The sequence below is a fragment of the Momordica charantia genome (assembly GCF_013281855.1).
Source record: "Momordica charantia cultivar OHB3-1 chromosome 11 unlocalized genomic scaffold, Mcharantia_2.0 BLBB01000011.1, whole genome shotgun sequence".
Taxonomy (NCBI): domain Eukaryota; kingdom Viridiplantae; phylum Streptophyta; class Magnoliopsida; order Cucurbitales; family Cucurbitaceae; genus Momordica; species Momordica charantia.
In genome coordinates this window covers 10,663,770-10,735,858 of record NW_028275159.1, presented here as the reverse complement: position 1 = coordinate 10,735,858, position 72,089 = coordinate 10,663,770, and the positions used below count along the sequence as shown (strand labels likewise).

The 72,089-nt window shown below is 33.3% G+C and overlaps 2 protein-coding genes and 2 non-coding genes across 4 annotated transcripts; 2 read left to right on the top strand and 2 right to left on the bottom strand.

Annotated features, from left to right (window-relative positions):
* Window positions 1-3,703: 3,703 nt before the first annotated feature.
* Window positions 3,704-3,777, bottom strand: TRNAD-GUC (transfer RNA aspartic acid (anticodon GUC)). Its single transcript has one exon. It is a non-coding gene; the product is annotated as a tRNA-Asp (tRNA).
* A 21,585-nt stretch (window positions 3,778-25,362) lies between these two features.
* Window positions 25,363-29,835, top strand: LOC111021720 (serine carboxypeptidase-like 42). Its single transcript, XM_022298756.2, has 10 exons — window positions 25,363-26,032; window positions 26,543-26,650; window positions 26,738-26,830; window positions 27,257-27,349; window positions 28,227-28,312; window positions 28,386-28,664; window positions 28,761-28,894; window positions 29,084-29,176; window positions 29,277-29,394; window positions 29,469-29,835. Exons 1-10 carry the CDS (start codon window positions 25,771-25,773, stop codon window positions 29,634-29,636), a joined length of 1,434 nt encoding a protein of 477 aa, XP_022154448.1. The 5' UTR covers window positions 25,363-25,770; the 3' UTR covers window positions 29,637-29,835.
* A 22,204-nt stretch (window positions 29,836-52,039) lies between these two features.
* Window positions 52,040-52,136, bottom strand: LOC148208100 (small nucleolar RNA Z221/R21b). The gene has a single exon (XR_015789104.1). It is a non-coding gene; the product is annotated as a small nucleolar RNA Z221/R21b (small nucleolar RNA).
* Window positions 52,137-53,532: 1,396 nt separating this feature from the next.
* LOC111021698 (uncharacterized) lies at window positions 53,533-55,532 on the top strand. The gene is made up of 3 exons (XM_022298735.2): window positions 53,533-53,709; window positions 53,786-54,119; window positions 55,236-55,532. The coding sequence occupies exons 1-3, from the start codon at window positions 53,567-53,569 to the stop codon at window positions 55,299-55,301; spliced, it is 543 nt and encodes a 180-aa protein (XP_022154427.1). The 5' UTR covers window positions 53,533-53,566; the 3' UTR covers window positions 55,302-55,532.
* Window positions 55,533-72,089: the final 16,557 nt, after the last annotated feature.

Sequence of the window (72,089 nt, the reverse complement as noted above, 5' to 3'; positions counted from 1 at the left end):
GTGAAATTCACCCCCTAAAATATGATGATTATTACAATTACACCTCCAAACATTTAATTGTAAAATTTTTTATCTTTTATTTTTTTATTTATGAAATTTTAAGAATAATTTTTTAAAATAGAAAGTTGAGGGGTGCCAGTTTTTCATTTCATGAAAGTTCTGTTGGGTGTGTTGCCCTAAACTCGTAGTTTCTATTTATGTAAAAACAAATGTATATTCAATAAAGTTTTATTCAATCAATTTGTTGTTGAATTCATAGCATTGCATTGTCCAAAATCCAATAAACTAAACATCCAAGGTTATTATCATGTAACCAGGACAGTTATCTATTGGGTATATATTTGATATACCCATGATATATTAGGTATATATTTGATATACCCCTGATATACAAGTGAACAATGTTCTGTGAATAACCTAAAGGATCTATAGTATATGGATAAGGCTGGGTACCTTATCCTGACAACACTATGGATACAACCCACTTTGTAAATGTTACAGACGATTCAATACAGGTCGTTCGTGTGGAGACATGCGAATGAGGGTATCATATACAATGAGTTTATATAAGATCGGACCGCGAAATAGTCAATCTTTAGATGTAACACCATTAACTAACAGATTGTTATTTCTTAGGATGACTTGGCAACTCATTCTCAATCCTGAGTGAGTCTGGACTCTTGCCTGTGAGGGCTCGTCCTTTGATCTGTATGGGTGAGAGTGGCCCGAAACGCCGACTTAATATTCGTACCATATTGGGGATGAGACTGAGTAGGGAGCTGGGAACATAACTTCACAAGATGGAATTCACTCATCCCCGACTTTAGGGAATAGACGAGTGTTCTCTTAAATACTAACTCCAGGACTTGAACAAGGGGCCCCACCCTCTCACTGGCCCGAGAGGGACTTCCGGTTATTGGTCAGACCATAACTGGGTTGTTCATTAGAGGAGCAGTTATATTTAAGGAGTAAGATGTAATACAGGGGTAAAACGATAATTTGACCCATCTGTGGTAACGAACACTCGTGAAGGATTAACTTGTCATTAATGGTCGTATATCCGTGGACACGAAAACATTCTGCAGTGAGAGCAGCTGCGGGTCTTTAGTGGAGTGACCCATAGTTAACAAATGTTGATTAACTCGGTCAATGAGTTTGACCGTTTAATCTTGTATCGTTGGAGCTTCTGATCTGTAGGTCGATTAGGTCCCCTTGCTAGCTCATAACGGGTAAAACGAGCATCAAGTTTTTGGAAAATTTGAAATGTTCAAATTGCTCCAGGGATTATATGTATAGTGATACATTATGATATATAGTTAATTCTAATTCAAACTATATATTATGAGAGAAATTATTTAAATGAGATTCAAATAAAATTAATATGAATATGATTCATATTAAAACTATAGGTTAAAAATAATGTGCATAAGTTGTACATTACAACTATATATGATTCTTTTTTCGTAATAAATAATTAAGTGTTAATTATTTATTTGATTTATATATATATATATTAATGGTTAATTAGATTAATAATTAATAATTATTTATTAATTAATAGGATTAATTAATTAATTAATTATATATATATATGTTAATTATTATATATATTAATTAATTACTTATTTATTTATTTATTAATAATATTAATTAATATATAACTCCCCTGCAAAAATGGGGAGTGGGGAGTTAAGCGACGTGGGGTAACTCCCCATGTCACAATTTTTGTTTTTGGTTTATTGTAGAAAAGTTCTGCAAAAACAGTACAACGAAGCCCAAAGAACTCCCGTCATCTCTCTCAAGCTCTCTCTTCTCTATTTTCCATAGATCCATATTGAACGCTCCCACAAGCGTGTTCTAGATATCCAGAGGATAGCACGGAAGGTCTATTGATGAATGAAGATCATCGCTTGCGCTGTGGGATTCACATCCCATCAAATTCGAGGGTTTAATTTTTACAATTGAATGTTGGGGAGTGTAATTGTAACCATCATCATATTTTAGGGGTGCAATTTTTTCACTTATAAAAATTTAAGGATTTAATTTTTACAATTGAAAGTTTGTGGGTAATTGTAACAAGGTTAAAATACTAGTTTGGTCCGGTACTTTTAGGTTTGGTCCATTTTGATCCCTGTACTTTAAAAATGTCCATTTTCGTCCATGTACTCTTTCCTTTTAGTCCTTGTCGTTAAACTACCGTTAATGAACTAACGAATTCATGACGTAACATTTTGAATTAGAGAAATACGTGCCTACATGTCCTCCACCTACCAAATAAACCGTGTCAGTTATGTTATATCAAATCCCCTATTTTAGGTTAAAAATTTGAGTCTGGTCGATATCAAAACTTATCCTTTCTTCCCGTGGCTAGCCTCCTTTCATTTTGTATTTCTGTTTACAATCAAGTTTTTGTTCATTTTGTATTCTATTTACAATCGATTTTTTGAGTTTGGTTTCTTCGGCTTTCATTAAGAGCGTCGTTTGCAAACCTCAATCACATTGGGGCTTTTGTTTGAAATCATTGGCTTTCGAGTCTTATGCAACTGTATCTCTAGTAGGTCATATTTGAGTGTACTAAAATTTATCTTTAATTAATAAAATTAAAGGAAAGTATTTCTCATTCCAAAACCTAGTTCTCTATTTTGAGTTTTTTAGTAGCTATTGGCCACTGGATTTTCTTAATTGCTTTACATAAATATTAAGATGAGTTCTTGGATATAAAAATAGTTTGTAAATGATTCCACTTTTTTAACAATTTTGTTTAACCTCTTTTTCCTTAATTTGTTTAACTTTTGATACTATCAATTCCTAAATTAAGAAATTCACAAGTTTTGTGTCTTTATGGAATGGTAGATTAATCTAAAAATATATGGTTATCAATGTTACTACCTGATTAAGAAAGTTCTTAAATATGAGATGCTCAAAATTACGAAATATCTTGACTAAGTACATTGGTTTTTTACCGGTGATATTAAGGATATTTCCTCAAAGTTTAAAGGAGAGTTGCAATTTAAAGAGTCCCTGGTATTTGTTTTGGAGAAGTTTAGGAAAAGATTTGAGAACAAAGCCACCACCTATTTTCTTTATCGATACTTGGCGATGTATTCATTGTTTTGTTTGTGGTTTTCAATTCATTTTGAAGTGCCCAATTCATGCTACTCAGAAATCAAAGTCATTGTAAAATCTTGTGTGTGGTGGAAGAGAAAATCTCTATTTTCTACAATTCCAATACTCGACTACCCCGATTCTGTCTTAAGCATCATAACCTGTGTGGCAAGAGTCACATCGGTCTTTAGTGCTATTCTGTTTTGCAGGTCTTGTCAATCACTTTTATTCTAGAAAATTGGTGCGAATTTGGCGGAATCCCAAGGGGCCAAATTTCTACATCAACAATTGACGCCATATGTGGGAAAGACTAAGATCTAAAAGTCAAGATGATTGACAACAAATTTAATGAGAACTGCTGGATACGAGGAAATCTTGGGAGAAACAAATCGACATGGATTATGGAGGCTCATCACAACTCTTTCTCTCATCAATCAGTACAAATAGAAATTACCACATTTTTTTGATGAAAAATGTGGAAAAAAAAATAAGAGAGATCCCGTTTGTTTGGGATAAAATTAAGTTATATTATTTGTTCTCTCTTTCACAGGAAAGGAAGAGCTGAATTGATGTATTTTTTTATTAGATTTGTATCCATCGGGACTGACGGGGCTCGAACCCGCAGCTTCCGCCTTGACAGGGCGGTGCTCTGACCAATTGAACTACAATCCCAGGGAAATAAAGTGTCCAACATATGTTGTTGACAATGAATGCCATACGACTCGGGGTTGCCCCTACCTGAGGTAGTCGAGGGAAAAGCAAATCGATAAGTTCTAAGTCAAGACCCACAACAAACGAATCAAAAAATTCAATCCTGGGTAAGTTAATCAACAGCTAGTCAAAGAACTTGAATTGGGGCAAACATAGAAGCAGGCCGATAAGCTAAAAGCCAATCAGTGAAACCGCGGAAAAGCATACATACAAGCCCAACAAGGTTAAAACAGAAAGCATGCCTGTCAAACCAATCAACGAAACCTAGAGTAAAAAACCATTTGGCAAAAGCCAAAATAGGTTAGAAACCCCAATGGTGCCAACTAAACTCAGGGTATAACACCATTGACGAAAGCCAAATAGCTAGGTTAGAAATCCAATAGTCAACGTTGAGGTATACAACAATGGGTAAAAGCCAAATAGGTTAGAAATCCAATGGAAGTACCACTGGTCCTGCTGAAAATTAGATCCCAAGGCCAAAATTTAACGGTTAAAAGAGAATGGGGGCTAGGAAAACCAGCCCATAAAAACGACAACCAATAGCGACCAAAAAAGGGCTATTCCACAAAAATAGTCGATCCATGAACGACAAAATACTCTCAAAATAGAAGTTTGACGATCTTCAATTTTGAGAGTGGGGGCTATTGTTATGGATGAAAAAATCCTTATTTTCTACAATTCAAAAAGAAAAGATATCCTCATAGTCTTAGGATTTTTCCTAGATTCAAGAGAATATATCTATATTCGAAAGGAGAAGATATCCTAATGGCCTTAGGATTTTGCCTCTATAAATAGAAGGTAAATATTCATAATGAATGTACGCTACAGGTCCCTACTATTTGCTACGCCAAAATACCCTACTCGATCACTCGATTACTCCGATTCTGACTTAAGCAGCGGAGCCTGTATGGCAAGAGCCACATTGGTCTTTAGTATTATTATGTTTTGCAGGTCTTATCGATCCCTTTTATTCTAGAAGATTGGTGCGAATTTGACAAAATCCTAGGAAGCCAAATTTCTGCATCAACACTGTGCATTATTGGATCTCATAAGAGCCATTTTTCTTCGTGAGAGGTTGTAACAAAAGTTTCACTCAGTCAATATCATGTTTCAATCATATTTTCTAGACAAAAAATTCATTGCATAATCTTTGATTCGAATATGTCGTAAATCCTAGGCATAAAAAACTGAAAAGAAGAAGAGGAAGAAGAGAAACTGCAAAAGAAATGTAGATTTTGTCTATTAATAAAATTACTAAATGTTGTTTAAATTTACTCCCAAAACATGAGAAGTTCTCCACTTCAAAACATATACAAGTTCTAACTTTGACTTAACTTTGACTCTCCTTTTTTTGTGAAAGGTATTACAAACACAAGAAAACATGTAAAAGATTGAGAATTTAATTTTAGAGCTGACGAAAGAACATATCAAAGAAAAACATGAGGCTTTAATAGTAACTAGTAAACACAAAAAAATGAAAATCATACTAAAGTCTAAAGTTGAACCATTAATAGAAATTCAACCATCAAAATTATTTAATTGTTGTCACAAAACATGTTCATGTAGAAAGTGGGACCTTACAAGATTAGCATGCATGCTATTAGCTCCAAGTTCACACGTAACTTTTCCCACTCATTTCTAACTTCAAATTTTCCCTCTCCTGCCTAAGTAGATAACCAATTTCTACTACACACCTTCTCTTGATCAATTTTACTTTTTTTATCTTAGGGCATACAACTCCTTCAAACTTCATTACCCCATCTCTGTTTCTTGGGAACCTCTTCATCAAATAATTTTGAATCCACTCACAAAGAGAAATAATAGGTTGAACTCTAGCCTCTAATATAGTGAAGTTAAACACCTCACAAATGTTATTAACAAGGGTATAACACTTACTATATGAAGTGAAAGCATGCTTGCTCCAAAGACTTGGTTCGATTACAAGTAACCATCTATAAGCTGCTTCATCTACCTTTTTCATTTTTTCCCTCTCTCATTGTCGCTTAGATGTGGCATTTGCTGCTACTTACATTATCTCTTTTATTTGTTTTCCTGGGAACTTATTTGTCATGTTGTTGTACATATGTTTAACACAAAATCGATGATCTACATCTGGAATCATGTCATTCAAGCTAGGCACCAATCCCTACATAAAAATAGTATTATTTGTGAAATTGTGTATAACTATAACGAAAATAGAACAAGTAAATAAAAATAATACCTTTTGTTGGTCAAAGATGACAGTATATTTTCTATTTGGCCCATACTCAATAGTATCTAACAATAGTCGCAAAGACCATGTCGAGGATTCTTTGGTATCAGCTTTAACCATCCAGAAAGCAAGCGGAAAATATTAGTCATTTGCATCTCTACCAACTGTGGCCATAAGTTGTCCTCCATAATGTCCTTTCAAGTGACAGGCATCTAACCCTATAAAAGGTCTACATCCTTTTAAGAATCCTTGCTTGCACCCGTCCATGGTAATATAAAATCGTTGAAATGTTTGGATCATCCTAGTTTGCCCAATTAAATCACTTTCAATTTTTTCATGCTCATGCATTACATTTTGATTCAATTTAGCTAGAGTCCCCGAGTTGGATTTACGCAACTCCTCACAATATTCCCATAATTTACTATATTGTTCTTTACAAGAACCACGCACAGTTGGTTTTGTAAGGTGATTGCACACAAAATCCCACATTGGCTAGGGAAGGGAATGATCATGGGTATATAAGATAGGACAATTATCTCCATTGGTATGAGGTCTTTTGGGTGGAGCCAAAAGCAAAGTCGTGCGGGCTATACCCAAAGCGGACAATATCATACCCAGTGTTCAAAATGTTGATGGATATTTCAGAAAAAATAACGGAAATTGTGGAAATTGATGGAAATTTTTTGAATTAACAAATAAAACTTGAATTGTAGCTTAATTAGCCTGTAATTGATCACCTTTAACAATTAAATGTAAGAATATGACCATTTTACTTATGAAAATGTCGATGTCGATGGAAATATCGAAAAAATATTTTATCCTTTAATATGTAAAGTAAACTTTTGACTACTTCTTTAGTGTTTTTCATAATAGGATTCATTTGGAAATGAGATAATTACCGGTTTCCAAACACATTTCTAAATTCTAGTTAACTCTTACCGGTTTACTTTTTACCTACTTCTCTTTTCAAATTTGAATTTCCAAGTTTTTCAAAGACATTTTCAAATCAATCATCAATCTAACTTTCCAATAAAATTTACACAATTTTCAAACACCTCAACCTCGTGATTGTGTCATTCATCCAAATTATCTACCAATGGGATCTATATGTGCTTTATATTCTACTCATTTGAGCAACTACCTTCAAAACTTTCAGTCTAGAATGACAGGGAGAACAATTGTAATTTATATCAAAGTTATCAAGATAGTGCACTAGATCCCCCGAGATCATCTTTTTGGTATTAATTAAGTTACATATTCTACTTCATGTTTCACCACTATTTGTATATAATAATATTTTATTTTTAAAAAATTCTAAGATTATTTCAATCTTTATATATGTCAATATTTCACATATATTGGTCAATTGTGTAATTAAGGACTAGATTGGATTAGAAATTATCAATAAAGCAAATTCCAAATCTTATTAGTTATACTTTATACAGTATCAAAATTTGAATGTTTCATTGAATAGACTAAGATTACAATCATCGAGGTTGTTGAGAAATTATAGACTATAGTGGCATAGTCGGAAGAGGATGAAAATAAAATAACCTTAAAAGAAGAAGAGGAAAAAAAAAAAGACATGTCAACATTTTGACATGTCGACGACATGGGGGAAAATCGACTTTTCCCCCCTATGTCAATGTCAACATGCTCGACATGTCGACATGTCTCTCGACATTTTGAACCCTGATCATACCATTGTGACGATGCTAGGGGTACTTGAGGTACCGTTGTCCTTAACAAGCACAATATCTTACGCCTTTTGTTTTGCTCTTCTTGCTTTGCATCTTGAAATTTGCACCACGTACTTTATTTTTAATTCATCTTGAATTGAAACTAATTTTGATTTCAGGTTGCTCTCTCACCTTATCAACAATGTGCTTACTCAACCAACCATTTCGTTGAAAGCTGTTGGTTCTTAAATGCTACATGAATGTTCATTTACAAAAGTTTTCAATTGGAAAGTCCTTTCTTTTTTAGCAAAGAAGCAGTAAGCAACCCACTTGCATTGCTCCACACACTTTGCTCTAACTCTTATCCAGTTATTTTTCACAAATCTAATATTTCATCCTCCTTTCACCGCATAATCATTCACAGTGTCTTTAAATTCATCTAATGAGTTAAATAACATACCTAACTCAAATTTCAACGATTCATCATCCCCACCTCTTCTAAACGACGGGTACTTTACTTTACAATTGTCATCTGATTCAGATGAGTTCTCCAGTGACTTAAGTTCATCATAAGGTATTTCAAGATCAGACTCTATTTTATCACCACCCTCATAAATTATTAAATGTTCCTTCATTTTAAGACTACTACATCATTTTACTTCTCCTTCTACATTTTGTGAAAAATGCAACAAACTAATAATTATCTCAATCACAAATGCAGACAATATTTGTTAGCTTATCCCAGATCAGGTTTTGGTTCCAATTAATACGGAATTCAATTTCAAATTAGAACTTACAACTTAAAAGATTAGATAAAATAATCTAAAACTTCTAAGTAACAAGAACGATAAATAAAGATAGGGAGAAGAAAATTAAACGCTAAATTTATACTGGTTCACCCAATGTGGGTTATGTCCAGTTTTCTGCTACCGTTGCAGGTTCTACTAAAATGTCGGGAAGAATCTCCCAAGAGTTTACAAATCCTTTACAATGATTTCTCTCAGTTTTCCGTCACGCAGAAAACACTCACGAATCACTCTACAAGTCTTTCAAACTCTCAAACGGATACACAAGTATTTAGCTTTCAAACTCTCTCTTCTTGGAGAAGTTCCCACTACACTCTATTTCTGCACACTAATCAAATAGCTCATCTATCTCTATTTATAATAGATGGTATGACAAAAACTAAAAGGGACAGGAAAAATAAAAAAACCCAAACTAGGACAAGGAAAAATTTAAAAGGACCTTTTCCTTATAGAAAAAATATTTTCTCCTTGGTTTCACTCCATTATCCCAACAGTACATCTCCCCTCAGGAGACAAATCAAACTAAGTCATTGAATTAATTATCGCTAAAGGAATACTCACTATTTCCATAAAAGTTATCATAATCATCATTAAAAGATTTATGCTCTACATACAACTCAAAATTCATCCCATCACTAATGAGTCTTGCCAACTTCATAACATCTCTATCACTCTCTAATACATGATATCCTCCTACATCATTTGTAGGATCCCTACCCCATAATTTCTTCGAGCTAGTATATCCGAGGCTTTTCCACAATATCCAACGAACTTTCCATCATGATGAACCTATATGCTAAACTCTGACATCTCTACATAACATGCAAAACAAACTTTAAAACAATGAAAAAAATATAATAACGATAATTAAAAATTGCATTACTTGATAGAAAAAGTAAGTCTTCTAATAACCGCGAAAAAAATTTCATTACTTGATAGAACATAATAGGACTCATTTGAAAACAATGCAAAAATATAACAACAATAATTAAAAGTTGTAAGCAACTAAAGAGACAAAAACACATAGTGAAGAGAGTATAACATTTACTTTTCACATGATCTCACTAGAAAGACCACAATCATAATCAATAAAATGAAACAATAGAGACCACAATTGAAAATAAATCATAATCAAGAAGAAAACGTAAAAAATAAAAAATAAAAAAAACTTATAACCAAAAAATACAATGCAATAACATATTGAATATAAAATGCTGCTTGCAAATAAAAACAAAATCTTTTAACCACTCACCTAGAATGGTGAAAGAAATTGTCGTAAAAAAAAAATCTACTCTTCCTTATTTATAAAGCTTGAAAGTGCATGGAACGTTTGGAATCTGTTGGCCTTTTGGCCTTAATCTCAAATTAATTCATTTTAATTAATTAATTAATTAATTAATGTTTTGATGATAACAAATTTAATTTTATTTATTGACATTTTTTGTATTTTAAAGTGTCCACAGAGTAGAGCTCGTTACAACGATTCCAACGATTGTTAGATCATCCAAATCGGAGCTCAAATGGAGAAGTTACGATCGAAACAAATTGGAAGGAAAAATATATACACACACATTATTATATATATAATTCAAAAAACTTGTCACATCTTTTTATATATATATATATTTTTTTTATTTTATTTTATCATTATTATATATATATTATTCTTAATTTATTTTTTTTCAAAATTATCTCAACCCTTCATTTTTAGTGATTAAGATCTAATGGTTCAAAATTAAACTTGATTTTTTTTACCATTTTCTTCCCTTTATTTAAACTAAACTTCTCATTCAAAATTACACAACAATTCTCTTATTCTCAATCCTTCGTAACTTTAAAATTCTCATTTTGCTAATCTCTCCAAGTTCTCAATATTTCTTTCCATCTTATTTGTGAGAGAAATTTTATTGTTGTGAGGATTGAAATTTTTGTGAGCTCAATTTTGTATATTTACTCTATTTGAGAGTTTGTAAGTGTGTGTTTCAAAATCTTCAAATCATTGTAACGGTGTGATCCTCACCGTGGAGAGAATCGTCTTTGCTCTTGTGAAGAGCAGTGTACCGATTTGACTCCTACCGTGGAAAGAGTCAGAATTTCAATTTACAACCCAAGAGGTGCTTGGGAAGTGGAGTAGGACAGTTGTGCCGAACCACTATAAAAATTCTCGGTGTCAAATTTCTCTAACTCTCTCTCTTATTTATTTTTGCAATTAATCTTAGAATTTCATTGTTTGCTTTAAATTTCTCTTGTTTGCCTTAGAATTTATTTTATCTTACTTTGTTAAAATTGCATATCTCAAAAAGTGTATTATTTTTGTTTAAATTTGGCCCATTTATTAAAAAGTTTATATTTTGTTAATTAAACCCTATTCACCCCTCTCTAGGGTTGCCATACTGATCCAACAATTGGTATCAGAGCGAGGTTGCTCTTCTTTGATAAAATTAATTGTTTTTGAGTTATGGCAACTTTAGGTTTCATCCCTTTTACCGATAGTCAATCTATTACTAAGCCTCCTTTCTTTAATGGTAATAATTATAGTTATTGGAAAAATAGAATGAAATTTTTCTTGCTTTCTATTGACTATGATTTGTGGGATGTTGTTGAAGAAGGATTTAAAATTCCAACAAAAGATGTTGATGGTGTTAGAGTTGTAAAGCTTAAAGAAGAATGGTCTATAATTGAAAAGAAAGCATGTTCTTTAAATGCTAAAGCTATTAATTGCTTGTTTTGTGCTTTGAATGAAGTTGAGTATAATAGGGTGTCGATTTGTAAAACCGCTAAGGATATATGGGATAAATTAGAAATTACTCATGAAGGAACTAGTCAAGTAAAAGAAACAAAGATTGACATGTTATTTCATCAATATGAAATGTTTAAAATTGATGAAAATGAAGCTATTTCCAATATGTTTATTAGATTTACTAACACTCCCAATGCTTTAGAAGGACTTGGAAAAGAATATTCAAATCTTGAGAAGGTAAAAAAGCTCTTATGGTCCTTGCCTAAACAATGGGAGCCTAAAGTCACCGTCATTCAAGAGGCAAAGGATCTCAAGACTCTCTCCATGGACAAACTCATTGGTTCGTTGATAACGCATGAGATAAAGATCAAGAAAAACATGGAGGATGATAAGAAAAAGAAAGAGAAGAGCATAGCATTAAAGGCCATCACCTTGGAAGTTGACTCCGAAGGTGAGAATGCCGTTGATGAAGATCATGTGGCATATCTCTCACGTAAGTATAAAAATTTCATCAAGAGAAAGAAACAATTCAAGAAGAATTTCTCCAACCAAAAAGAGTCAAAAAGTGAAAAGAGCAAAAAAGATGAGGTAATTTGTTATGAATGCAAAAAACCGGGTCATATTAGAACCGATTGTCCTCTTCTTAAATCATCCAAGAAATCCAAGAAGATAGCAATGAAGGCTACTTGGGATGATAGTGATGAAAATGGAAGTGAAAGTGAGAATGAAGAAGTGGCCAACTTTTGCTTCATGGCTCATAGTGACAAGGAGGATGAACAAGATGATGAGGTAACTCTTGATCCCCTTCCTTATGATGACTTGTTTGAAGCTTTTAAGAATATGCAAAATGATTTAGAAAAGCTTGGTTCTAAATATGTTATGCTTAAAAAGAAATACAATGTCTTGACTAGTGAAAATAAGTCTTTACTTTATGATATTGCTTGCTTAAAGAAAAATGAGCATGATGTAAATATCTCTTGTGATAAGCATGTTCTTGATTGTGATGAGAAAAATGCATTACTTGATAAAATTAGATTTCTTGAGCATGATGGTTGTGAAAAGATAATTTGATTAAATTGCTTAAAAAAAATGAATCAAATACTTTAGTGAAACTTGATAAGGCTAAAGATTCTATTAAAAAATTAACAATAGGTGCCCAAAGGTTGGACAAGATTATTGAAGTAGGTAAACCTTATGGTGATAAAAGAGGTTCAGGCTATATTGATGAATGTTCTACTCCCTCAAGTTCTAAAACTATCTTTGTTAAAGCATCTCCTAATATGCCTAAGCTTGTTGCTCCTAAAGTTGTATCTAAACATGCTAAAATTAGCTTTGTGTCTATATGTCATTATTGTGGTGTTGAAGGTCATATAAGACCTAAGTGCTTTAAATTAAAATATACTCAAACTACTAGAAGAAATTTTTCTCAAAGAGCAAAGTTTCACAATGCTCCAAGAAAAATTTTCTCCAAGAAAAGTAAGATGCATAAATTTGTTGTAAAAGATAATTCATTGCATAATGTTGTTTGTTTTTTATGTGGCAAGTATGGACATAAATTTTATTCTTGTTACTTGTCTAAATCTTATGCTTTCAATAAAAATTCAAAAATGAAATGGATCCTCGAGTTTGTTAATGCTAATCTTCTAGGACCCAAACAAGTATGGGTATCAAATGATCAAATTTAAATTTTTGTGTTTGTAGGTTTGTTTGAAAGCTTCCAAGAAAAGTAAGTGGTACTTTGATAGTGGTTGCTCAAGGCACATGACGGGAGACCAATCCAAGTTTGTCACTTTCTCCAAAAAGGATGGAGGTTTTGTAACTTTTGGTGATAACAAGAAAGGTAAAGTAATATGTAAGGGTAGTATAGGTAATGAATCTTCTATTTTGATTGAAGATGTACTTTTGGTTGATCGTTTAAAGAATGACTTACTTAGTATTAGTCAATTGTGTGATAAAGGATTTAGAGTTGTGTTTGATAAAAAGAATTGCATCATTGAAAATACTAGTGATAGAGAAGTTTTATTTGTTGGAAATAGAGATGAAAATGTGTATACTATTGATTTGAATGATTGTCTTATTAGTGATAAATGTTTATCGGTCTTGCATGATGATTCTTGGTTATGACATAGAAGACTAGGACATGCTAACATGCACTTAATTTCAAATATTTCCAAGAATTCTTTGGTTAAGAGGTCTTCCCAAGTTTAAATTTGAAAAAGATAAAGTTTGTGATGCTTGTCAAATGGGTAAGCAGATCAAGTCTTCTTTCAAATCTAAAAATATGATCTCTACTACAAGACCCCTACAACTATTACACATGGACTTATTTGGCCCTTCTAGAATTGCTAGTTTTTGAGGGAACTATTATGCCTTTGTGATAGTTGATGATTTTTCAAGATTTACTTGGGTTTTGATGCTAAAACATAAGGATGATGCTCTGAAAGTTTTTCTAGTTTTGCCAAAAGAGTTCAAAATGAAAAAGAGTTTTTGATTTCTAAAATTAGGAGTGATCATGAAGGAGAATTTGATAGTAATGTTTTTGAAAATTTTTGTGAAGAAAATGGATTTTCTCATAATTTCTCCACTCCAAGAACTCCTCAACAAAATGGTGTGGTTGAAAGGAAAAATCGTACTTTGCAAGAATTTGCTAGGTCAATGTTATATGAGTATGGTTTACCTTCTTATTTTTGGGCGGAGGCCGTTAATACCACTTGTTATGTTTTAAATAGAGTTTTAATTAGACCTTCTTTAGATAAAACTCCTTATGAACTTTGGCATAACAACATTCCAAATATTGGGTACTTCAAAGTTTTTTGTTGCAAATGCTTTATTTTGAATAACAAAGAAAAGCTTGGAAAATTTGATTCTAAGACGGATGTTGGTATTTTCCTTGGTTATTCCTCTACTAGTAAAGCTTATAGAGTTTTCAATAAAAGAACTTTGATAGTTGAGGAATCTATGCATGTGGTATTCGATGAATCTTGCAATGTTGTTTCTAATGATTCTTTTTGTAGTGATTCTTTAGAAAGAAATTTTGGAGATTTACTTGTTAGTGACAAAAGCAAAGAGATTGCTTCAAGTAAGCAAGAAGTGAGCATCAATGAAAATAAGGTGGACGGTTTTTCATCCATGCCTAAGGAGTGAAAGTATGCTCCATCCCATCCTAAGGATTTAATTTTTGGTGATCCCGAACAAGGTGTGAAAACTCATTCTTCCATTAATATGTTTCATAACATTGCTTTTGTTTCTCAAATTGAACCAAAAAGTTTTAAAGATGCCGAAAGTGATGAATTTGGATTTTAGCTATGTAAGAAGAATTAAATCAATTTGAAAGAAACAAAGTTTGGGAATTAGTCCCTAGGCCTTCTAATGCTTCTATTATTGGGACTAAATTGGTCTTTAGAAATAAAATGGATGAAAATGGAAATATCATTAGAAATAAAGCTAGACTTGTAGCTCAAGGTTATTGTCAAGAAGAATTAATAGATTATGAAGAAACTTTTGCACCCGTTGCTAGATTAGAAGCCATTAGAATGTTATTTGCTTTTGCTTCTTATAAGAATTTTATTTTGTACCAAATGGATGTGAAAAGTGCTTTTTTAGTGGTTATATTATGGAAGAAGTTTATGTGGAACAACTTCCAGGATTTGAAAGTTTTGATTTTCCAAATCATGTTTTTAAGTTGAAAAAGGCTCTTTATGGTTTAAAACAACCTCCAAAAGCTTGGTATGATAGACTTAGTAATTTTCTTATTGAGAATGGTTTTAAAATGGGTAAAATTGACACTACTCTCTTTATTAAGTCTAAAGAAAATGATATGCTTCTAGTGCAAATATATGTGGATGATATTATTTTTGTTCTACTAATCCTTCTATGTGTGAAGAATTTTCTAAATGCATGCATTATGAGTTTGAAATGAGTATGATGGGAGAACTTAGTTTCTTGCTTGGACTCCAAATCAAACAACTTAAGGATGGTATCTTCATAAGTCAAGAGAAATACACAAGGGATTTGCTCAAAATGTTCAAATTCAATGAAGGTAAAATTGCCAAAACTCCTATGAGCATATCCACTAAGCTTGACAAGGATGAGAAAGGTAAATGTGTGGATGTAAAGACTTATCGAGGTATGATTGGCTCTTTACTTTATTTAACCGCTAGTAGACCCAATATTATGTTTAGTGTATGTGTTTGTGCTAGATTTCAATCTTGTCCTAAAGAATCTCATGTGCATGCCGTTAAAAGAATTTTTAAATATTTGCTTGGAACTATTGATTTAGGCTTGTGGTATCCTAGAAATGTTGAATTTAATTTGGTAGGATATTCCAATGCGGATTTTGCGGGTAGTTTACTTGACCGAAAGAGTACTAGTGGGACTTGCCAATTTCTTGGTAGTTCCTTAGTTTCTTGGTTTAGTAAAAAGCAAAATTCAGTTGCTTTATCAACTACCGAAGCGGAATATATTGCAGTTGCTAGTTGTTGTGCTCAAATTCTTTGGATGAAACAAACTCTTTGTGATTTTAGATTAAAGTTTGAAAATGTGCCTATATTTTGTGATAATACAAGTGCCATAAATTTGACTAAAAATCCTATACATCATTCTAGGACTACGCATATTGATATTAGCCATCACTTTATAAGAGAGCATGTGCAAAACGGTCATATTACTCTTCAATTTGTAAGCTCAAATAATCAATTAGCGGATATTTTTACCAAGCCTTTAAATGAAGAATGCTTTTGCAAAATTAGGCTTGAGCTTGGTATTATTCGTTGTGATGCATCTTGATTTTGTATTTGTTATTTTTTTTAAATGAATATTGATAAGGAGAGCATTTATGCAAAATTGTGTACATATTTTTAGGGGGAGCTTTTATTTTATTAATTATTTTTTTTTTTTTTGTTCTTTTTGATGATTCCAAAGGGGGAGAAGTTTAAGAAAAATTTGTTCTAAAAATGTTTCATGATTTATTGGTTTATTAATCCATGGATGTATCAATTGAGGGGGAGAAATTAATCTTTGAATGGTTTTTAAGTATGATATTTTGGATTTACTATGATGTCTATGTATTTTTCTTTGGAAGTTTGTCATCATCAAAAAGGGGGAGATTGATGGCTTTTTGGCCTTAATCTCAAATTAATTAATTTTAATTAATTAATTAATTAATGTTTTGATGATAACAAACTTAATTTTATTTATTGGCATTTTTTGTATTTTAAAGTGTACATAGTGTAGAGCTCGCTACAACGATTCCAACGACTGTTACATCATCCAAATCGGAGCTCAAACGGAGAAATTACGATCGAAACAAATTGGAAAGAAAAATACCTGAAAAGATGACGTGGATAGTTCGTAAGCTGACAAGTGACAAGCTTCTTTTTAATATATATATATATATATATTGAAAAAGAAAAGAAAAAGATTAAAAAAAAAAAAAAAAAAATTACCAACGGTAACTTTGTTAAAAATTAAAAAAAAATTATGTCACTGTCGCATTAAATGCTGTGTCAGTGTTAAAAAAATTGAAAACTTTACCGTTTTCTCACATATATATATATTATTTTATATATATATATATAATTCAAAAAACTTGTCACATCTTTATATATATATATATTTTTTTTATCATTATTATATATTTATTTTTTTTAATTTATTTTTTTTTTCAAAATTATCTCAACCCATCATTTTTAATGATTAAGATCTAATGGTTCAAATTTAAACTTGATTTTTTTAACTATTTTCTTCCCTCTATTTAAACTAAACTTCTCATTCAAAATTACACGACAATTCTCTTATTCTCAATCCTTTATAACTTCAAAATTCTCATTTTGCAAATCTCTCCAAGTTCTCAATTTTTCTTTCCATCTTATTTGTGAGAGAAATTTTATTGTTGTGAGGATTGAAATTTTTGTGAGCTCAATTTTGTATATTTACTTTATTTGAGAGTTTGTAAGTGTGTGTTTCAAAATCTTCAACTCATTGTAACAGTGTGATCCTCACCGTGGAGAGGATCGTCTTTGCTCGAGCAATGTACCGGTTTGACTCCTACCGTGGAAAGAGTCAGAATTTCAATTTACAACCCAAGAGGTGCTTGGGAAGTGAAGTAGGACAGTTGTGCCGAACCACTATAAAAATTTCCGGTGTCAAATTTCTCTAACCCTCTCTCTTATTTATTTTTGCAATTAATCTTAGAATTTTATTGTTTGCTTTAAATTTCTCTTGTTTGCCTTAGAATATATTTTATCTTACTTTGTTAAAATTGCATATCTCAAAAAGTGTTTTATTTTTGTTTAAATTGGGCCCATTTATTAAAAAGTTTATATTTTGTTAATTAAACACTATTCACCCCCTCCCCCCCTCTAGAGTTGCCATACCGATCCAACAGAATCACCCCTAAATGGCATCATGTCTCAAACGTCGAAGTTCGACCGTGAACCATATTTGAACAAGCCTAGATATGCGATACCCACTTCCTACCAACATCATATTTGCGAACTCGAACCATGCCAACTTTAGATCTGCAATGTCGAGCCATTTTCGACACTAATCCAGGAAATCCCCAACTTTCTTGGTACGTGACAAATATGAGTGGGGCCTTATTCAATGCCGAAAGTCTAGAAAATTTAAGTATTTTTCGACATCATCATGGGTTATAATTGTCACTAGACACTTGTCAGTGTGGTTTCTCTTCAAAATTTCAACGATATGATACTTTTCAAGCAGAGTCATAGTCATAAATTTGGATATTTTGGTTTCTTTGTGAAATTTACATCTGGATTTTCTTAGGGGAGCCACTCAGCCAGGCTTGTTGTTTGCTTAACTATTCTAGTGTTCATTAACTTTTCTTGTTAACTTCTTATTAGGCTAATATGCATAAGCGATCTCAATGTCGAGAAAGTAGCACAGACTTTAAAGATTCTATATCATCACAATCATCACAAGTGAGATCATGTCATCAACATACAAGGACAGCAGAATACGACCTGCACTTGTACATTTGACAAACAATGCGGAATCGTGATGACTAGAGATAAAACCAAGAGAAGTAACAACTGTTGAGAATTTCTCAAACTAAGCACGAGGTACTTTTTGAAGCCTACAAACTTCACTAGGTTGGTGAGCCACACATGGGATGAGTAATCATATAAACTTCTTCATGAAGGTCACCATTCAATAAGACATTCTTTACAACTACTTGATATATTTTCCATTAGTGAACAGAGGCCATTGCAATCATTGTGCAGATCATCATCATTTTTGCAATAGGAGCAAATGTTTCTTCATAATTCATGTCATACCCTTAGGAGTAGCCTTTAGCAACAAGTCGAGCCTTGTATCATTCAATAGATCCATCAGATTTAGTTTAATCTTATAAATCCAATGAGAGTCGATAGTACGTTTTTCGGATGGTAACGGTATACAAAATCTCATGTGTGAGTCTGATGTAAAGCAGTAAGTTCTTCAATCATGGCATCCTGCCAAAAAGGATTACCAACTGCCTCTCTAAAAGACAAGGTTCAGAGAGACGATGAATAAAAGTAACAAATGAAGCAAAAGAACTAGGATATGACAAGTATGCAAAATCTTGTAGTTTAATAGACTTACGAACACAAGTGGACCAACAAAGTGGAGGAACATCCATAACCTCAGAAAATAATGGAGCGACCACAGGAAGTGGAGAATGAGATGTGGATATCTCGGTAACTGAAGTATCAGATCCTATTGAGCTATCAATTGGTAGTAGGTGCAGTGAGTGAAGCTTCTGATGGGATGTGAATCCCAAGTGGAAGCGGCTTCTTCAATGTCAATATTAAAAGTATCAATGTGAATAAGATCTGAATGTGTCAAATGATGGGACTAATAAGAATGGAGAAAAGGGAATATTCTCTAAAAACACAACATGACGAGAGGCGTACAATTATTTACTAATTTGATCAAAACAACGATATCCCTTTTGACCAAAACTGTAACCTATCAAAGACACATAAGATTGATCGAGAAGACAATTTATTGTGTTTAACGTGCAGTCGAAAAACAAAACAAGTATTATATATCAAAGAAACGCAATAAGGAATAATCAGGCACATGCCCATACAACTTTTCAAAATGAAAAAAACTCAAATTATGCGAGGTCGGAATTCTATTCACCACATGCGCAACGGTAAGAATTGCTTCTCCATAAAACACACTAGGAACATCGGCTGGCAACAAGAATGACCGGACCGTTTCAACCAGATAACGATGTTTTCTCTTAGAAATGTCATTTTGCTAAGGAGTGTCAGTATAAGAGGTTTGATGTAAAGTTCAATCAAAGCAAGTATATAAGAAAAGTCTTTGAGAAGTGTATTCACTCCCTAAATTACAACAAAAACACTTTATGACAGTATAATGTTGAGTTTTCAGAGGAGCTCGAAAGTTGTTGAAAACATTGAGATAATAAAATATATGTTTCATAAGATAAACCTAAGTATAACGAGTGTAATCATCAATAAATAAAACATAATAACAAGAACCCCTTTAGTGGGTACAGGGGAAGGTCCTCAACATCATAACGCACAAGATCAAAAGGAACAATAGAAAATGAAGTACTTTTAGGAATAAGTGCGGCGGAGAACTTTGTTAGTTTGCAATCACTACAATAAGAAATATCATGGTTGTCTAAATATCCTAAAACTCCTATAGATGTTGAAAAAACATAAATGTAAAAAAAAATGTAAACTAGAGACATAAACATGAGCCAAACGAGAATGCCATAAATAAAATGATGAAGATGAATGATTTAAGTGAAATGAGGATAAGTCTATGCTAGAAGCTACAACATTTGATACTTCGAGTTCATCCAAAACGTAAAATCCCACCTGCGGCCTGTCCCAATCTCCTTTTGAGATTGCGGGGACATAGTGTGAGACTATAAATCTAGGAATGTTTGAAACTACTCAACTATTTAAGAACTTTTATTTCTTAATCAACAATCCAATGCAATTCGCCCCAAACATACCAAATCCAACACTATTCAGTCATGCAAATTTTCTGAAAATACCAATTGTCAACCTCAAAATTAGAATTTCAATTTCAAATTTCAATAGCAATTCAATTTGGGGGATTCAAACATCAAATGGCAAACAAATTGCAAAACCCAATACCCCAAATCTCCAATTCTCCGCAATACCCAATACTCCAATTGATATTGTAGCGCACGAATAGGTGAAGTACCTAGCGGATTCAGTTCCTCTTGGGGAACAAATTTCTTAAAATTTCTACACGAATTACAAACTTTGGGGGAATTCAAATATCAAAATTTCCAATCTAATTCATCTAAGTGCACTTTCAATGGAGGCTCTATACCATAAAAACATAGAGAAAAATGGAGAATATTTCATTAACTTGATAATTATGAAATACCCAATAGGTTTAATGCATAGTGAAAACAGTGTCACACGAATATTAGTCCAAGATGTACTTGATCGTCAATCGAGTAGGTGATGTCGAGCTTAGTGAAAGTTACTATCATACCTGACCAACAATCTACCTATATTATTGCTATATGTATTAGAAATGAGAACATTTGAACGAGAAGATATCTATGATATATATAAATAAGAATAAAATCTTTTAAAGAAATGAAAATTTTTAGGGGGAATAAAAGCAAAATATGAAAACTTAATACAATTGTCATTGTGAAATTATGGAAAGATTGGATTGGTTTTTCTAACAATAGGATGGTTGCTTCATTAGAGTTAAATTGTAAAATTCTACCTCTTTTAAGCCTTTTTCCCTTTTTTTTGGCACCCTTATGCTTCATAAAAATGAAAGATGTTCATTAATACAATCAATAAATAACCACAATCCACAATAGATCGTGTCACGGACATGAGAAGCCCATACCAAAGGACATTCTAGCTTTTTTTTTTCTTCTCGGGGGTGGAAGTCGATCTTAAGAATGGTAATCTGTGTCTTATCCACTTAAGTCATGTTCGGATTGACCACATAAACTATGTTATTATGGTACCTTCAATAGATTATGTTGATATGTTACATATACTTTTGTACTACCACTCGAACACTATACACCTAGGCAAATAATCTTCATCCCTCTTTTTGATCATATCATCTTTTTTTTTTAGTTCAACAATTGTATTGTGGAGATTGAACCAAACTTTTGAAATGGTAACAGGCATCTTATCTACGATGCTTTATTTGACTACTGTGTCATGTATTGAAATTTACAAAGAAAAGATGGATCAAATAATGCCTCAATAGCATCGTATAGAGTGCACGTTAGGTAACCACCACTATGTGACCTGTGGTATTGCTTTCTCCAACCATTTTATAATTGCTTTGACTTGGTTAGCTTTGTAGGCGTGTTATGTCACACTTCAATCATTTTTCAACGTTTTCGTCTTAATAATTATTGTTGTAAATAATGTATTATAGTTTTTAACCTGATTCTATCTATTGCTAACAGTTCGTGAGTTTGAATTCTCACTTCATGTACTAAAAAAATAATAATAAATAGACTAATAAAGATTCTACTATATATTTATATACATTATTACATGCTAGTAGAGATTTTTTTTACCTCTATATTTTGTTTCAATCTAAAATCTCAAAATTACAAGTTGCTCACAACTATCCCGAAGTCTGCCGTGGCACCACAAATGTGTCACTTTCTTGAGCTCTTCTTAGATATTTTTTTCAAGACTTTCACATTCACTTGGACCAAACATATTTGCTTAATTTTCTATTTTTAAAAAGTTAAGCAGGTATTTACTTTTTTGAAATGTTTTCAATAAATTTAAAGCTAAATTCTAAAAACTAAATAAAAGCAATTTTCAAAATTAGGGGTGTTCACTTATCGGATCAACTCGGATTAAGAGCTGAATCGAAACCAAAATAACTGCATCAAACTGGGAGATGCACGAAGGAGAGGGATATGTGTTGCATACTGCCGGTGGGTTTGGTAGCTGGAGAAGAAGCAGCAGCAGCAACAATACATGGCTCGATCCAGTTTGATCATAAAATTTTTGTTTTTATTTTTAAAATTTGAGATAGGATTAAAGTATGTTCTTAAGAATGTTGAAAAATATATAAAATAAATTGCAAACGAAACAAATATTTTTTTAAAACGAGAAAACTTAAGTCCTGTTTACTGGAATCAGAATGATAATGAATCAAAATATCATTCTTCTAATGTTGTTTACTAAAAATTTTCTGAAATCATTGCCGGAAACAGAATCGAAATCAGATATAAAATAATTATTAGTATACCTTTTTCTTCTTTCTAATTAACTATAAATACATGAATTGTGCTAATATTTTTTAATTATAATAATAATAAATGTTAATTTATTTTATTACTATATTATTGATAGTAAAAGAATTTTATTATAATTATTTATTTAATATTAAGAAATAATGAATTACTAAAATATTTTTTATATGAACAAACATCATTTAATATAAAACATTATTAAATTTTATTATTTTAATATTTATTAATAATGAATTTTATTTTAAAAAATCTATTGATGTTAATTAATAATAACAGAGTAAAATTTAAAACATTGAAAATTAAATATAAATTTATAATATAATTAAATCATGCCAAATAATAAAAATATTATATAATTACAAGAAAAATTATTAGTAGTATGAATAAAAAATAAATAAAAAATATAAAATAATATTAATTGAAGAAGTTTATAGGTTACGTTAATAGATGAGAGAGAAATGATAAAATTAATTTTAATAAATATGTGGGGCTACAGAATAAGGAATGAGTGAGTGATGAGATTGTAGTAGAGAAATGAAAAATTTTAGTCCTCCGGTTAAGGGTATTCACGAGTTAGGTTGGGTCGGGTTAGGAGAGGTTTTGGGACCAACCCGAATTTTTGGGTTGACCATGAATCGTCGGGTTTGAATTAGGTGGTCAACCCAATGGTTGGGTTGGGTTGTCAGGTTGTGTGTGTGTGTTTTTTTTTTTTTAATTATCGCGACGACGAAAAGTTAGGATTAAAATTAAATGGACGGATGAGATTAAGATACAAAATGGAAGAAGATAATATAAAAACATTAAATGAAGGGTTAGGATTAAAATTAAATAGACGATTGACATTGAATATATATATATATAATTAAAAAAAATACACGTATATGCATAAATTCGAGCTGGGTTGGGTTGACTCGATTTTTTAAAGATTGAACCTGATACCCAACCCAACCCGATCGGTTTGGGTTGGGTTCATCGGGTTGTCGGGTTTTTTGAACACCCCTACCTCTCGTTAGTATGAAAAGCTTTTATACTACCTCTATTTCAAATGTGTCACGTGTAAGGTATCTTTATTATTATTAAAATAAAAGAAATATATGTTTCTTTTACGTGTGATCCACGTATTTAGAAGCAAAATTATTCTACTGTATCTAAGTTACTACATTTTCTCTTTTATTTATTTTTATTTTTTTTAATTTATTTTCCTCTTTATTGTTATTTACATCTTTACTTGCTCGTCGCATTCTCCATTTTTTTGTTTCTTGAATTTTTCTCTCATCAAACTGAATTTTTTCATACCTTCTTGGGTAGAATGTTTGAACTTTAACAATTTGTACTTATTATTTATTATTTAAATTATGTATGACTTCTATCTATTTTTCATGTTATTTATTACTTTTTTTATTCCATTCTAATCATTTTATATCTTTTTTCATTTTCTTTTCAATGCATCAAATAGTTAGATGTATTCATCCTACATAAAAAAAAAAAGTAAATCTCTAAGTATATTATGTTGAATTTTTTACATTTTTTAAATTCATCATTTTTATGAATTTTGATGATTTGATTATAAATAGACTTTTTTTTTGTCATTGAGTAAAAATATTGTTGAGGTTTAACTTTAAAATTTTGTTTCAAATCAATCACTATGAGCATATAATTCAATAAAATGGAATTTTCAAATAAGTTCGTGACATATTTTTTAATATATGTAAATTAATTTTTAATGTTTTATTATTCGAAATTTGTACTTGTATATTAAAAAAAATTGGATATCAAAATGGGTAACAAATAAAATATGTTGTATCTATTTTTTAAGTTTTTGTTTTGATTTGAAAATAAAGTTACAAATATAAAAGATAACAAATAAAATCTAATAATAATGTTGATAAAATGATAGAAAATAATTATTTAACTATTTGAAAATAAAATTACAAACAAAATTAAAATATCAAAATAAAATAAACCAACTTTCTTTCTTAGTATTTATTTTTTAAGTTTTTGTTTTGATTTGAAAATAAAGTTACAAATATAAAAGATAACAAATAAAATCTAATAATAATATTGATAAAATGATAGAAAATAATTATTTGACTATATGAAAATAAAATTACAAACAAAATGAAAATATCAAAATAAAATAAATCAACTTTCTTTCTTATTTTAGAAATATATAAATGAAAATAGAGAAAGAAGATATAAAATTGTTTAAATATAAATTTTATTGGTTTGAAGGGTGAGAAAAAAGTGAAATAATAATGATATTAAGAAAAGAAAATAAATATGTCAAAGGTTAAATTAGTATAGTTCAAATATGGTAGAGTAGCATTGCTTAATATACGTGGGCTTCATATAGAAAAACTTATACTTTTATAATAATAAAATACTTTATACGTGTCACATTTTAAGTCGAGGTAGTATGAAGTTTCTATACTACATGAATACTAGAAATTTTTATCTTAAAACAAAGAAAATTTTCTAATAATCAAGTAACAGGATTATAAAGTTTGAGATAAATCCACGACCTTAATATCATTAAAGAAAATGAAAAAAATTTGTTTCCAATGATTCAACATGACCTAAAGGGAGAGAGAGAGAGAGAGCATGAACTCCCTCATGCTACCCTGAACCGGTAGCTAGGTAAAGATGATAATTAATAGCAAATTTGGATTAATTAGAGCAGTCCCATCCATTAATTATTCATTTAATTAGCGGCCACATCCGCAAAAAGCTCTTGCTTTCACTTTCTTGACTGATTCCTTCTTACAAAAAACACACTGTAGAATTGGATAATTTCTGCCCATTATTCGTTTTCACCACTCCCAATGCTCCTCACTCTCCACCATTCAAATTCGTCACTCATTTCTCCATCTTAAAAAGCCGCGTGCATACACTGCAGTATGCCACCAAATCCCCACTTCTTCCTCAGCTTGTTCCAGTCTTTGAAGTCTCCCACACGAAAACCCATTTCCCCCCAAAAAGAAAGAAGAAAAAGAAAATGAAAATATGGAGAAATGAGGATCTTGTGTGAACCTGAAAATCTCCCTTTTCCATTAAAGCGAGCAGGGGATTCACGTGCCCATTGAAACAGAATTTGTTTTTCCAAAAAGCTAAAGAAGTGCATTGTTGTTAGCATCTTTGTTTGTGGGTCGTCATTATTATCGTAAATTCCGTAGTGGGTTCGTCCATTTCTTTTGAAATCTCTTGAATGAGTAGAAGGGTTTGCTAAATTTAGGGGGAATTTCGAGATGGGTCGATGGGGTTCTGGTGGGGTTTTTATTTTCTTCAGTTATTTGTGGTTACTGTGCGGCGGCGGCGGCGGCAGCGGAGTTGAGGGCTATCCGATTGAGGATCTGGTGCTGCGGCTGCCGGGTCAGCCGCGAGTTGGGTTTAAGCAATATTCTGGGTATGTTGATGTGGATGTGAAGAATGGGAGGAGCTTGTTCTACTACTTTGTTGAAGCAGAGGAGCAGCCAGAGAAGAAACCTCTCACTCTTTGGCTCAATGGAGGTTCGTTAAATTCATTCTGTGGTCTCAAGATTTTGAATCTGAACTCTGTTTCATTAGTTTCCAAATGGTTTATGTTGCTAAATTGCTCCAATAACTTCACTTGTTCTGTACATTTGCTCTTGCTTGGACTATTGGTTTCGGTTTTGCTTTTAGATTTCTCATTTCTAACTATCCCAACATTTGAACTGTCTTTATTTCATGCTTTAAAAACGCTTTTAATCCCTGAAGAAACAATTCCGTTTCTGAACTTGCATGTAACAATTTAGTCTCTCTAATTTAAAAATTGTAATAATTGAGTTCCTACCATGTAAATTTTTGTTAAGGTTTAATGAGGTTTCTTATACATGTTGATCGATAGACTACTTAGAGACTAAATGTGTTTATGAACTACATTAGTCTATTACTTTACGAACGTATCTTCCTTCGCGAGTACTTATTGATTGTTGATGGATTGTTGAGATTGAAGAAGAAACTTTTTGATTAAAAAGATATGAACTATTCTGTGCTTAGGTCCTGGATGTTCTTCTGTTGGAGGAGGAGCTTTTACAGAGTTGGGTCCTTTTTATCCGAGAGGGGACGGTCGAGGCCTCCGAAAAAATCCCATGTCTTGGAATAAAGGTAAGGGAGGTTGCATTTTTATGTTCATTATGTCTGAATGATAGAGTTCGATCTGAACCAACTGATTTTTCTTTTACACTTTTGAAGCTTCGAATCTCCTATTTGTTGAATCTCCTGCTGGAGTGGGATGGTCATACTCAAACACTAGTTCAGATTATGACTGTGGAGATGCCTCAGCTGGTAAGGGAGATCGCCTGAAACAATATTTTCTCGATTTCGAGTGCATTTAGCCATGAATTAGAAGGTGTTTTAGCGCACAGACTAAGCTTGTATAACTTGGATTAAGAAGTTGAGTCATGAGACTTCAAACTAACTGTTACAAATTATAAGTACAATCCAAATATAGGTTACATAAATCTAGATTTTCGAAGACTTATTAAAAATCTCGAGCCAATGTCTCCTTAGGGAGCAGAAGATAAAAGGCCGAGCATCAGTAGTTAAGGCATCTCTTTCTCCCATAAAACGGCCGTAGCCACACCCTGTATCAGTGCGTAGTATTTTAAGAAGGGGAGCAAGAGAGGAATTATATTTAGTGAACCAAACTGGAAAAACTTGCTAGGACCTTCTACGATTGCAATTTAATCTAATTTGAACTGTTTTTGGCAGCCAGGGATATGCATATTTTTATGATGAACTGGTATGAGAAGTTTCCATCATTCAAAGCTAGAGCGTTGTATCTCACAGGCGAAAGTTATGCAGGTTTGATAAACATGAACTGGATCAAGTTATCTTTTTTGATGATTTATGTTGTAACGTGGAGTTGGTCTGATAACCACTTTGTTTTTTATTTTTTGGGTTTGAAAATCAAGATTATAAACACTATTTGCCGCACCTATGTGTTTATGTGTTTCTTTGTTTTTTGTTTTGTTATCTACTTTTTAAAATTATTTCAAAATCTAAGCTAAGTTTTGAAAACTGATGCCTCGTTTAATAACTATTTCGCTTTCTGTTATTTTTTAAAAAAAATTAAACTTAGAAAGTTCTTTGTTTTGTTGTATTTTAAAAATCTAGGCTAAATTTTGAAAAAATAAATAAATAAATAATTTTTGTTTTTGAAATTTAGGTAAGAATGTAAATATGTTTTCAAGTGACCAAAAAAATTACTCATGAAACTGTAAAAAAAAACAAGCATAATTTTTAAAATTAGAAAATTAGAAATGAAATAGTTATCAAATGGCCCCTAAAAAATAGTTTAAAATTTTTTTTTTTAAATTTAGCTAAGATTTTTAAAAATAAAAAATTAGAAATGAAATAGTTATCAAATGGCCCCTAAAAAAATAGTTTTTAAAATTTTTTTTTTCAAATTTAGCTAAGAATTCATGTGTTCTTATGAAATCATACCAAAGAAACTGAGAAGAAACAAGCATATAATTTATAAAACTAAAAATGACATTGTTATCAAATGCGATTTTTTCTTGACTAGAAAACGAGTAATGGAGACTCTCGTGGTCCTTTCACAGTATTACAAGAGATCATAATAGTTCATAGATGAAATCAAATTCAGATTAGGAATTTCTCTTTCCTAGCCTAGCATGAAAAAAAAATGTTGTTGATAGATTGGTTTTTAATTGCACAGGGCATTACATACCACAGTTGGCTATTTCTCTTTTGGATCACAATGCAAGATCCAGTGGTTTCAAGTTCAACATCAAAGGAGTTGCTGTAAGAAATAGTTAATTTGATGACTCAATGTCCTTTCCAAGATTTTTTTATTAATTTGGGCTCCTATTTTTAGATCGGGAACCCTCTATTGAGACTTGACAGAGATGTTCCAGCAACGTACGAGTACTTTTGGTCGCACGGAATGATATCAGACGAGATCGGTATCACCATCATGAGCGAATGCGATTTTGATGATTATACTTTTTCAAGTCCTCACAATGTGACAGATTCATGCAATGAAGCAATATCGAAAGCAAACCACATTGTTGGTAATTACATAAACAATTACGATGTCATCCTCGACGTGTGCTATCCATCTATAGTGGAGCAAGAGCTACGATTGAGAAAAATGGTATTGACTTCTTCATCTTCGTAAACTTCATTTGCTATTTGATTCAAGTTTAGTACTTCTGGTGCCGTAATTTAAGTCTTCATTCATCTTTTGCAGGCTTCTAAGATAAGCTTGGGGGTTGATGTGTGCATGACCATGGAAAGAAAATTCTATTTCAACCTTCCAGAGGTTCAGAAAGTGCTTCATGCTAACCGAACTAAATTACCGTACAGTTGGTCAATGTGCAGTCCGTAAGTTATATCGATCTAACATGTTGAAGAACTTCAAATATACTCCAAAACAGTTTAGCTTTTACTGAAGTAAAACCCATCATTTTGATGCAAGAAATGAGATCATTCTGATAAATGGCATGAGTTCTGCTTATGTTCATTGCAAAACCCATTTCAGGAACTTGACATTTTGTTAACTTTGATTGACAGAGTAATAAATTACAGCGATACCGATGGTAACATCAACATTCTTCCGTTGCTGAAAAGGATAATCGAAAATCGTATTCCGGTTTTGGTTTTCAGGTAATTTCTTTTCGTGTTTGAAAAAAAGAAACAAGAGTTGTTTAAGTAGATTTGTTTGTCATAGTTGTTCCAAACATGACATGTCTCATAAACTTTATAGCGGAGATCAAGATTCTGTCGTCCCCTTGTTGGGATCTCGAACGCTCATCCGTGAACTTGCTCATGATCTGAATTTCAAGATTACAGTCCCATATGGAACTTGGTTTCACAAAGGCCAGGTACTCCCTGCATTCTAATTGTTCCATCAATCTGAAGTTTGGTTTCATCTAAAACTATGGTTGCACATCGGCAGGTCGGAGGTTGGGCGATCGAGTACGGAAATCTTTTGACATTTGCAACAGTAAGAGGTGCCGCTCATATGGTACCTTATGCGCAGCCAGCAAGAGCGTTGCATCTGTTTAGTTCCTTTGTCCATGGTCGGAGACTGCCTAATTCGACTCGGCCTTCGATTGATGATTAGATAAGTTTTCCTACATATAATACTCTTACTTTAGATCTATGCATTCTGGAATATGGAAAAGAAGAAAATAATTTAGCATTCAGGCCCCAAGTCTGGGCAGTTTACAATATTGAGCTATCTGGTTTATACCAGTTTCTTCTGATTGAATTCTTTGAAAGTTTGGGTTTGAATTAAAGTGAAAAAGAATTGCTTCTTTTGATTTATTGAGTTCAATGCAGTGTTTATTATGTGTGCAACTGTCTAATCTAAATGCAAAGTTATACAAATTAGCTAATTCGATAATCTGAGCATACTTTAACAGTTAAAGCTTCAAGTTATACAAATTTGTTAATCTGAACATATTTTAACAGTTAAAGTTTCGGTAGCATTCCTTTTATATTAAAGGTAGTTCTCCAAATTAGAAGTGCATTTGAGATTATTTTTTTAAGTGTAACATGTGCAGACATAGATACATATATATATCTTTTAAGGGAAAAAGAAACATCTTTCAAAAAAAAAAAAAGGAAAAAGAAATAATTGTTTGTAAGATACTTTAAAGGTGCTTTAGAACTTTTATAATAACTTTGAATAAACAAATGGAACCTAGTTCAAATGTTTGAAAAATTGATAACCAAGTAGAACTAGAAATTAAGGGGATCTTAAGCAAAGTATTTTGGACCCTAAGTTTTAAGATACAGATTCGTTTGGTCTTTACGTTTCAAACATCTTCTTAATCCGAAATGGCAAATGATTAGTACAACATGTGGGGATGGGGATCGAACTCACAACCTCATAGTTGGAACCATATGTTAATTACTGTTGAGCTATGTTCGTTAATTGTAACTTTTTTTTAGTACAATATATTGGGAAGAAGATTTGAACTCAAAACCTATTGGTTGGAGATATATGCCAATTACGGTCGTTGAGTTATGCTCGCTTTAGTTTATTAATTGCAACTTATATTTTCTTAATTTGTGGAGATAGATTATTTAAAGCTATTAAATAAATTATTTTAATTTTTAAGGACAGAATTGCAACCTTATTTAAAGCTATTATACTTTCTTAAATAAAAAATTTTCTATTTTTCAAATTAAAAATATTTTAAAACTTTACTATTTATTTAAACTAATAATTTATACTTTTATATAAAGAAATCTATTATGATAAATTATATTTTCTTTAATAAATTATAAATTTGATTATTTTAATATTTTATGTTTTTCTAATTTAAAATATTTTTCTAATTTATTCTTTATTTAAAATACTATATTTTCTATAAAAAAAATTTATATTTTTCATATCACGTTGTAGTTGTATTCAAAATCAAGATTCAAGATTGTAGTGTTGATAATATGATAAAACTTTTTTCTCCAAAAGCATTTTCGTATAAAATTATTTAAATTAATAAAAAATAATTGCAATCCAAATACATGTAGATTATTGTAATTTTTAATTACGGAATTACAACCTTATTTAAAGTTATTATATTTTTTAAACAAAAAATTTTATATTTTTCAAATTAAAAATATTTTAAAACTTTAGTGTTTATTTAAATTAATAATTTATACTTTTTATATAGAGAAATTTATATGGTAAATTATATTTTCTTTAATAAATTATAAATTTGGTTATTTTAATATTTTATATTTTTTTAATTCAAAATATTTTGAAATTTTATTCTTTATTTAACGGTTATAATTGATACTTTGTTGAAAAATATATTTGGTTATTGTATTTTCATTAAAGTAATGATTTAGTCCATAAACTTTAATTTGTAATGATTTAGTCTCCGTATTTTATTAAAGTAAGAATTTAGTCCTCGAACTTTATTCTATAACGATTTAGTTCTTGTAGTCTAAAAATTTGTAACAATTTAGTTTCTATCGTGAAAAATCTTAGTCCATGAGTTTGAAGATAGGTTTTTATTTGGTCTTTTAAAAATTGACACTTTAATCCCTAATTTTAGAAAATGGTTTTAAAAACTGACACTTTAATCCCTAACTTTAGAAAATGGTTCTAAATGGTCCACGAACTCATTTGACGCGGCGGTTAAAGTGGGTGATTCCATTGTGCTTGCTTTGCAAAAAATATTAATTTAATATATATATGTGGTGGCTGAGGTAGTATATCCCTATTTTTCCTTCTTTCTCGGTCTTCCCTCCATCTTCGTCGGCAAATTTTGTCGGCGAGATGAGGTGGCATACACTACCGCTCATCTGCCATTTAATCCACCTGAACCCCCCGGAGCCATGAATTTCAAGATCCATCCCACCGCCGCCAAACCTGCAACCACAATCTTAAAATGGGTTTCAGAAATCGTTGAAACATTCGCCATGCATGGCGTCGAAAACGAACTCCTAATTCTGCTGAAAATGCTGGGGAAAACACACTGCGACAACGGCAACGATGACGGTGACGGCGAGCTTCAAGGCCATCGAAATCGTTGGAGTCAGAGGGATGGGGAAATCAACGATTTCCAAAGCCTTTCTCCAAATCCCAGAAGTGAAATCAAAATTTCTCCCCAAAAATTGGGTTTCCACCAAAATCGCTCTGATGAATAGAATCCTAATTTCTCTCGAGAAGATACAAATTTTATTGCCGCCCAAATACTCGCAGGCCTCCTCCACGCTCTCCGCCTGCAACTGAGGGGAAAACAAAATCTGATTGTACTGGACGAAGCAAAAGAAAACTGAAGAATGACAAAAATGGTATTCATATTTGAATTGTTCTTCCAAGAAAATTTGGGAGAAATTGGGACATGGGTTTCCTGTGACCATTGTTAAGGATACTAATGAAACACCCTGTTTCAATGATAAACATTCTAGAAGAAGTGACACCTCACGACCATTCTAGAGTCTTCTCCAACAAAATCTCAAAGGAAATATTTTGCAAAATCTCCTTGACAAGTGTACAGTTTGTTACCGTTTTTTATATTCTTTATTTCCAGTTAAAATACAAAGCGTTGTTTGCTCATTTGAAATAACAAGAAACAAATCTGCAATCCCTATTTTTCTTGAATCGTATTTTGGTATTAGAGCCACAAATGCCAACGCCTCATTCTCGAGCAATGTTATGGTGACATCTGCGAACCCAACCTTCAGTAGCCCACCGCTTAATCAGCTCTTGAATCAAATGACTTCAATCAAGCTCGATCGAGGGAACTATCTATTATGGAGAAATTTAACATTTCATATCCTTAGAAGCTACAAATTGGAAGGGCATCTTTCTGGAAAAACACCATGCCCACCAAAATTTGTGCAATTTGTGGTTAACACTGCTGCAACAGCAACAGGAGAAGCATCTAACTCTACAACAGTCCCAGCTGATACGACAGTAGCCTCAAGCTCAGAAACTACAGTAGCAGCGATGGTAAATCCTTCGTATAAGTCATGGGTAGTTGTTGATCAACTTCTTCTCGAATGGTTATGTATAATTCAATGACTACTGAAGTGGCAACACAAGTAAATGGGATGTAAAAATGCTAGAGACTTATGGACAGTTATCCAAGAATTATTCAAAATACAATCACGAGCAGGAGAAGACTACCTACGCTAAAACTCTTAACGATTCATGAAAAATGATAGATTATTTGCATATTATGAAGTCTCATGCAGATAATTTGGGACAAGCGGGCAGTCTAGTACTACCCGATCGCTAATTTCCCAAGTGTTACTTGGATTAGATGAGGAATATAATCTGGTAGTTGCTACGATTCCAGGGCGATTTAGGATATCTTGGGCTGGAATGCAAGCTGAAATTCTCGTATTTGAAAAAAGATTAGAATTCCAGAACTCTCAAAAGAACACAGTGGCATTCCACCATACTGCTGCAATAAACATGACTAATAGCAAAATTTCAAATAGAAGTCAGAGGCAACAATTTAACAACAATCAGAAGGATGGAGGAGGCTGAAATCAAGGCAGGGGAAAATGGAACAATAATGGTAACAACCGCCAAATTTGTCAGATGGAAAATCTGGTCATTCTGCCTTTGTGTGTTGGCATAGATTTGATAAACAATTCTCAGGAGGACCCAATCATAATCAGAACAAAGGCAATAGCTCCAACCTTCAAAAGGTCTTTACACAGAATGGTGGTAACCTTCAAGGTAAGACCATTCATGCCCTGGTTGCAACACAAAATACTAATCCATTTGTTTCAACTCCTAAGACAGTGATCGATCCAAATTGGTACATAGATAGTGGAGTCTCAAATCATGTTACATCTGATTGCAGTAACATTGTCAATCCAGCTGAATGTGGAGGTGAGGAAAAGGTAAGAGTTGGTAATCCGAAAGGCGCTTATGAGGAACTTCTCGCAGTTTCCCGAGGAGAAGTCTGTCGAAGAAGAAGATGTTGGCGCATCTCAGCCCGCAGGCGGCGCCATTGATGAAGAAGAAGGATAACAAGGGGAGTTGACTTTCCCCTACTCAGAATCTGTTTAATTTTCTGCAATTTACGTTCCAATTTTTTATCTGAGTAGCTTACAGTTTACATGTTTTAGGTAGTTAGGAAGTTAATAGTTTGTTTAGTTTAATTTTGTGCGTAGCTGTGTAGTTTCTTTTGTGCAACTCCATACAAGCAGAGTGTGAAGAATGTTAATGTAGGTCGAGTGAGCTTTGCGTGCCAATTTGTTTTCACTTTTGCCTAAGATGACTGGTCTGTGGAAATCAATAGGAAGCCTGCTCTTGCTGTAGTTAGGAAGGAATTGGCAGGTCTTACCCTTTTTCTAATGCATTCTAAAATAGCACATGATAGTTTCACTCTGCTAGTATCCCCTAGTTGGGCCTAGAAATCTTTCTCAGAAGAATTTCAAGGGCTGTGTTTTCCCTTCCTAACTTGCCAGCAAGCTATTGACCTTAGCAACAACCTACAAGAATTTCGCCCCTTTAGAACAAAACAGATAGGCAGTAATCAATGCATCAACTTATTCTATCATATCTTCAATTTAAGTTTGGGGGAGCCTTGTCCTTAGTTATTCGACGTCATTTACCAAGCATTGAGGACAATGCTTCACTTTAAGTTAAGGGGTGAGGGACTTTCATTTGATGGCATCATTCATTCTTGTAATCTCCATTGAAATGCATTTACCTGTAAAGCTATGATAAATTTTGGGCCCTGTAATTTAGTTCTATAAGTTAAAAAAAAATCATCATTGCAAAGAGCTGCAGGGTCCGAAATGGCTAGTAGTCCATAGCTATCTTAGGAGGCCAGTATCAAGGCAGTAGTCTAGAGTAGGGGGGCCAGTTTTAGATAGGAGGCTAAGGAGATTTTAGAGGACACTAAGGGTGAGGGTGGACTGAAGGGGTCTTCTGCAAAATAAGGTGCATTAGCCTTAGTGCAAGAGTTAGTTGTGTCCTTTCTGACAGTAAAGTTTGAGCAGGTTGAAAAATACTTACCACAGTGATGAATCTTAGGTAGTAGTTAGAAGCAGTTGGCATGTCTAGTGAGCAAGATATGGCTTGAAAAATGCAAAAACCACTAGTATTGCTTGGGGACAAGTAGTTTAAGTCTCGGGGTTTGATAACTCTCCAAAAGAGAGTTATTTGGACTTGAAATTCAATATATCTTAGCTAAGGATAGCCACAAGATCACCCATTATGAACTTAGTGATGGCAGAAATGAATTAATATTTGTCATTCTTCTTAGCTTTGCAAATTTTGTGATAAATTCTAATTTTGGGTTCTTTGTTGCAGCACCAACTATGTTACAGAATCACAATCAGAAAAAGTACAGAAAAGCAGACTGGCAGTGACAGTGATAGAGCTATAAAAAGACCACAGAATCACATGGAAGAGAGAGTTGGGGGCACACGAATGCTATTTGTTGCCCTAAAAACAAAAGGGGTATAAAAGTATCATTAAAGGAAGCCTCCAAGCATACTTTTACATCAATCATCCCTCACTTCAAAAACATTCTCCCAAGAAACCAGTTCGAGAAAGACAAACAGAAGGTGGAGTTTCGAAGCTGAGCTAGAGCAGAGGAAGAGAGAGAAGACCACAAGGAGCTGAACCTTACAGCTTCTTTGTTTCACTATTGCACCCACTTTCTCTTTGTATCACTTCATTTATTTTTGTTTCTTTTGTATTTTCCCCATGACTGTGCGTAGCTAAGCCTATTTGTAAGGGGAAGGGTTGTGAATTTTTTCTGGAGCTAAATACTGTGTTGTTGATATTAATGATGAATGGGTTTTAAGTTGTTGTTGTGCTTAATCTTATTTTCAACATGTTTGATCACCATGGTTGGAATATCTCTTTGTTAACTCTTGGAAAAGAGTGATAAACTTCAGCTTGTGCTAGATTCTACTTGTGTTAGAGAGTGAGCCCTTATGAATAGGGCTCACCTAGCATGGCTATAAACTGTTTTTTATTTGCTGTGTAAGTTTGTCGATAAACCCTAGCAGCAGAAATTTGGGATGCCTGGAAATGATCCACGTCTGTTTGGCCAGTACTCACATTGTTAATGCTACAGTATTGTTTAGGCAACCAAGGAAAAGACACACCTAAACCTTCCCCCTTACCTTGTTAAAATGAAGTAATCAATCTTACTCATTAATTACCAATTTATTAGAAGTTAATCGAACCTGACTGTGGTGTAGATCGTAGTAGTCAGTATGCAGAGTAATTCGTTAGTTTTTGTGACATTCTGTTCATTTTGAGTTGCCTAAGAATTGTTTGCTTTTATATTTTAGCTTTCTTGAAACATTGTTAGGGTGTGTAGGCAACATTTCTATGTGGATTCGAACTTTTTATTACTTGCTATAACGATAGTGTACACTTGCACATAATAAACAATACTCTACTCTCTATACGTTTCGTCCTCCTATGTGTTTGTTGTCCTCCCTTAAATACGCACTCAACGTAACAGTAAGAACGAGGAGGAAGAAGAGGGTTTTTACTAGGATGGCGATATAGTTAAAAAAAAAACCCTTTATTTAAAAAAAATACAAAATCTTTATTTAAAACAAAATCCAAATGAAACCTCTTTTTATTTTCTTATAAATCCTTTAAATAAAATCTAACTTTTTAATTTATAAATAAAATTTTATCCTAACAGAGATAATTAAAAACTAACTAAAATAATAATAATAGTGAAAATAATAATAATAATAGTAAATCAAATCGAGTCGGACCAAATAAGTTGTCTACAGTTATCTATGGAGTCAAAGAAGAATCTTCCACTACTTAGTAAATCCAATTCAAAATTTGTACATCAAAATTAAATGGGTTTAGGAATAATCAAAATTCGATTTTGTAATTTTTATTTCAAAATTTGATTTTAATCGTCAATTTAAAATTGGATTCTAAAATCTTATTTTAAATTTTTGTTCACATGAGGAGAAATTTGATCCATGAACTTAATTTGTATTGATATTTTAATCTTGATCGGCGGACCTGTGACGTGTTCTTTATTTATAGGATATTTCATGGGCTTTATTTAGATTTGGGATCATAAGATGGACATTTGCTAACTTAAATCTTTTGCTAATCTGAGATTTATTGAATTTTTAATATCTTTTAATTTAATTTAAAGACATTTGTCAAATTATAATTAGTCTCAATTTAATGACATGTCAATTATTATGTGGCAATTTGTGATCTGCTGAGATTTATTAGTCAAGCATTTGTCCTTGACACTCTTTTAAAATCAAATTTCTGATAAACCATAAATATTTCTTATTATTTTTCTCTTTTTTCTTTATTATATTTAATAAAAATTAAGTTGAATCAACTACGGTGTCTACAATATCTTTACAATGTGGCATGCAGAGCACTCAACCTAAATTAATTGCAGTTAAAGCTTCATCTAAAAAAACCAATGCATTTTCATTTCAAATTATCGGTTTTCTCTCCTTGCCGTTAAGAATGAGTATTTTCGAAAGAGTTAGAGCAAAAAGTGGAGAGGAGGAAGGGTGGCTAGCGGCCTGCTCCCCTCCCCTTCTTCTACTCTATGTTAAGGGTGTATGTTTTCTTTCAATCCTGATTTTTTTAGAGGTGGTCCTTTCTGATTTGTTCCATTTCTTTCGTGTTTTTTTCTCAATAAGTAACATTGATTAAAATATAACAGGGACCTCTCTTGCTGTTGTGAAGGGTTTTTCTAGGGAGGATTCTTCTTCCCCACTGGTTTCTGTGATGGTAGACGATGGTTAGGTGTCGAGGATCTCCTCGTTGGATGTTGATAGTGTTGGTTAATAACTCATCATCTAAGTGTTTTGAAGAGTTATCATGCATAGAATTAGATAGGACACTTGCCCGCGTTCTCTTGGGATGACTTTTCATCTTCATTGCATCAAGGTCCAGAGAACTTCCATGGTATAACGGCAAGGAATACGAAGCAAAAGGTGGGCGACGGTGGAGGTGCGGCAGCTATCGGCTCGAACACCATTTTGGAATCTGGGGAAGATATTAGTCTTAATTGTATTGAAATCTGTGACCAATGTGATTTGAGGAATTTTCCTAATGCTTCCTTACCGTCATGGTGGAGAATAAGACAACTTTGAAGGCAATTATTTCCCCCCTAATTGTGAATAGAATGTCATATAATTGACAAGATTAATGAGGAGTCTCTCTCAACCTCATTGAATGAGGTTGACGATGTTGTGACTTTGGAGAATGTGTGTTTAGTAGACTAAAATTTATTCATATTCCTAATTTATAGGCAATTTCAGACAATTGTTTTAGTTATGTATTGTGATGGTGATGTATGGTCACCATTCTTCTGATGTAACCCTTAGTGGACTTGTTTCTTTTTAATACAACGTTTCTTTGTATAAAAAAATAGATACGCACAGTATTCTACATTTCACTTTGTTTAATAGATATGGCTGGAAGGGTTAAAAAAAACGAGCATGTATAGATCTTGTTGAGGAGGAAGAAAGGTTGGAAAATTGACATAGATAACCTAAAAAAGTTTGTTGTTTGCTCAACTGACCTCAATTAAAAAATTTGACTCAACTGACCCAATTTAATATTTTGAATAGAATATTGAAGGATTAAATTACTATTTTAGCCTCAATCTGGAATGCAAGTGAAGTCGCAAACGAATTAACACGAAAAGAAATTAATGGGCAAGTTCAACCGTGGTTATTGTTAGTTTGACCTTGGTTAGTAGAAGAGTAACACGAATTTTTTGCTTCACCACGGCCGTGAACTATAGGATCTCGGCCGTGGTGTTCATGAAAGACAACTAATGGGCTAGGTTGGACCGTGGTTAAAATGAATGCTTGACCACGGCCGTGAAAAATAGTACCACGGTCGTGGTGTTCATGAAAGACAACTAATAGGCTAGGTTGAACCGTGTTTAAATTGTTTGCTTGACCACGGCCATAAAAAAGAGTACCACGGTCGTTAATTTAATGACCATTATACCCCTCAATTCAAATTCAAACTGTTCGCATCTCTCATTCCATCTTCTTTTCTGTTCTTCCGTTTTCGTTTTCATTTTCGCCCATTCGATTTACGCTCCCTCAATTTCCTCTGTTTCACTCTTTACTAGTCAATATCGTGCTCTGAATCGCTTCCCATATCCGAAACTTCGAGGTTAGAACATTTTATTTCGTATTTGCGTCCCTTTTATGGCAAGAAAATAAGTTTTTGTTTACTTATATTTGCGATTTTTTTCGTTATTCGTCAATTCATTCCTTCCATGGCAGCCTATTTAGTATTTTCGGTACTTGTAGGGCTCGAAATCGGCGTTTTTGTTTATGATTTGCATTTGTGGTTGAAATTTTGATTTAGGGCTTCAGGGTTTCTGTTTTCGGTTGTGTTTGTGTGGGTTTGTGTGGGTTGATGTTTTCTGCTGTGTTTGTTATCGTTGTGTGGGTTTTCTACAAGGAAGGTTTAAGGGTTTAGAAATTTGTGTTGAACCACGGCCGTTAACGCAACAGTGGTTTTTGAACGATGCATTGGTTTTGGGCAAATTAATGGGCGCGTTAACGGCCGTGGTTCAACGCAAATTTCATGGTCGTGGTTTTTGGTCGTGGTTAAAATGATTGCTTGACCACGGCCATGAAAAAGAGTACCACGACATTGGTTCTGTCCAAATTCACGGTCGTACCACGGCCATGGTCGTGACCTTGAAATTTGACAGAATCAACATCTAGCCCACCCATGACACCACCTTCCTACATCGTACCAGCCTCGTTCCACTTGCCACCATAGATCACAAATAGTCGACGCATCCTGCATGGAGAATAATAATAGCACACAAGTAATAAGTAATCAAAGTCACCACGACCATGTTAGTTTCAAGACACGACCATAATATAAAGCACAAACACGAGTGGAGGCACATAATCGAACATTAGAGGACCACGGCCGAGGGAACATACAACCATGGCCCTTAATCGAACATTAGAGGACCACGACCACGGGAACATGTGGCCATGAAACAGATGATAAGCACCACAGTCGAGGGAATTTGCAACCACGGCCATGAATCAAACAATAAAGGACCACGGCGAAGGAACATGCTACCACGACCATTAATCAGACGATAAACACCACGGCCGAGGGAATTTGCAACCACGGCTATGAATCAAACAATAAAGGACCACGGCGAAGGAACATGCTAACACGATAAACACCACGACCGAGGGAATTTGCAACCACGGCCATGAATCAAACAATTAGGAACCACGGCCGATGTAACATGTTACCACGGCCATTAATCACACAACCACGACCGTGGTCCTACCTAAACACCCCGGTCACGAATCGACAAAATGGACCATGGTCGTGAGCCGATCAAGGTTATCTGTATGCAATCGACCTAAAACCACGGCCATTAATCATAAAACCATTGACCACGGCCATTAAACGAATAAACACGGCCATGAATCATTGACTTACGTAACTTCTTTTACCCACAAAAATACTGATAAGAATTTAGAAATTCCATCTACTCCAACTAAATACATCATATTTTAGACGAATCGAAAACAATATTATGAACCAATAAAAAACTAACCTCGTTCAAGGTGTCAGAGATGAAAAATTGACTTCCTTTAATGGATTCAAGATGTGAAAAATGTTGGAAAATGTATAGAAGTTCTTCAAAACCACGTGAAAGATGTGCTTCTGGACAATACAGACTGAAACATACTTTTATTCTCTGCAATCGGTGAGAATTTGTGGGTATATAATAAATGATAGTACAAAAATTTGGTGGTGAATTATTAAGTTGGTGGTACTTTAATAAATGTGGCCATGAATCAAGTGGAACTCATCCATGGTTTTAATTACACCAGCCTACGTGATTCCGTGTCAGATTTGTTGTAGTTCAATTCATTTCAGTGTATATTCGTAATTACAGACTCTCTGAAATGTCAGAAAAGTTAAAATTGGGTCAATTGAGTCAATTTTTATAATTTAAGTCATTTAAGCAAAATAGAAATTTTTTCAGGTCAAAGTTGACTCAAAATGTCTTAGGGTTTACAAAAGTGACCTAATATTTGAAAACATGTTCTTCTCCTCCAAAAGAAAATTTTCATAAAAATGAAAGAATGCACCATTACAGTTATGCCCCTAATTTTACATATAATCGTTGAATTCATCACTTCTTTTTCTACCATCCCTTTCCAATTACTCTCGTTTTCATTGTTTGGTCGTTTGCTTTTGATTTCTTGAGTTTTTGTTTTTTATTTCGTTCGTTTGCTAGCGATTTTGGTCGTTTCACTCACCTTTTTGTTTTTGTGTCATTGGAAAAAACATGGAAGACTGGTGAAGATTCATCATTAAGAAAAAAAAATGCAAGAGAGATTCACAAGGTTGATTGTTTTTATTTGGACTCATTTTTGAATCTAGTTCGAGACTGCATAATCTCAGTAAGGATTCATGAAGTTTGAGTCAAGTTTATTTATTTATTTATTTTGGATTCGTTGAAATTAAATGAGCATAAATATTTGAGGAGACCTGAGAATATTTGTTATTAATAAAAAGCTTATAGCCGCTTTTTTTCATAATAGATGCCTCTCTCGTCAAAATGTCAAATCCAAGTGCTTTAGTATTTGAGTTACTAATAAGAGTCCTCCGAATAGCTTCAATGTCCTCTGATAAAAGTCAGATTAAGCTTTTTCTCATCACAGCCACCTCTTGGATTGATAAGCTCCTTCACCATAAGACCTTTAAAAGGGGGAAGGGGTAATAGGTTTGAACGTAGATTCTCGAGGTATCTAGCCATCAATGAAAGCTCTCATAGTACTACCATCGGGTGAGGTTTAAGTTTATAGTGTATATATATAGTTGTTATATATTTAAATAAAAAGAGGTGATTACGATTTGTGAAGGAGATGTGGGTTTTCAGTTCCTTATGAAAATTCAAGCAAGTTTTGCCCGAAAAATAAAGCAAACTCGTGAACATTTCTCGAGTTTTGGCCTCTGCCTTATTTCTTGGGCATGATTTCACCTAAGATATAATCCAAAGGCCAAAAAATGAGAGCCCAAAACTCGGGCAAGGCCTTTGCCTTATTTCCCAAGCACGATGTCGTTCGGGAATTATTGGAAATGTTAAAAAAAATGTTTTACAAAGTGGTTGTCCCACGTGGATGGATTTAGAAGTTGGAAAGGTGCTTATATTGTACTAGTAAAAAGTTTTTGGGATAGGTCTAAAACCTTTCCACACACGCGCACCACAGCCATCTATCCAATCGAACATAAGTTCAGTTAAACTTGTGCTTATGCAAAAAAAATAAGAAACACCTTTTATTTTTTTTGGTAAAAATTATTTAATTGCATTTATTAAATTAAATTGCCGTTTTTATTTAATTTAAACGTTTCCAAATATTTTGTTATTTAAACGAAAACATTTTTGAATTCTTGCCTATACAAAGAAAGAGTTTTTTCAAACGGAAGACACACAATTTCTCCCATTTTCGTTCTTCCCTCTCCTCACTTTCTCTAATCAATCTCATTTGAGAATTTTCCAAAAGTTTGTAATATATATATTATTGGTTAATCTAACCTAAATATTTCCTGGGCATGGTGGTTTCAGCGTTATTTGTCTCCCTTTACACTTGATTATGAGTCTTAATGAATAATTTATCTTTTTAAAAATAGTTAGCATAATGGTTTAATATGATTAAATCTCGATGAACTACTACTCAAACTATTGGATAGTTAACTATTTGGTTTAGTTGCGGGGTGGAGATTCGAACTCACAATGTTTTAATTGAAAATATGAGTTTTGCTTAGGATGACCGAGAGTCTATATATAAAATTTATATTAGAGATAAACTTGAAATATGATATTTATGTGGTTTTTACAGTGTTGAAACCGTGTGTAAGTTTGGTAAACTTTACCTAAAGGGTATTTCATTGTAACAATGTATAAATAACCCAAAAGAAAAAGCTATGTACTCTGAACTTGAAAACACTTACCTGATTAGTGAAAGATTTGCTGTCCTTTACAGTGGATGTAGGTCCTTATGTGACTGAACCACTTAAATCTCTGTGCATATCTCTTTTTTCCCTTCTTCTTCATTGTTTTTCTGCTTGTTTTTGGGTCAGAGTTGTCTTGCCCTAGAAAGGAATTTTGTTCAGCCTTTTCTCTTCTCCTCGTTCGGTACTAACAAAAGTGGTATTAGAGCCAGCAGTGAGAAGAAAGACGCCTGCAAGATTCAAGAAACAGAGCATGGCGGTTGCACGATTCGAAATTGAAAAATTCGATGGAAAGGCTGACTTTGAGTTGTGGAAGGCCAAAATCAAAGCTGTTCTTGGACAGCAAAAAGCTTCAAAAGCAATTCTAGATCCTAAAGAGTTACCCCAGTCGATCACAGCAGAAGAAAAAGAGACGATGGAAGAAATCGCCTATGAAACTATCATTTTGAATCTAGCTGACAATGTCCTAAGGCAAGTAGTTGATCTAAAGACTGCATATGAGATTTGGACAAAATTAGATACAATTTTCTTAACAAAGGATTTGCCAAACAAAGCATATCTGAGAGAAAGGTTCTTTTCATATAAAATGGACAGCTCGAAATCTCTAAGTGAAAATCTTGATGAATTAAAAAAATGACTTCTGAATTCAAGAACTTAGGAGACAAAATTGGTGATGAAAACGGGGCCTTTTTCCTTCTAAACTCTTTACCATAAGCCTATAAAGATGTAAAAACAACTCTTAAATATGGAAGAGCATCTCTTACAACAGATGCTATTATTTCAACCATCAAAACTAAAGAACTAGAGTTGTTGGCAACAAAAAGGGAGAGTACTAATGTTGAAGGTCACTTTGTAAAAGGGAAGTTTAAGAATAGTTAAAAAGATGAGAGACTTCAACCAGATGATAATGAAAAGCCCAAGATAAGGTGTAGTTACTGTCACAAGATAGGACACCTCAAGAAAGATTGCTTCCTTCTAAAAAAGAAGCAAAATTGGAAGAATAAAAAGTCAAAACAAGCAGAAGCATCAGTGGGAGAAACGGCTTGTACTTACTCTGATGTCTTAACAGCCACAGAACACAGTGCCTGTACCGAAAGCTCTCGGGACAATCAAGAATGGGTGCTAGACTCTGGCTGCTCATATCACATGACTCCATCGAAAGAATGGTTCCAGACCTACAAAAGATGGGATGTTGGATCAGTGTATATGGGAAACAATAACATTTGTGAGGTTGTAGACATTGGATCGGTTGTCTTAAAAATGAAGGATGGAACATCAAAATTATTACAAAATGTTAGACATGTTCCTAATCTCAAGAGAAACCTAATCTCTCTTGGAATGCTAGATGCAATAGGCTGCACCTATAATGGCCAAGAAGGAACTCTAGAAGTTAAAAAGGACTCTAAGATTGTTCTTGTGGGAGAGAAAAACAATGGCATTTATGTGGTGAAAGACATTGCTTTATCAGGTTCAGCACTTGTGACAACTACAAAGAAACTATCTCAAGGAGACTTGTGGCACAAGCGGTTGTCTCACATTAGCACAAAAGGACTACAAGAACTTGAAAAACAAGGAGTTCTACCTCAAGGTCTACACAAAGATGTCAGTTTCTGTGAACAATGCATTTTTGGTAAATCCAAGAGACAGAGCTTCCAAAAATCAGAACATACAACTAAAGGCATCTTAGACTACATACATTCTGACCTATGGGGACCGGCACAAACACACTCTCTGTGTCATTCGAGGTACTTTTTAACCTTCATAGATGATTTTTCAAGGAAATCTTGGATTTATTTTCTAAAAACTAAGAATCAAGCACTTGAAAAATTTAAAGAACGGAGGAAGATGGTAGAGAATCAAACCAATAGATCAGTAAAATACTTAAGAACTGATAATGGGTTAGAATTTTGTGGAGAAGAATTTAACTCCTACTGCAAGGAGGCTAGAATAATCCGACATAAGATTGTGAGGCACACTCCCCAACAGAATGGAGTGGCAGAGAGACTAAACCGTACAATTATAGAGCGAGTGAGGTGCCTCTTAACTGTGCAAACCTCCCTGAAAATTTATGGGCAGAAGTTGCCTCTTATGCAGTGTATACAGTGAATAGATGTCCTCATACAGCAATAATTTCCTCACACCCGAAGAAAAATGGACCAAACATCCTCCTAAACTAATAAACCTAAAGGTGTTTGGTTGTGTTAGGTATGCTCACGTAAACCAGGAAAATTGAAACCACGAGCTATTAAGTGCATGTTTGTAGGCTTTATAGAAGGTGTTAAAGGTTTCAGATTTTGGCAACCTACAGAAAACAAATGTATAAATAGCAGGGATGTGGTGTTTCGTGAAGAGGAAATGTTCATGTTGCAGCAGCCCACAAATGAAAATAGTGATAATGAGAGTACGAGTACTACAGTTGAGGTGGAGCTACCTATTTTGGTACCAAACCAAAACACTATAGAAGAAATGCCTCAAGAGGTTGAGGTAGAAGGAGCTGAAAACCTAGAAGACCTACCTCAGCAATCAGAAGACCTTTCTGGTTACTCTCTAGCTCGGGATAGGCAGAGGAGACAAATTGTACCTCCAAAAAGATATGATGACACTAATTTGGTTGCTGCTGCTTTGAGTGTGGCTCACTCACTCAATGATAATGAACCAACAAGCTTTAAAGAAGCTATCTCTGGACTTAATGCCCAAGAATGGATAAGTGCAATGAATGAAGAAATGTCATCTCTAGAGGTGAACAAGACATGGACAGTAGTACCTTTACCAAAAGGAGAAAAAGCTATATCCTCAAAATGGATATACAAATTTAAGGAAGGAATACCAGGAGTCCAAAAATCGAGGTTTAAAGCTAGATTTGTTGCTAAAGGATTCTCACAAAGAGAAGGAATTGACTATTCGGAAGTCTTTTCACCTGTTGTGAAGCACACTTTAATTAGAATGCTTCTTACAATAGTAACTCAAGAAGACTTAGAATTAAACCAACTTGATGTAAAGACAGCATTCCTCCATGGTTATCTAAAAGAAACAATTTTCTTAAAGTAGCCTGAAGGCTATATCGAGAAAGGCAAGGAAGATCAGGTATGTTTACTAAATAAGTCTCTATATGGTCTTAAACAGTCCCCTAGATGTTGGAACCAACGATTTGATGAATTTGTGGTCAACAGTGGCTTTAAAAGAAGCTCTTATGACAGTTGCTTCTACATCAAACTCACTACTAAGCTAGACAAAATTTATCTACTATTATATGTAGATGATATGCTTCTAGCTGGAAAGAGAAAGGAAGACCTTGATGAAGTGAAGGAGTTATTAAAAACCGAGTTTGAGATGAAGGATCTTGGATAAGCTAGAAGGATACTAGGGATGGATATCTCTAGAAACTTACAAAAAGGAGAATTACATCTTAATCAAGCTCCCTACTGTAATAGAATTATCTCAAAGTTTAAAATAACAGAAGCCAAATCGGTTAAAATCCCTCTTGCTCAACACTTTAAACTCTCGAATGCAGACTCTGCCACAGTAGAAGATAATGATCATATCAGTTATATGGAGGTCATTCCATATTCTAGTGCAGTAGGTAGCATCATGTATCTAATGATCTGCACCAGACTTGACATAGCTTATGCTACAAGCATGATAAGTCGTTTTATGTCAAACCCCGGCAAAAGACATTGGGAGGCTGTAAAATGGGTCCTCCGATATCTAAAAGGCTCTAACTCTACCGGCCTAACATTCAAAGGGAGTAAAAGAAACTAGGACAAACTCCAAGGCTATGTAGATGTCGATTACGCTGGGGACATAGATCAAAGAAAATCTATGACTGGATATTTATTCCTTATCGGGGAAAATGTTGTGAGCTGGAAGTCTACACTTCAACCTGTGGTGGCCCTATCAACTACAGAATCAGAATTTATTGCCCTAGCAGAGGCAGTAAAAAAAGCCCTATGGCTAAAGGGGTTGCTAAAAGACTTTGGGTATGAACAACAAGAAGTCACAATATATTGTGACAATCAGAGCACAATCTATCTCTCCAAAAACCAGCAATTTCACAACAGAACCAAGCATATCGATGTAAAATTTCACTTTATAAGAGAACAAATTGAGAAAGGACAAATCAAGGTGGAGAAAATTCATACCTCTGACAATACAGCAGGCATGCTAACAAAACCAGTAGCTCAAGCCAAATTTGTTCACTGCTTGTAGCTGAGCCAAATTTGTTCACTGCTTGTAGCTGGCGGGAGTTTTCGCACCAGAAAAATGAAAATCAAAATCAAGGGCATATCAGTCACTTACAGAACGTTTCAAAGGTGGAGATTTGTGGTTTTTACAGTGTTGAAACCGTGTGTAAGTTGGGTAAACTTTACCTAAAGGGTATTTCATTGTAACAGTATATAAATAACCCAAAAGAAAAAGCTATGTACTCTGAACTTGAACACTTACCTGATTAGTGAAAAATTTGCTGCCCTTTACAGTGGATGTAGGTCCTTATGTGACTGAACCACTTAAATCTCTGTGCATATCTCTTCTTTCCCTTCTTCTTCATTGTTTTTCTGCTTGCTTTTGGGTCAGAGTTGTCTTGGCCTAGAAAGGAATTTCGTTCAGCCTTTTCTCTTCTCCTTGTTTGGTCCTAACAATTTAGGTAGATGATTTATGATGAATGTTGACAGAAAGAAAGTATTCAAGAACATAAGTAAAGTTACATTGAAGATGAGTCAAGAGATGAAGAAGACAATGAGAAGATTTGAAAATTGTTATTTTGTGTTATCAAATATAGAGTTTAGCTGGGAGGCTATCTAAAATCTTATCTAAAATCTTGTCATTACTTTGTTTTTACCAATTGGATTGATTCATAATAGAATTTTAGTTTCGTGCTTTCTTTCATGTTTTGTTAGTAGCTTTCTCAAACTTTTGCAATTTCATGTTTCTTTAAATTGCATGTCAAGAACATTCAAATGAGATCGACCATCCTATCTTGTGAAGTATTCCGACTTTTAAACCAAAATACTTGTTCCTCGACAATCCATGTCGAATCCCCCATTCATAAAAACCCTAGAGTACTGTCTATTTTATATATAATATGTAGTAAAAAAGTAAATTTGTTCAGGAGTGTTTTGTTTGTCACAGAAAAACAATGACAAATAAAACACTGATTCAAACACTTAGCAAATATATGTGATCATTACCTATTTTTAATGATCACAAATCTCTGAGTTCAACTTGGAGATGGAGGATTCTTCTTTCTTTCCTCTTCGGTGAAAGAGGGCAAAAAAAATGTGCGTGGGAGAAAGAATTTAGAAAGGAGAGAAGATTTCGTCCACCAAGCGGGACAGAGTGCGACCCCTAAGCAATTGGAGGTTCTCGCTAATCTCTTGGGGGTCCATATCATCTTCAAACTTTTCCTCTTTCATTAGCATAGCTAAATTGGAATAGGATGACTCAGCGTCAGGAAAAGTAAGCCCCCCCTAGCCTTGATTGAATTAGGCTTCGCAGGATTCTTTATAGATGAGTTGTAGTCGATTCGCCCCTTATGTTATGGCTCGTCTCGCGCTTAGTCACTCGCGGGATTCGGATAGGGGGGCAGCAAGTCTTTTCTGAAAAAACTCGCAGTTCTACCCCTATATATATATATATTATTTTTTAGATACTAACTCTTTGGTTGGATCGGACAGGGACTTCTATAAAGATCTTTCCACTCATTCATCATACTCAAAGTCGAAGTCACGGCCGGCATGGGGGGCTCGGAAAAATAACGAGAATCACAAATATTTTACCTCTGAACAAATTCTTTTTTTCTTACTACATATTATATATAAAACGGACAGTACTCAAGGGAGCATAAGGATGTTGTATACTCCTTTAATACAACCTTAGGGTCGTAGGACTTCATATATCCAAAAGGTTCATAATTTCAATTCACTAGTATTTTCATACCAAGTTAGTATCATATAGTATTAATTTCTCCAAAATGAAAATAAATTTAAAAAAAAAATCTTAATTGAACAAGAAAGCCAATGTAATTCAATTTTAAATTATCGAGATAGATTACAAAATTTCAAAATTTAAAATACATGATCAAATGAAATTCTGGATAAAATACGTGGGATAAATGTAAAGAATAAAGATTAAAAATCTATTAGTTTTATTAATACAAGTTTGGCAATATTTTTTCCACCGCATTAGGGCAGCTAAGAGGAGAAAAAGCTCCATAACAAAAATTCTTTCCCTCCTCTCCTGGATTGGCACCCGATTTCACGACAACAAAGCATTGATATTGAAAAGCCCTTCGCTGAGGAGGAGATTTGGAGAGCCGTCAAAATATGGGGTCTAACAAGTCTTCAGGACCGGATGGTTGAGAGTGTTCCAAGATTTTTTTAGGACCGGAGTCATGAATGCAAGCCTAAATGAGACGTATGCTTACCTCATTATCCCCCTTCCTTTTCATTATGGTGGTGGATGTGTTTAGTAGATTAACGTCCAAGGCAGCCAGCTCCAATCTCATTAAAGGGTTTGACCTCGGCAACAATTCTTTGGAGATTGCAATTTGTCAATATCCCCATCCCTACCAAGTGGTGTTTTCACAACCAACTCCCTCACCAAGTACCTATCTTCCCACTTATCGAGTTCTCCTCCCATTTGGAAGGATCCCTATCCAAAAAAGGTAAAATTTTTCCTGTGGAAATGCAGCCACCAAGCTATAAGCTCCAAAGAAGACAGTCTTACAAATCTATTTCTCCACATTGCTGGATTCATTGTAAACAAGCTTCAGAAGCACAACACCACCTATTTATCACTTGTTCATTCCCATTGAGATTCTGGAATTTTCTGTTAAAAACATTTGGATGGTATCCCTTCCCTTTTGGAAGCCATTACATGCTACAAAACACCAAAATCAGGTCGGAATGCTTCCTCAACACAGCATAAATCATGCTTCAATCTCATTTTTTCTATCACCATTTCACCAAGATACTGTATATTATATGTAACAATATCTTTATAATAAAGAAATTCTATAATATGAAGAATTTGTATTAAAAATTTTCAAATATGGACCAAAATTATCCATTTTTAAAAGTATAAACAAACATTTGAAAATATACTAACTAAAATAAATCAAAATTGAAAAACATGCAACAATGGAAGCTAAAAATATAAATTAAAATATTATTTTAACAATTTTTTCAAGAAAAGATGGTTGGATTTAATAATTATATTTAGTTAAGAGTCAGTAATTTTATATATATTGAATGATATTCCCTAATGAATTGTGCATATATATTTACTTCACTCTCACCAATTGAAATGTGATCTACTGCATTAATTAAGAAACGTGAAAAACTGTGAGAGAGAAAAGTAAAAAAGAAGAAATACATAAAAACTCTCAGAGAGATGTTGTAAGACTTTTGAAATTCTCCAGACTTAAATAGATGACAAAATTTTTCGATATTCTAACATTTTAAATGCAAAAATTGAGTTAATTTGAGTTTTGGATTTAATAACTGAAGTAATTTTTTTTTTAGACAATATTAATCTTGGCGTTTTTGATAATGTAAATAGAGGCAAAAGAAAAACATGCTAGAATAAAAATTGCGAGATTAAATAGTTAATCTTTTATTAAAAATATATTTATTTTGATTGATTGGGTAATAATAATTTTGAACTTCATAAGATTAGAATAAAAAAAACCTGACTATGAAAAGTTTTGTTTGTTTCTAAAAATTAATAAAAAGACTTAAAATTGGAATTTAATTATAATTAGAACTTTAATAGTTATAACTTTTTTTAACTTCTACAACTAGATAAAAATCCTCTTTTTGCATTTCTCAAAAAAAAAAATCCCCTTTTTGCCTTTTTTTTCCTACAAAAATTTGGTCTCTCTTCCTTACTCAATTTTCTTTTTCCTTAAATTAAAAACACTTACCAATTTCTCATGCAAATATTTTGGAGTTACCTTAGGATTGAAAATATATATTTAATTAGTTTAACTTTTTACTATTTTTTATTTAAAAGTATGTATGATTACAATTTTTTTCAGAAAATTGATTATACTTCTTTTATGAAATACCTACAATATTTCTAGCATATATATTTTTTAAAGTTCAGATAATTTTAAGCTTAGTTTTGAAAATAAAAATATATTTTTATCGTTTTTTTTTAATTCCACAATTTCTTATCTCACTTACCATGAATTTTCTATCGTTATTTTATTTATAATTCTAGTAGATTCCATCATTCTCTCTCATTCTTCTTTTTATTATTTTAAATTTTTATCAAATTAATTACTTCAACTTTATATATGTTCCTATTTTGGCACATTTCGATCATCATCAAAGATTAATTTTATAAAAATGCAGGCAGAAGGAAACGTAGACCAATAAAACTCCATTTTGAGATGTTTGCATCTCTTTCAAGAACTCCCAGCATCTTAGTCAGAGCAACACCCCAAACCTCTAATTTTTTGTATCCCCTATTTTCTCCCAAGATCTGCGATGTGTTTAATTCACAATATCCAAGAAAAAATCCTTGATTTTGCTACATTTCTGAACTAAATCTGGTTTTCAATTAATTCTATGTTAACAGTGCATCAAAAGCTTTCAACAGAACAATCGCACGGAAAAGAAAAGGCACCCAGAAAATCTTTTGAGATGAGATGATGTTCACAACAAGACATGCACAGATCGAAGAAAATTTGGAGAGGGATGATGAACAAGGAACCATCAGAAACACCAATTTCAGCTTTCAGCTAAGTTAATTCGGCAAAATCTGAATCTTAAAGGTCGTGAGTTCAAATCCCACGGTTTAAAAATAAATAAATAAATAAATAAGAGAAGGAACCATCAGAGACCAAAATTGATCCCCAGAAGCTTAGAGCTGTACGGTCCGCATCATGGTTGCGACTTCCTAAGAAGACGCCCATCATTTGGTTCCTTAATTTCATCTCAAAACCATTCAAATTCAAGATCAAACGCTGTTCGATTCAAGAACAAGAAAACTTTGGAAATAAAATCGAGAGAAAAATAAAGTATAGAGGATTAATCGTAGAAAAGAAGAAGCTCAGATTAATGGGTTGAGAGAAACTTATCAGCACAGATTGATTTGAAAATCATCAGAGTGGTGCATGACAATCTCAGATCCTCATCCCCGCCGCAACTTTTCTTGTGATTCTAGTTGAAAAATGAAATAAATGAACAAAAAAATACAAATACAAAACAGAAGAAATTTCGAAGAAACAAGAAGGGAAGGTGATGCCGAGCGATACGATTGATGAAGGTTACGGCTCCGATGGTTGTTGTTATATAGGCGTCAGAAGGAGAAACCCTAATTTTGTTAGCCTATTTTACTATTTTACGCCGATAGTTATTTGTAAATTACGTTACTGCCATGGGATAGGGGCTCGTGAGTAAGCAAGTATATTTAAAAAGAATAGATTAAAATCCTACTTCATTAGTCTTTGTATCCTCGAAATGTTCTTTTTTTCCATATATTTTTAACTTTATTCTGGTATTTTTAAAAGATTTATTTTAATCTATGTGATTTTAAAAAGATCCTTTTAGTCCGTTGGTTTTATTTTTAATCTCATTTTCTTTCACAATTTTTATACAATATTACTATCATATATTTCTTAAAAGGTAAACATCATTTTATACTAAATAGTTTTTGTTGAATTTAAAATTTGTGTTTGTTGAGGGTAAAGTTGAGTAGGACACGCATCAGCAACTACGAGGCATAAGACCACATACAGTTTACCCGTCGTACATTGTGGTGGTAGGAGAGCACGCCTCCACTCCTACTATATGGGAAACACGTAAAGCATTGCGATCAGACAGCTACACGCGACAAGTTTCAGGCTTGCAGGCTAATCTTGCTAACTGCCGGCCCGGGGGGGCATACACTCCACGTCGCTGTACAGCTCGACGCACCTCTGCCATCCCAATTGTTGTTCTTCTATCCAAGCCTATAAGAAGGAAGGACTCTCACATTTGTGAAGTAAGTGAAAAACCTATCACTAAAATCGAATTTCTAACTTGAGCGTCGAAGTGTATTAGACGGGACACCATACCAACGTCGAGTTTTCTAGTTGCAGGTTCATTTGATCCTTGACGAAGCTACTTGTTCGAGGGACACATGTACATCTCCAAAATTTGCAAAAAATGAAAATCTAAAATGATCCATTTTAAAAAATACATGGACAACAACAAACATCTCGAGGACTAAAATGAACCAAAACTATTATAAGTATACAATGAAAATAGTGTTGAAAATTTACTAAAGAGCTTCAGTTACATGTAAAATTTTGCAAAAAAACAAACTAAAATTATCACTTTTTGTCGATTTAAGTTTAATTCGGTGGGTTAAGGTATATGTATCCAACTATTAGGGGGAGTACTCACGTATTAAAAAAATTAATATTATCACTGTTTAAAACGAAAATGAACATTTTTTTAGAGTATAAAAATTAAAATCAACTGAATAAAACTAAAAATAATATTTTAACAAAATAAAATAATAATAAAAGTAGATGGATATATAGTATTTATGGTATCCAATCGAACAGAGTAAGAAAAACGAAACCGAGGATGAAGATGAAGCTGAAGCTGAAGGCCATAGAAGCAACTCGAGAGAGCTTCGCAGAATACGGCCAAGTCGTGGAGGCCATGGACGATGGCGTCAATTTCGGACCCCTAGACGCGCAGTTGGACCTCAGCAATGGAACCCCTAGGTAAACAAATCTCCAAATCCTTCTTCATCGCTTCTCAATTCGCTTCTAGGGTTTTGAATCGGAACCTCACGAACAGGTTCTACATTCTCCACATCGAGAATCGCCCTTTCAATTTCTCTAAGATTACGCATCACGCAAAAGTGACGCAGTGCCTTGGATCGGTGGATAGGCAATCTTGGTATCTTGGAGTTGCCAAGCCATCGATTGTTGCTGATGGTGATGATGCTAACGAGAGATCTGTAAGATCGGGTTGTGGCCATTTGTTTGTGCCTCCCTCTGTTGATGAGATCCGAGTGTTTAGAATTTCAGGGGCTAAGTTTGTTAAGCTCCACAAAGGGACATGGCATGCTGGTCCTCTGTTTCGGGAAACCGCCAGAGATTTCTACAACTTGGAGTTGAGTAACACAAATGTGAGTTCTTCCCCCTCTCTCTTTATTTTCTGCTTGATGATCAATTGGAAGAAATTGGTTGGATTGGATTCTGATTATTGAAACTTCATCAGTTGGATTGGTTAAGAGCTAATTCTATTAGGTCCGGTATTTTTTGTTTCTGTTTCCTCTTTTTTAACCAAGAAAAATAATAGGATTGTATGGCTCCAAAGTTAAAAGAAAAATAGGATTGTATGGCTCCAACACCCGTAAATTCAACTATTTATGTTTTTGGAACAAATAGGAAATAGGAACAGAAATTTGTGTTCGTTGTTTCCAAAATTTTTATAAGAATATTTCTAGAAAAAAATAGAAAGAAAGAAAATAAATAGTTGTGAAATACTTAGTTTCTTAGTAAAATTGATGAAAACAAAAAAAGGGGCCCTTAATTACTTTCCTAGAGAACTTTTGGTCGACCCACAAATATTAGACTTTTCTTAGAAGTTAAATGAGAGATTTAGTAAGGCTTTTTAAAGGATTAAGTGGAAACACTAGAGTCATGTATAAAGTTTCTGTTTTTAGTTTTCTCACAAAGTATTTTTGATATGTTTTTAACTTTTTAAGATATTATGTTTGAATTCTTAGCTAAATTACAAAGCCTCCTAAAAGTTAGGGATAGAATAAGTGTTTTGAAGTCTTAAAAACTTTGAAATCTTAGCAATTCAACCATTTTAGTTTGATTACTGTTGTTCTGTTTGATTCAAGATCATTTTATTTTAAGCGACTGAAAGCATCTCTGTTTTGATACAATTTCACAGCAAATTGCAGGCGGTGGTGGCAAAGAAATTGTACTTTTAGATATCATTTGTAGTTTCACTTAATAGAAATAATGTATCTCAACCAAATGTAGTAGGGTCAGGCGGTTGATCCGTGTATAATTGATGTGCGCGTAAGTTGGCCCGGACACACAGATATAGAAAAAAAAAAGATTAAAGAAAGAAATGAAGTATCTCAATCTTTTATATGAATTCTACAATATTTGGAATATAAGATTTTACATTTTTGTTCTTTTTCCTATTTTAAATGAAATCTATTCTGATTTAATTCCTCCAGAGACATTCATGACTGAAATGTAATAACTTCTGTTTCTCCTTGTAGGAGGTTGATCAAACCACTTACAACTTTGAGAAGGAAAATGAGGCATTCTTCGAGGTTGAGGATTAGATCCATTGTTCTCACCGAGATTGTTTCCTCAATGGAGACTGAAGATTGTAAGTGGAGTTGTGAAAATGTTGAAATTATGTTGTATAATTAGACTCAAAGAGACGAAAGATGGTAATGACGTTTTTGGGAGTTTTTTTTTTTTGTAAGTTGAGTGATTATTCAACCTTACTTTGATGTCAAATACTTTAGTGAAAAGTGGTTAGTGACAAATTATCTTAATGTTTTATTTTATATTCTTAAAGTTCATTTAGGTCAAAATACACGACATGTGCTTCCTTACAAAGTAGTATTCCAACCTACAGTGACAGCACCAACAAATTCAAAAATATATATATAATATCAACTAAGTTCCAACAATAATTTTAACAAAATAAATGAGGTGATGATGATTCGTACACGAATTTATAATAGTTCGATCAACATGATTTATTTACATATGTTGTGATGATCCATCTAGGAGAACAAAAATCCTTTCACCTTCACTAAACACAAGATTAGTGACAATAAAATGGAGTAGTGACAATAAAATGGAATAGAAGTTGTAGCTCACTCTCTCAAGTTTTTTGGCTCTCACACACAAAGGAAGAAGAAAGAAAAAAAGAACTTCCTCTCTCACTTAAGTACAAGATCGTGGCCTGCTCCTGCAGTAATAGGAGCAAGTAAAATGTTAGGTAACCTTTTGCTTACTAAAAAAATTACTACCAGCCCTCATCCAATTTTTCAGCTCATGACTTTGGGCAGAGCTGAACTAGCTTCCAATTTCTTCTTTCATAGTTTGCTCCCATTTATTGTTGTTCTTCCATCTTACAGCTTCAGTGTAGGCGGATGACCCAAGTTCTGCAAGCTCATTAGTAATTGCTAGTGTATAGGCAACAAGGTTTGTTTAACCATATTTTTGTTGGCAGTCTGATGGTCCTTCTCACCCTATCTTTAATGAAGTTATAATCACTCCGACCAATTTGCACAGTCCATGTGCTTTTGATTCCTAATCACTACCATAATCCCCATCAATCTATTCAGTACTAACTTCTGGTAAGTACTTGTTGATGTGCTTGGTATGTTGTTAAGAATGACTTGCCTTTGGATTGGAGTGGGCCCTACCTCAATCTCAAATGTATCTAAGCCTTGAGATGATTCCTCTATTGATGTCTTCGATTGTGAGTATGGCATATTCCATTCATCAAATTTAACGTCTCTACTTATTATACATTTTCCTCTATTCAGTTCCAAGCACTAGAGTTTCTAGCCATTTACTCCTTCTGGATAGTCTATAAAGATACACTTTAAGGCTCTTGGATCAAGTTTTACCTTGATTTATGTGAGCATATGCAATATATCAGAAAGCTCTCAAGTGAGAAATGTCTGGTTTTACTCCACTCCACACTTTCTCAAGCATTTTAAATTCAATAGTTGGTGAAGGTGTTCTATTTATCAAATAACACGCTATGGTTGTTGCTTCCCCCCAAAATGACTTGGGCAAGTTTGATTCAGATAACAAATACCTTACCTTTTCTAAAATGGTCCAATTCATGCGTTCAGCAAGACCATTTATTGTGAAGCGTAATCAACCATTAGGTGTCTAGCAATACCATGTTTTGAACAAAAGTTCATTAAACTCTTGATTCATAAACTCAAGCCCTCTATCAGTCCTAATTTTCTTCACTTTCTTCCCAGTCTGATTTTGAAGTAAAGTAAGCCAATCTCTAAACTTTGACACAGTCTCACCTTTATGCTTCAAGAAATAAAATCATACTTTTTTGCTATAATCATCCATCCACAATGGATAGAAAGTACTTGGCTCCTCGAGTACTCACATTTGCTGGCTCCCACAAGTCTGCATGAATATAATCAAGCTTTTCTTTTGTGAAATGTATTCCTTTTGTGAATTTTATCCTATTAAACTTGCCAAAAAATGCAACGTTCACAAATAGGAAGATCACCCGCTTGCTTCAAGTTTAGAATCCCTTAATTATTCAATTCTTTCGTGTCTTTCTCACTAACATGCCCCAAACAAGTGAGAGATTTCCAGACACCACCTGACTACTCAAACATAATGCCCAGTTTTTAGCTTTCCCTTTATCTTCAACACTGAGCCTTAATATATTTTCATCTCATCATTTACTATTTTGATGGTATAGCCAAGCTTATCTAAAGTTCCAAGAGAGATAAGAGGTTTCCTTTTAAGTCAAAGACATATCTCACTGTTTGATGAGAAATTCAAATAGAAAACTTGTATTAATGAACTTGTGTTGTAATTATGCATGTAGTTTACAATCTCTAATGTATAATCCTCTGATTAATTCTCTCGGATGTAAACTTTAATTCAAGGGCTTGCGAGCTTGTTCTCGAATCAATGAGATCGATGCCTTCGACTTTTTTGCATGTTGAAGGAACTTCGAGGTCTTCGGCTGTTGAGAAAAATGATATCACTGTTGAGAAAATGAAAGTGATAAAAATAATGCGGAAGCAATAGTAAGATTATCAATATTTGATGAACAATGAGGAAATATGAAATAAAATGTGAGAGAGTAGAAACCAGTAGATGAGACATCAAATTCAAATTGAAGTGATTCAAAAATGTGAATAAACAAATGAAATAGTACAAATGTTGGTGATACAAACTTCTCATAGAATTCACCCTTAAATAGGTGTACAAAACACATAACTTACCAACATTAAAATGGAGAAACTTACCATTCATAAAAATGAAACTTAAAGATAAAAAACTAAAAATTAAATCTAATAATTAAAAGAAAGAAACTTAAAGAAATAAAAATATGAAATTAAATTTGAGTTACAAGAAAAAAACTCATAACTCAACACTCCTCCTTGAGATTTTTCTTTGTCACACCCAACTTTTGGCGTAGAAACATAAATTGTCTGTGTGGTAAAGCTTTTGTGAGAATGTTGGCAAGTCGTTCTTCAGAACTACAAAAAATGAGCTTGACTTCGCCTTATTTCTCTACTTCCCTCAATAAATGAAATTTGAATTTAATGTGCTTAGTTCTATCATGCTGTACAAGATTTGAGGCAATAGCAATAGCAGACTTATTATCACAAAATAACGTGGTAGGTTCCTCTGGTTTAAATCCCAAATCATCAAGCAATTTGTGAAGCCATATTGCTTGATTTGCAGCTGATGCAGCTGAAATATATTCAGCTTCAGCAGTAGATTGAGCCACCACTTCTTGTTTTCTTGAGTTCCAAGAGACTCCGGTGCCAAGAGAAGAAACATAGCCAGAAGTACTTTTAGAGTCATCAACACAACTAGCCCAATCACCATCAGCATATTCAATCAATTTCAAATCACCTGTACACTCAAACTAGATTCCAAAATCAAGAGTACCTTTTAAGTATCTAAGGACCCTTTTAGCAAGACCAAAATGAACTTCACTAGGTGAATTCATATATCTTGAGGGCAAACTTATAACAAACATTAAGTGGGGCTTGGATGTCATCAAATACAAGAGACTTCCTACTAACCTTCTGTAGTTTGTAGGATTAGAAAGCTTCTCACCATCATTTTTCGAGACTTTCAAATTTATTGCTAAAGGAGTAGAAACAACTTTACATGTTTCCATCTTAAATTTCTTCAAAATTCCTTGAGCATACTTTCTCTAGGCAATAAAAATACCCTTGTTTTCTTGATGGATTTCCATACCAAGAAAATATATTAATGTATGTAACCGAGATCTGACATCTCAAACATCTTTTCCATCTCAACTTTAAAATCTTGAAGCATTTGATAATCATTTCCAGTTACTAGCATATCATCAACATAAAGAGAAATAATTAGTTGATTCGAATTTTCACCAACCTTAACATAGAAAGTGGTTTCACTCAAACTCCTCCTGAAACCTTGAAAGATCAAATATGAATCAATTTTACTGTACCATGCTCGAGGTGCTTGCTTTAGGCCGTAGAGAGCTTTTCTCAGACGATATACTTTCTCCTCCTCAAGGTCACCATTCAAGAAAGCTGATTTTACATTGAGATGGAATATTTTCCACCCCAATTGTGCAGCTAAAGCAATAATCAGCCGTATAGTGTCATGTCGTGCAATTGGAGCAAATGTATCTTCGTAGTCAACTCCAGGTTGTTGTGTATACCCTTTTACCACTAACCTTGCTTTGTATTTGTTGATTGAACCATCAGAATTATACTTCACCCTGAACACCCACTTCACACCTAAAGTGTTCTTACCTCGTGGTTGGTCTACAAGCTCTCATGTATTATTTTTATTGATCATCTCCAATTGAGCTTTCATAGCAGAAATCCATTCGGTAGATTGTGAAGCTTCATGATAGCTATTTGGTTTAACAATAACAAAATTACAACTTTCATATACATCAGCTAGTGATCTTACCTTGTAATTTGAACCATCACCAGTTGCATTAACAAGATCATCATCATTCGAAGGAAGATCTTGGTGATGGGATGTGAATCCCGGAGTGGAAGTGGATCTTTGTTCATCAATTTTTGAGAAACAAAATCAAAGATTGAAAGATGAAAATACATGGGAAATATTTTTTTTTTTTTTTTACTTTTGAAGAACACTTCTTGAATGGATTAAACCAACAAACACAACCAATAGACCTTCTGTGCTATCCTCTGGGTACCGAGAACTCGCTTGTGGGAGCGTTTCTTTGGAACGAGAGAGAGAATTGAGAGAGATTGAGATGAAGAGAAAATGCTTGATGGATTTGAGTTCTGTTCTTGACTTAGCAGTTTTTTGCAAAAAACAGTCTTCCCACGTCATTTAACTCCTCACTCCCCAGCATTTTTGCAGGGGAGTTATATATATTAATTATAATATTATTTATTAATATTATTAACAAATAATAATAATTAATATATATATATAATTAATCATATTAATTAATAAATAACAAATGATTATTAATCTAATTAACAATTAATATATACATATATAAATCAAATAAATAATTAACACTTAATTATTTATTACAAAAATAGAATAATATTTTATAGCATTTCTCTCATATAACCTAAAGTTGTAATATACATCTTATGCACATTATTTTTAACCTGTAGTTTTAATATGGATCATATTCATATTAATTTTATTTGAATTTGAATCTCATTCAAATAATTTCTCTCATAGTATATAGTTTCAATTAGAATTAACTATATATTATAATGTATCACTATACATATAATCCCCTGAGCAATTTGATCATTTCAAATTTTCCAGAAACTTGATTCTCGTTCACTGTAGAATATTTTCATGTCCATGAATATACAACCATTAATGACAAGTCAATCCTTCACGAATGTTCGTAACTCAAGTTGGGTCAAATTACCGTTTTATCCCTAAGTTACATCTTACTCCTTAAATACCACTGCTCCTCTAATGAACAACCCGGTTATGGTCCGACCAATAACCAGAAGTTCCTCTCAGGCCAGTGAGAGGGTGAGGCCCCTTGTTCAAGTCCCGAAGTCAATATTTAAGAGAACACTCATCTACTCCCTTAAAGTCGGGGATGAGTGAATTCCATCTTGTGAAATTATATTCTCAGCTTTCCACTCGATCCCGTCCCCAAAATGGTAGGAATATTAAGTCGGCAACTCGGGCCACTCTCATCCATACAGATCAAAGGACAAGCTCTCACAAGTAGGAGTCCAAAACTCACTCAGGATTGAGTACGAGTTGTCTGGTCATCCTATGAAATAGCAATCTGTTAGTCAACGGTGTTACATCTAAAGATTGACTATTTCGCAGTCCGGTCTTATACAAACTCATTGTATAAGATACCCTCACTCACATGTCTCTACACGAACGACCTGCATCGAGTCGTCTGTAATATTTACAGAGTGGACCGTATCCATAGTGTTGCCAGGATAAGGTACCCAGTTTTATCCATATACTATAGACCGTTTAGGTTATTCACGGAACGTTTTCCGCTTGTATATAAGGGGTATCAAATATATACCTAGTATATCAGGGGTGTATCAAATATATACCGTTTAGATATACTGTCCCGGTTACATGATAATAACCTTGGATGTTTAGTTTATTGGATTTTGACAATGCAATGCTATGAATTCAACAACAAATTGATTGAATAAAACTTTATTGAATATACATTTGTTTTTACAGAAATACAAACTACGAGTTTAGGGCAACACACCCAACACTTGGTTATCTTGATCATTAGAGTCAATTGAATCAAAATAAGATTCAATTTATTCTAAATTTTCAAAATTGGTGGGTGAGTCTCTGACAATTTTCTGCTCCTTAAAATCCCAATAAGAATCTTCATCTACAATGACATCATGACTCAAGATAACCTCTTCAGTGTTCAAATAAAAAAGTCTATACCCTTTTGAATCAGAGGCATAGCCAATGAATACTTCTTTAATTGCCTTCTCATCAAGTTTAGATCTCTTAATAGAAGGAACAAAAGAGTAACATACAGATTCAAAAATCTTCAAGTTTTTAACAAAAGGTTTTCTTCCTGACCAAGCTTCATAAGGAGTCTTGCCCTTAACTACCCTTGTAGGAAGTCTATTGAGCAAGTAAATAATAGTACATACAGCTTCAACCCAAAATTTCTTTGGCAATTTCTTCCTAAAGAGTAAATATCTTGCCATCTCCATCACGATTCTGTTCTTCCTTTCTGAAACACCATTTTGCTGTGGCGTATAGGTAATGGACAGTTGGTGTTGGATTCCCAAGTCTTCACAAAACTTGTCAAATTGCTTGGAAGTATATTCCTTCCCATTATCTGTTCTCAAAGTTTTGAGCTTGCAACCACTTTGAGTTTCAACGAGATTCACAAACTTCTTGAAAATTTCAAAAACTTGAGTTCTCTCGATCAAAAAATACACCCAAGTCATCCTGGAAAAATCATCAATAAAGAGAATAAAATATTTATTATTCCCAATATATGCTTTGCGCATGGGACCGCAAACATCGCTATGCACCAATTCGAGATTTTCTGTGGCTCTAAATCTTCCACCTGTTGGAAAAGGTAGTCTGTGCATCTTCCCTTCTTGGCAACTTTCACAAATCTGATCAAATGAGACAAAGTTGGTAAAATCATCAACCATGTTAGAAGAATGCAAAATTTGCAAAGCTTTGTTGTTGTAGTGCCCAAAGCGATGGTTCCATTTTTTGCTTTCTTCCACTTTGACATTTAGAGCATGATGACATAGTGAGTCACCATTCAAAAAGAAAGCATTGCCAATCATTTTGATCCTTGCAATCTCTACTCCATGATGGTCATAAATAGCGCAATCTTGATCTTTAAAAACCACAGAAATATTGTTATGCAACAATTGAGCAATACTAAGCAAGTTTTGAGATAATCTTTGAACATATAAAACATTTGATATTATCTTTTCACCTTGCTTAGTTTGCATGACAACAGTTCCTTTACCTTCAGCTAGTACCATTTCACCATGTCCAAGAACCACCTTAGACCGTATAGATCTGTCAATTTGGCTAAAAAAATTGATATCTTTAGCCATATGGGTAGTGCATTTGCTGTCAATTAGCCATAAGGTTGACTCGTTGTTACTTGTATGAGAAGCCATAAACAACAAATTTGTTTCTTGATTGTTGTCTGCATAATTTGCTTGTTGCTGGGGATTTTGGGCTTGGTTTTGTTTGGCATAACAAAACTTCTATGTATGACCATCCTTGTTACAATAGTCACAATGGAAGACTTGTTTGTTTTTGTACCAATAATCTTTCTCAGTATGGTTGGTCTTTTTACAAAAATGACAAGGAGGAAATTTACCATTCTTTGACACTCCTTCTTTTCCCTTGCTCCCCCGATCTTTGGTTGATTTTTTATCATCTTGTGCAGCATGTTTCTTGCCTTTGAACTTGACATTAAAGGCACCTTCAACATGCTTATCGTTACGAATTGTATCCCTCTATTCTGGTCTTGTAACTTGCTAATTAACTCAGCAATAAACAGAGTAGTAAGATCAGAAGACTCCTCTATTGCTGAGATCTTTGATTCAAATTTGCTAGGAACACTAACCATTATTTTGTCCACAACTCTTTGATCTGGAAAATATTCACCAGCCAGTCTGATCTGGTTCACAATGGTTATCACTTTAGTTGTGTTGTCCCTTATAGAATCTGAATCTTTCATCTTGAGCATCTCAAACTCTCTTTTGAGAGTTAATAATTTGACAGCTTTTACCCTTGCACTTCCTTCAAATTCCTCCTGTAATTTATCCCAAGCTTCTTTTGCTGTTTTACAATCAATAATTCTAGCAAATATAGGATGAGATAAAGAATCATGAATTACAGATAAAGCTTTAGGCTTCTTTAACTTCTCCTCTTCATATAATTTGATACGATTCAATGTCATATTTTCTCCCAATGTCTCAGGATCGGCATCTGTTGAAACTGATTCCCAAAGGCCAAGTGCTTTGAGATAAGATTGCATATTAACAACCCAAAATTGGTAGTTTTCACCACTAAAATGTAGAGGAGAGGTAACACCAAAATTAGAAGACATTATCAAATAAGAAATTTGAATTTCTCTCTCTCAAATAAAATCATAGCCCTTTAAATCTAAGGCTCTAATACCACTGTTGAGAAAAATGATACCACTATTGAGAAAATGAAAGTGATAAAAATAATGCAGAAGCAATAGTAAAATTATCAATGTTTGATGAACAATGAGGAAATATGAAATGAAATGTGAGAGAGTAAAAGCAGTAGATGAGAAATCAACTTCAAATTGAAGTGATTAAAAAATGTGAATAAACAAATGAAATAGTACAAATGTTGGTGATACAAACTTCTCGTAGAAGTTCACTCTTATATAGGTGTACAAAACACATAACTTACCAACATTAAAATGGAGAAACTTACCATTCATAAAAATGAAACTTAAAGATAAAAAACTGAAAATTAAAAGAAAGAAACTTAAAGAAATAAAAAACTGAAAATTAAATTTGTGTTACAAGAAAAAAACTCATAACTCAACATCGGCTTTGTGCTTGTTAAAGACTTCAACTTGTTGACGAAGTTCTTTTGGCTTATAGCTTGATGAAGACTTTTTGAAGTTTTCGGCTTTGAGCTTATTGAATCTTTGAAGTCTTCGGCTTTGCGCTTGTGAAGTTCTTCGGCTTGATGAAGTTCTTCAGTCATGCGGCTAGATGACAACTTTGCAGTTTGATGGAGTCTTCAAGTCTTGTTGCTTGAGAAGAGTTCTTCAGTCTGTTGCTTGACAAAGAGAGAGGATTCAGTGTTCTTGAAGTCTCGTAGTCTTCAAATCTCCAATTTTTCAAGTCTTGTTGGCTTTGAATGCTTCACTTGACTCTAAATGATTGTAGACGATCTTGAATGCTCTAAGGGCTCTGAATTTCCGATTCTTCTGGCTTCTTTTGACTGTCTCAAATGAGAGGTGACCCCTTCTATTTATAAAGTTTTGGTGGGTCTTATATGGGCCACGAGCTTAATGAGTCATGGACTTGGGCCCAATCTCTTTATGGGTTTGGTCTAATTGGCTGATTTCACCGGACGGCGAGAGACACGTGACATAATTTGATTTGCCAATTTTAAAATTAATTTAGAACACGTGTAAATTTTTTATTGGTCATAAATATAGTTTTAAATTTATGATGTGACATTTAATAATTAGCCAAATTTTCTCCTTCACACTCACATCAGTCAAAATTTTCACCAGATTATCATGTAGTCTCAGTCTCACCATGTCAATCCCCTTGATCTCACAGATCTGATTGTTACCAAGGTAAACTTTTCCAGCTTGTAGTGGTTTAAAGTCATTGAATTATTCTCTTAAAGCTGTCATATGGAAAGTACAACCCGAGTCCAAAACCCAATCATCTGACCATTCATTCCTTGAAACCAATAAAATCTCAGCTGATTCATAACCATCTGACACATTTTCTGACCTCTCCCCCTCGACCTTTTCTTGGTTAGATTGTTTGTTCTTTCACAACAAATGACAATTTCTCTTAAGATGTCATTCTTTCTTACAATTGTAACACTTTTTACCTTTAGCTCTCGATTTTGATTGTGATTTGCCTCTTTGCTTGCTGTAATTTTTTCTTCTCTACTCTACCTTCGAACATATAGTGCTTCACTGTATTTCTTCTCCAGCTTCATCTCAAGTTCTTTTGACTTTAAAGCATGCAGAACTATCTCCATATTTAAGTGTCTCTTCCATACTTAATTACTATCTTGATTTCTCCATATGAATCGGGCAATGAATTCGGAAGAATTATAGCTTGATTTTTTTCAGACATTTTCTCTCTAATTTGGCTAAATCAAGAACAATTTTGTTAAACTCATCTAAATTTATATCTAATGGTTTCGAGGAATCCATCATGAAACAAAATGAATTCTCCTGGAGATATATCTTATTTGGCAAAGAATTGACAAGATATAACTTATCCAACTTTTTTCATATCTCTAAGGCTGTGGTGGGAACTATCTCCATATATAAGTTGTCTTTTCCATACTGAAAATTGCTTGCTGTAAAAACGCTTAAACATGACTCTGATACCACTTGTTGGGTATTCCAACATAAACTAATAACACAAATACATCCAGAAAAATATACAATATGAACAAGCTAGGTTTCAACTATAAATTTAACAATACTTAACTTGTTTTGTTAATAAATTTATTTTGTTGAATTTATTGTTGATACTTAGCTTGTTGGTATTCTATATTTTTGTCGATATATTTGTGGTGCTATTTTAAGTTGGAATACCCAACAATACTTTTAAGTGTTTGTAAGAAAGTGAAGTAGCCCCGACAAAATTCAAAATATCTTTCTCATACATCAAGATCGGCTTCATGTGTTAATGAGAAAGTAGAAGTGATAAGATGAGCCTGAGTGCCTTATCTTCATCATTTATCTTCACTTCAATCGACTCTAGGTAAAAAATGATACTATTGAGAACACTTAGATGATTTGAGATTTTCGTACCTTCCTCCATTTGAAGCGTGTGAAACTACTCCTTCAGGTACAATCGATTTGAGATGCCCTTTGCCTAATACAACGCTTCGAGTTTCTCCAAAAGTTCCTTGGCTGTTGAGATTCTATGCACGTTTTGCAAGGATATTCTTAGCCAAACCTATTCGTATCGTGTTTGCAACTCTCAAATCCATTTCCTTCTAATATTCATCACTAATGCTGGACTTCTTAGAACCTCGAACCACCGCTGGACTCCAATCGACCACCATCACTGCTTAGCTTTTTCAAAAGCATCGTCACTCAGTCTTCCCTTCAATGCCTTGTGTAACCTAGATTGTATAGGCACGTCCTTGACTTGCACTTGCCACAAGTCGAAGTTGATTCCTCCGTCAAATTTCTCCACATCAATTCTCACTAGACTCATAAAGAATGACATATATGCTTCTCACTTTTAGTAAATCTGCAAATAGTGAACAACTCACACTATTCACAAAACCAGCTCTAATACCACTTAACAGGAAAAAAAACTTTCTATTTCTATCGCAGAAGTAAGCAGAAAATAACTGAGAAATTAAAAGAAATAACAATAATAGAGAAAACACAAGAATTTATGTGAAAAACTCCAAACCATAGAAAAAGTACGGGTTAAAGAAGAAAATCTACTATGTGAAAAATTATTACACACAAATTTCTCTCCCGACTCCAATAACACAAAACACTCTCTCAAAGAAAATAACACTCAGTTAACTAGAGTTAAAATACCAAATGTTAAGTTATGGGTTCAGTTAGGCCCAGTTAATGTGCAGAAAACTTAAAATGTCGGCTAGCAATACACATGTCTAGGACACTCTTTTTGGTGAGAAAACAAAGACAAGCTACTGGACAATTTTGTTCTCAACTTCTTGCTTGTAGGATAGAACAAAAATTAAGGTGGGTTCTTTTCTTCTTCTTCTTGTGGCTTGCGACTGTACAGGGTGAAAGAGAGAGTATTTTTCTTTCTTCTTCCTTGGTGTGTGAAAGCCAAAAGCTTGAGAGGGTGGGCTATTACTTCTCTTCCATTTTTATTTTCACTCATCTTTGTGCTTAGTGAAGGGGAAAGGGTTCTTGATGCTGTAATTTTCTGCTCATTATTCTTTGAAGACTCCATGTATTTGTTGTTGCTCTTGGTGATATAAATGGAATGAATGGATCGTCATAGTGGATGTAGATCACATTGATCGAACCACTATAAATCAGTGTGTCATTTATTCTCTCTTTATCTCATTTACTTTGTTAAATTTATTGTTGGAACTTAGCTTGTTGATATTATATATTCTTTTGAAATTGTTGGTAATGTTAGTTTAAGTTGGAATAACCCAACATCAAACTTAAAATGTTTCAATTGGGATGAATAAAACTCAAGGTCATGAGCTCCTTTTATAGTATTTGGAGCACCTCGTCCTTCTATCTTCCCAATGTGAAACATATATTGTGTTAGGTCCCTAAGTTTTAGAATCTTGCATTTTTAACGTATATTTTGTCAACATTATGTTAAATCACTTCACAAAATGGAGATTTTTTTTTTAAAGCTCAAGGCACACTATTTTTCCTGAGGCACACTATATAAAAATACAAATATATATATATATATATATACACATACATATACATGTATATGTATACATATACATATACATACAAACAAACATATATGGAAAGAAAAAGGAGTTATAATCGGTAATAAGATATAATGTATATAATATAACATATAAAAGTCAAATAAGATTCAATGAAAAACTAGAGTTGTATAGAAGATGATATGGGTGTGGTCTCAGGGTAGAAATCTAAAAATAAGGGATTTAATAAAAAAAATAAACTAGACTTGTATTCTTTCTTTTCTTTTTAGATATGTGTTTTGTAGCATATTTGAAAATTAAAATTCAATTAAAAAAATTGTTATGTTTAGCCATATATTTATAAACTAGTAGTTATGAGCTAAATATTTCGTTTAATCTAAAATAATATTAATTAATTTATTATTTTTTTTGGTTATAAATTTAGTATAATGATTTGATATGAATTGGCAAACCTCGTAAACTTGATTGAAGATGTTAATTTCATTTATTTTTATTTTAGTTAGGACTTAACCAATTAGACCTTAGTTTCTTTATTTTGAGCCAAGTGTTAGCCTTAATATTATTTAATTAGTTTAGTTTGTTATTTTATTTGACTTATTTATTTTTACTAAAATAAATTATGATTAATATTTGTTGCCACGTAGGTTATTTTATTTTTATTGGTAGGTCATGTATAAGCTTATCATTTAGGATGTGAGGAGTGCAGTTTTTACCAAATGAAATTTTAAGCCTTTGAGTTGTTTCTTTCATGCCAGCCAAGATCGCTTGAATTTTTTCAATTTTGATCTAGGTTGTAAACTTGAAACATTCAAGATGGATTTGATCAACCTCTCTTGTGGAGTATTCAACCTCGAGTAGGGAACTAGTTCTCCTTACCTCTTGGTCTTCGATCATCAAGGTAATCCTTCATCCAATCTTTCCTTGGGATTATGCTAATTGATATGGGGTTTTGGGTACCAATAGTTAGGGGTCCTCCTTAAATGGAAGAGATTTTATCTACAATTTTCTTGGGTTTCATATAATTTGGTATCAGAGCTTAGACTCTAGAATGAGTGTATCCTTGTCTCTGATTTCTATGTTATTATTGCTTTTTTCATTGAGTCTAGTAGTATCCTAGGGGTTTTGAATTCTTTCTTGTTCATTTGATATTGTTGGAAGTTACAAATTTTTGGGTTCGAAATCTTTAAAGAAAAAAAAAAAAGAATTCAGGTAGCAAAAGCTACTTGACAGTTGTAGACACCGTATTTGGTCCGACTTACTTTTGTTAAAAAAATTATTATTATTATTGATTTATTGATTATTGATTATTTTATTATGTTTATTGATTTAGTTTAAAACAACATAATTTACTTTATTATAAGTTTTAATGTAAAGTTTTAATTAAATAAAATTAAGTTTTAAAGTTAGATTTTGTTTGAAAATAATTAGTTTTATTAGGATTTTATTTAATTGGTTATAAGATTTAAAAAACTGTTTTTTCTCTCGTTTGATTTTTTTCCTTCATACGTGTCCTCCTCCATTCTTCTCCTCCCTCTTTTCTCTCTTTTCTTGCCTTGTTTTTCTTTTTTACCGTTATATTTATGTGTATTTAAAGAGGACTGCAGTGGAGAGGGAGATGACACACAGAGAACCCATACACAGAAGAGGAACAAAGAAATTTCCATTCACTTTCTTCTTTCTCTCCACCATCACCTTTTCTTCTTCTCCACCCACACCAACGACCCCATGGCATCGTCAGGTAGGCCCAACGACCTCTGGCGACAATACTCCTGCTGCACATGTCCGCCGACAACCACAAGTTCCGACAACCCGCAGTACAGTAGTTGGGCGCAAAGCTCTACAATCCGAACCGAGCTACCCACTTGCAATAACACGAAATTTTGACAACTTGACTCCCACCTCAAGTGCTCCGACTTTAGACCTGCGGGCACCCCAAGAAATTCCTCTTTGTAGTACGTGTGTAAAAAGAATGCTTTGAGAAATGATTTGATTTTTTAAATAAGTTTGTTTTAAATATGAGTTTTTAAATAAGTTTGTTTTAAATTTGATTTTTTTTTAAATAAGATTGTTTTAAACATGATTTTTTTTATAATAAGTTTGTTTTAAATATGATTCTTTTTTAAATGAATTTGTTTTAAATTTTATTTTTTTAAAACAAGTTTGTTTTAAATATGATTTTTTTAAGTTTTAAGGAAGTTTGTTTTATACGGATTTCAAATCCAAAGCAAAATAAAGTTTTGTTTTTGTTTTAGTTTTTATTTTTCTTTTTTTAAACAAAAGTTCAAAATAAAAATTTGTATTTTAAGAAGGAAATTTAAGTTGTATACTGTGGTGTTGACATAGTGTTAGGTTTCTTAGGAGTAATTTGCATGTCTCAAGTTTGAGTCTTTGTTTCCCTAAGTTAATCTTATTTTCTATCATTGTTTTTACTAAACAACTATTTTAAATAAAATGTTTTTTTAAATAAAAAAAACTTTTCGTTTTTTTAAACAAATTTCAAAAAATAAAACATTTATATTTTAAATAAGAAATTAAGTTGTATCCTAATGTCTTGGCATAGTGGCAAGAACTTTGGACGTTAACATTCGAATACTCTCGAGGTGATAAAATTTTTCTAATGGTCTTCATACCACACATACCTATTAATTCATATCTTATAACAAAGTGTGAATTAATATAACGTGAGAAATTTCAATCAAAACACAATTTTTTTTCTTCTTTTATTTGGACCAAATGATATAAAGGATAATTTCTGACAAAGCTGGATACCGTTTTCGAACGGGTGTCGTAGGGTGCTAACACCTTCCCTACGCTCAGTCGACTCTTGAACCAATTTTTGTTTTCGTAGACCAAATTTTCTTTTTAGGTGACCAATCATACCTCGTAGATGATTGATGGCGACTCCAAATATTTATGTCGAAAGAGACCCATCAGGAGATAACGTTGGCTGCTCTGTGTCGTGATGACGTTGAGATAACAACGACTTGTGGAAATGGAAAGAAAAAAAAAAAAGAAACTTCGAACAAGAGAAGTGCTTGGCAATTCAGTTGAAATTGAAACAAAGAAGAAAAAAAATATCTTCTGGAGTTGGCGATTAGAAAGTGAGAAGTCGAATTGGAAAATTTTGGGCGGATGTTCGATTTAAAATAAATCAATAGTGATAAAAAAAATAGTGAAAATTTTGAAAAGAAGAACAAACCAGGTGGTGGTGCAATTTGTATCAATCGGTGGTCCAAATCTATCACTCATTGGTCGTAGTTTTGTTTTTTTTTTTATTTAACTTCTAGAACTTAGAGACAAAAGTTGAAAGGTTTGAAATTAAGTGTGAATTCGAGGTGCTCAACATTAATTGAGCAAGCAGTTGAATTGTTTTGCTACTTCTTGAAAATTTGTGGATATTATATGGAGTAGTTGAATCAAGCATGTCAATATAGCAGCTGAAGCAAGCACGTCAATATAGTAGCTGAAATTTTATAGACTTTAAGTATACTTAAAGTCTATAAAATTTTGTGATGGACCAGCCTAATATAGCAGCGAGAGAAGGATGTGACGGACCAGATGTGCTTGGTCTATTATCAACTTTTGTTGATGGACCAGCCTGATCAATAACTCTTGTTGATTTATCTGTAGCATCTTTTGAAATCTCTTCTAATACTAGTTTGCTGCGGGGTTTATGATCTCGTATGTGGTCTTCCTCTAGGAATGTGGCGTTTGTCGATATAACTACCTTTTCATCTTGACGATCATAAAACAGACCACCTCTCGTTCCTTTAGGGTATCTCACAAAAAGACACAATTTTGAATGACGTTCCAATTTCTTAGGATTTTGTATCAACACGTGTGTTGGACAACCCCAGATTCAAAAATGACGTAAACTAGCTTTACGCCCGGTCCATAACTCATAAGGTGTTTCTGAAACACTTTTAGAGGGAACGTTATTCAAAATGTAAGCTGCAGTCTCTACTGCAAACCTTCAGAACGAGTTAGGCAACTGAGCAAAACTCATCATGGATTGAGCCATGTCTAACAATGTTCTGTTTCTTCGTTCAGATACACCGTTCTGCTGAGGCGTTCCTGGTGCAGAGAGTTGTGACTGAATTCCATGTTCTATCATATAGTCTTGAAATCTCAAATCCATATACTCCCCACCTCGATCTAATCGAAGTGTCTTAATTGTTTTACCTAATTGGTTCTCAACCTCGGTCTTAAACTCCTTGAACTTTTCAAGGGCTTCA

Coding starts and splice junctions, on each gene's coding strand:
- LOC111021698 (XM_022298735.2), top strand. CDS start 53,567: ATGAAGATGAAGCTGAAGCTGAAGGCCATAGAAGCAACTCGAGAGAGC. Junction 53,710..53,785: donor CTCAGCAATGGAACCCCTAG/GTAAACAAATCT, acceptor CCTCACGAACAG/GTTCTACATTCTCCACATCG. Junction 54,120..55,235: donor TGGAGTTGAGTAACACAAAT/GTGAGTTCTTCC, acceptor TTCTCCTTGTAG/GAGGTTGATCAAACCACTTA.
- LOC111021720 (XM_022298756.2), top strand. CDS start 25,771: ATGGGTCGATGGGGTTCTGGTGGGGTTTTTATTTTCTTCAGTTATTTG. Junction 26,033..26,542: donor CACTCTTTGGCTCAATGGAG/GTTCGTTAAATT, acceptor TTCTGTGCTTAG/GTCCTGGATGTTCTTCTGTT. Junction 29,395..29,468: donor CTTGGTTTCACAAAGGCCAG/GTACTCCCTGCA, acceptor GCACATCGGCAG/GTCGGAGGTTGGGCGATCGA.